The following is a 70282-nucleotide window of genomic DNA, read 5'->3' as shown; positions in this document are numbered from 1 at the left end:
TGAGGGGAGCCGCAGGCGAGACAGGAGAGGTCTGCTGTGCCATATATGTGTCAGCTCCCTGGCAGGGCATTGAACTCAGGCTATAGAGGTGATAGTGCTGAGACTTAACCCCTAGGCCTCAAGGGAGGCCCCAAGTTTTCTGATGAGACTTCCAGACCAGGAGTTCTGAGTGAAGTTGGGGAGCAGGGTGGCTGCCACTTGCTCTCTCCTAACCCCAGGACCAAGATCCATGACTCAGAGAGATGGGGTCTTTTCAACATGGGTCTGAGTGTGGGTGTGTGTCCACACGTGGTAGGAGAGGGGTTCAAGTTCCACCTGGCCCCTGGGTTGTCATGACAACCTCTCTTGGCATCCTCTCTTGTGTTCTGGGTATTTCTGAAGACAAGCTGGTAACTTCCTGACTGACAGTGTAGACTTAACTGAGAGATCCCAGATGAAGGGACCATCACATTTCTCGCTTTGACACCATTGGTTTTCTGGACTCACCCTCAAGAATCAAATTTTTAATTCTGGCTCAGAGTGGAAGTCTCTGCTGATCTGCAGGAATGAGCCTGCAGCTCAGCATTCTGAGTCAGGGCCCAAAGGATATTTTCTGGATGCTCCTTCATCGTCTCTTCCACCCTCCTCACCTTGGTATTGTATCTACGTTGACTGTGCTCTTTCCTGCCTATTTACTAGGGAATTTATGAAGATTATCCTTACAAAGCTTAAGCATAATCCTCAACATGCCAAGCGCTGTGGTAAGTACTTCACACACCTTATTTACCCTCACTGCAGTCACATAAGGCCCTATAAGAACTCTCCTGACACACAAAGCTGAGGCAGTGGTGTTTGGGGAGGGTTAGTGACTTGCCCAGGGTCACTGATCCTGGCTGGGGGGAAGGCCAGGCTTTCTGAATGTGGAGCCTGTGCTGGATCCTCCAGGGCACTGTTTCTTGGTGTGAGCCTGGCCGGCCCGGCCACTAGAAAGCTTGGTAGATGGTGAGATGGGCAAACACACAGAGTAAGAATAATAGGAAATTATAATTATAAAGGCCCCCAGGACAGATGGGCCTTCTCCTCCCTGCCACTCCACATTGAGTGCCCTACGGAGAAACCAACAAGTCTAAATGTAAGAGGGGCTCTCCTAGGATTTATTATCTGGAGTAAAGATAAACCTGACTGCTAAAAAGTTCACATTCTGTTTAAGATAGTAACACAGTAGTTTCTAGTCTTTTTAGATGTGCAATGTCTGTTGCTTTTGCTGTTTGGTGGTTGTTTCCTTCTGTTTTGGTAAATATCCCTTTTGTTAACGAAAATTTATCTGTGATATAAATTCAAGTTTTAAAAAAGTTTGTTTTGCTAACAGTAAACTTTGTGTGTGTATGTGGGAGGAACAAGAAGAGGGGGTATGTTCCATAAAGAAGAGATCGTTTGGGTCTCCCTGAAAGGGGTTAAGTTTTAGCACTATGAAGTTTTGGGCAGCCACTGCAGCATGAGTTCAATCCTGCTTGTTCTGCTCCCTACTTTGTCTCTGGTGAATCCGCTTACCTCCACACCTCTGGCCTACACCCCAGCTCTTGTATGCATAAATAAATAAAATAAATCTTTGAAAAAAGAGAGAGAGAGATGATTTGTCTCTAGCTACTGCATAGTAACTGAGAGGAATGTTGGGAGAAGTTTAATTGTAAAAAGCTACTTTTCTGGATTTGTCATAAGTAAAAATGCTATAAAATTAAGGCAGCCCTTCAAGAGCTCCCCAATCAAGGACTTGTTCGACTGGTTTTAAAACACAGAGCTCAAGTAACTTACACTGGAAACACCAAGTGTAGAGCTGCCCCCGTGGCTGGTGAAAGTGCGAGAACATGTCCCACCAACTGTGCTTTTGGCAAAATAAAACTTCATTAAATGAGGTTGCAACATGAAAGATCTAGAAGTTAGTTCTCTGCTTTCCCCTCACAGATCAGAGCAGAGGTCAGAGGGCAGGGTGCTTAGATGGCAGAGGAAAGACACATTCCTTCCTTCGGCCTACAGCATTCACTGAACATGTGCCAACACATGTTGGGAGGGACAGACAGACGGTCAGGTGTGATTCCTGTCCTTAGGGAGCTAACTGTTCATAAGGAAACTGCCTGAGGCCATTCACTGTGGAGAAGGAGCCCAAAACTTGCTCCTGTCTGAGCATTTCTTAATTTTCTTATCTGTGAGACAGGCTGCATGATGTCTGAGGTCGTTACATCCCTAACATTCTATGTATCCATAAATGCACTCTCAAAATCTCTGCCTTGTAAAACTCAACAATAGGAAAATGAACAACCAGATTAAAAAATAGCAAATGACCTGAACACACTCCTCATCAAAGAAGAATTATAGAGGACAAATAAGCATATGAAAAGAGGCTCCAAATCACGTGCCATTAGGGAATTGCAAATTAAAACAAGAAGATACCGCAATACAGCATTTAGAATGGCCAAAATCCAAAACACAACAAATGCTGACAAGGATGTGGAACAATAGGAACTCTCATTTATTGCTTGTGGGTGCAAATGTCATAGCCACTTTGGAAGAGAGTTTTGCAGTTTCTTACAAGAGTAAACATAGTCTGATCATAGGATCTAGCAATTGCACTCCTTGGTATTTACTCAAAAGTGTTGAACATATATCTGCACGAAGCCTGTAAAAGAAAGGCTATAGCAGCTGTCTTCCAAAACTCAAGAGAAACCAAAAAATGTTCTTTGGCTGGTGAATAAGTAGAAATGGTGTATAGGCACACCTCGAAGATATTGTGGGTCCAGCTCCAGTCTACCACAATAAAGAAAATATTGCAATACAGTGAATCGCAAAATTTTGGGTTTCCCAGTGCCTATGAAAGGTATGTTTACACTTGACTATATTCTATTGAGAGTGAAATAGTATTCTGTCTATACTTTATAGAAAAATATTTTATTACTAAAACACACTAGCCATTATCTGAAACTTTAGCAAATGTTCATCCTTTTATTGATGGAGAGTCTTACCTCGATGATGATGGCTGTTGATTCATCAGGAGGGTGGGGGTTGAAGGGTCGGGAGGCAGTGGCAATTTTCTAAAATAAGACAACAGTGAAATTTGTCACATCAGTTGGTTCTTCCTTTCACAAGTGATTACACTAGCATGCGATGTTTGACAACATTTTATCCACAGCAGAACTTTCAAAATCGGAGACTGTCCTCTCAAACCCTGTTGCTGCTTTATCATCCATGTTTATGGAATGTTCTAAACCCTTTGTTGTCACTTCAACAGTGTTCATAGCATCTGCAACAGGAGTAGTTTCCATCTTAAGAAACTACTATATTGTTCATCCATGAAAATCAACCCCTCATTCATTGAAGTTTTCTCATGAGATTGCAGCAATTCAGTCACAGCTTTAGGCTCTCCTTCTAATTCTAGTTTCTAATTTCCACCCTATCTGCAGTTCCTTCTTCCTCTAGAGTCTGAAATCCCTCAAAGTCATCAATGAGAGCTGGGATTAGCTTCTTCTAACCTCCTATTAATGTTGACCTCCTCTTATGAGTCATGAATGTTCTAGTGGCTCATCTAGTATGATGAATCCTTTCTTGAAGGTTTTCAATTTACTTTGCTTAGATAAATCAGAGGAATCACTATCTATGGCAGCTATAGCCTTATGAAATATGCTAAATAATAAGACTTGAAAATTGAAATAACTTTTTGATCCATGGGCTGCAGGTAGGTGCTGTATTACCATGGAAACAACATCAATCTCCATGTACATCTCCATTGGAGATCTTGGATGATCAGATGCATTGTCAGTGAACAATAACATTTTGGAAGAAATCTCTTTCTAAGTAGCGGTTGTCAGAAGTGGTCCTAAAACATTCAGTAAACCATGTTGTAAACAGATGTGCTGTCATCCAGACTTTGTTGTTCCATTTATAGAATACAGGCAGAGTAGATTTAGCATAATTCTTAAAGGGTCCTAGGACTCAGAATGCTACAGTCACCTGCTGCAGTAGCCCCTAACAAGTGCGTCAGTCTGTCCCTTGAAGCTTTGAAACCAGGTTGTGACTTCTAAGCATGAAAGTATTAGATGGCCTCTTCTTATCAGTGATCTTAGATCTTGTGCATAACTTGCTGCATCTTTACATCAACACTTGCTGCTTCATCTTGCATTTTAATATTATGGAGATGGTTTCTTTACTTAAGACTCATATATCAACTTCAGCTAGTTTCAAACTCTTCTCTTGCAAATTTCTCACCTCACTCAGCCTTCGTAGAATTCAAGAGAACTAGGATCTTTCTCTGGATTAGTTATTGGCTTAAGAGAAGGTTGTGGCTGGTTTGATCTTTGATCCCGACCACTAAAACTCTCTCCATATCAGCAATAAAGCTGTTTCACTTTCTCATCATTCATGTGTTCACTAGAGTAGCACTTTTAATTTCCCTCAAGAACTTTTCCTTTGTATTCACAACTTGGCTGTCTAGCAGACACCTATTTTTAAGCCTCTTGACTTTCTTTTTTTTTTTTTTTTTTTTTTTTTTTTAATAGAGGCATGCTTTATTTATTTGTTTGCTGGTTTGTTTGTTTTGTTTGTTTTGTTTATACATGCACTGGGTACAGTCAGAAGTGCGGGAGGGTGAGAGAATTCACCAGAGCCAGAGCGGGGAGCAGAGCAGGCAGAAGGACCGAAGTACACTGCTGAGGGGAGCAGCGGGCGGCAGGAGAGGTCTGCGCACCATGTGGGACCCTCCTCCGGTGGCCGGGGAGCAGCCGGGGATCGAACCGGCGCCGCAGAGGCTGCGGGCAGCCTCGCAACCCAGCGCTCAACCGCTGCGCCACCGGGGAGGCCCTAAGCCTCTTGACTTTCAACATGCCTTCCTCACTGAGCTTAATCATTTCTGACTTTTGTTTTAAAGTGAGAGCTGCCCAACTCTTCCTTTCACTTAAATGCTTAGAGGCCACTGCAGGGTTGCTAGCTGACCTAATTTCAGTATTGTTGTGTCTCAGGGGAGAGGGACAGACAGGGGAATCACTGGTTGGCATCACAGTCAGAACACACACATGACATTTTTCAACGAAGTTCACAATTTTATGTGTACAATTGGTGGTACTCCAAAACAATTACAATAGTAATATTAAACATCACTGACCAACGCTCACGATTACAGATAAAATAATAATGAAAAAGCTTGAAATACTGTAAGAATTACTACATATGGCACAGAGACATGAATTGAACACATACTGTTGGGAAAATGGTGGCCATTCATGGACTTGTTCAAGGCAGGGTTGCTACACACCTTCAGTCTATAGAAAACAGCCATCTGCAAAGTTCAGGTATGTGTGAACATCTAAACCTAAAAACAAATGAGCTATCAAACAATGAAATGACACAGAGAGGATCTAAAATGCATATTACTAAGTGAAAAAATTCAATCTGAAAAGGCTATGTACTCTATGATTCTATCTACATGACATCCTGGAAATGGCAGAATTATAGAGGCAGGAAAAGGATCAGTGGTTGCAAGTGGTTAGTAGGAAGGAAGGGTGAATAGGCAGAGCACAGTGGATTTTTAGAGAAGTGAGTCTACTCTGTATGATGCTATAATAGTGGCTACATATCATTACACATTTGTCTACACCCAGATACTATACAATACCAAGAGTAAACCCTAATGTAAACTATGGACTTTGGGTGACAATGAGGTGTCAAAGCAAGTTCATCAACTGTAATAAATGGACCACTCTGATGTAGAATGTTGATGGTGGAGTCAGCGGTGGGTGTGTGCTTTGAGGGAGTATGTATATACGTGACATCTCTGTGCCTTCTGCTCAATTTTGCTGTGAACCTAAAACTGCTCTAAAAAAAATAGTCTGTTGAAAACCAAAAGCAAAATAAATGAAGTGCTGTATCATGTCTGGTTAAGACCACGTGCTTGGGAGTCAAGTTATATGAGTTAGAGTCCCAGCTGTGTCCACCACCAGTGGTGATGAACAACAAATTAAATAAACATTCTGTGCCTTTGTTTCTTCATTAGCAAAATGGGGATAATGATCATGCCTACTTCATGGTTTTCTGTGATGATTAAATGAGTTAATAAATCTAAAGCATTTAGCTCAATATTTGGCAGATAGTAGATGATCAATCATATTAGGTACTATTTAAAAAGTGAACCTTTTAAAGAGCTGATTCCAATTGATTGTCTGTCTTGGCTTTTTGGCAATTGCCATGGCCATGGCAATCCCCAGCTCTCAGGATAAACAATCAGATGCCTGACAGGATGAGTGCTGAGGGAGAAGATCTTTTTTTCAGAGCCAGCGCTTTCAGGCCCACACATGCTATAAGGCCCTGGGAAAATGCCTCCCGTTGGGACCATGCCACTGGCTCGGGCAGGAGAAATGGTGGTATACTTCTGTCTTTTTTTGCCTGAGTGATCTGGCAGAATCCATTCTTTCCTTCACTGACCAGGCATTGTTCTGTTTAATGTCACTCTGGGGAAGAAAGCTCTGTGCTAGATTAAACTAAGATTGGGGTTCAAATTTAAGACGATCCTATCAACTTTCAGTTAGAGCAACCACCTTTGAGCATCAAAACCTTTGAAAGGTTAGCTGAGAACTACTGATGAACTCTGGCATTCTGTTGCATGCTTGAAATGCATTTTATATTGGTTGGATTTTTTCTCACATAACTCCAGTGGCATATTGTGTTTGATATTTATACATTTATAAATACAAACACTGCAATTTAAGATTTAAAAAAAAACCAGGATACAAACTTTTTAAGCTCAAGGAACCTACATGCTTTCAGAAGAGATGCCTTTTCTGGCATTAATTTAAGAAGAGGTGCTATTCAGAGTGGGGAGAGAATGGGGGGTAGGTAAGAATAAAGAGGGAAGGAAGCACAATGGACTATGGGTGATTTGGTTGTGGGAGCATTATGGTGGCAATATGTGATGGAGGTATCCAAATATTACCTCAATCAAAAATGCAAACCAATAGAAAGCAAGCATAAAATATTAAAAAAAAAAAAAAAAAAAAAGGTGATTTGGCCACAGCCAGTAAAAGATCAAGTGAGTGCCCCAGCAGGCAACTGCAAACATTTTCCCCTCCATAGAAAACGTATTCTGGTCCCCCACCTTCATGGACCATGAGAACTGTGCCAGAGGACATCCTGTAGTATGGGATGCTAAGGTCTGCCACAAGTTTGCAGAAACATTAAATCACCTCATTTCAACCTCACAAAAGCCTTGTTAGAATTGGAGGTGCCCAGAGGCCAAGCATCCCACTCAGGGATTTTGGATGAGAGGAGGCGTGATTTGGACCCAGTCTTTTGACTTGAAAGCCTTGTGTGTTCCATGAACACTTACCCCCATTGCTGGAGGTGAACTGGCCATTGGAGTAAATATCATTGGTGGACTTCAAACAGCCCTCCACCCCTCCTCCTCACTGGCAGAGCATCCATTTAATTGGTTCAGATGCCCACACCTCCTCCAAGAGACTCAATCAATCACTATAACCCCACCCTTCTTTCCCCTTGCAAGTGGACACACGACTCAGTCTGGCCAATGAGATATGAAGGGACCTCAAAGGAAACGTTTTCTCTAACTTTAAAATTTGAATACGGCTGTTCTTCTGTTCCTCTGATGGACAGAGCTTTGTATTTCCACTGGAATTATTTTATTTTAATTCCTACATTACTGCTCATGGTTCTTTTAAAGAGCACCGGACTAACTTCCTGGGACTCTGGGCTTATGAAATTTGGTTCAGACACCAAGGCTGGGTCTGTGGTTCCATGGCACTTGGTTGTAGTTCCACTGTGGCCAGAGGCAGGGACACTCTCTCCAAGGAAGGGGTGCAGCTGTCCTGACTGGATGTACTGAGTGGCTGGTCCATTTGTAGCATTTATGGCCTCAGGCCCCCCAGATGCACTCAGAGAAGGCTGACAGCCAAGACCCCAGACCACACATGTTTCTTACCCTGGTGCATCAGTAACTCTTGGGGAGAAGGCTGGACCAGTAATGATCCCTTCCTTGAACAAACATCCTCATGAGACCATGCTTACTAGGCACCGTGACTTGGAACAGTCCTGCTGCAGAGGGTCACCATGACACCCTTTCTTCTTTGAGAGATCCTGTCCCAAATGTGAAACTTCCAAGAAACCAAAACTAAGTTTTTTTTACACATGGGCAATAACCCCTTAGTTCCCAGTTCCCTGGCCAGTTTTCCAAATAGGTTTAGCAAATCTCAATTGGTTGGGTCGCAGGAACAGTACAGAATGATTACACAGCATTTCTATTTTCAGAGTCGATCTTCATCGCTTTGCTTTATTCTTTTGACAACCCAGCGAAGAAGGTAAGGAAGGGCTTACCAGCCACTCAAATGACACATCCCATCATAGCCAGACCCTGGGTTAAGTGCTTCAGATGTGTCCTTTTTGGATCGTCATGGTGACCCTCTGCAGCAGGACTGCCTGTCTTCACTGCACCTAAATGTATAACGAATCTCAAGGAAGAGAATAAGTTGAGGGCTGGGATCTGAATCTGATTCCTGTTGCCCATGCCCCATGACATTTTTGGGTCTCAGTTTCCTTAGAAGGGAAATAAAGGAATCTTTAATGTTGATTTTCGTTCAATTTCCATGATTCCATGAATATTATCCCTGGACACTAAACAATGTAATTGAGGCAGAGAAATCATCTCTGTCTAGGGTCACATAACCAGGTCTCTGGGCTTCTTATTGTTTGTGCAAGGGTTATTTGGAGTGGCTCCTGGTGTTAGAGAATTGAGCTCAACATGTTGCACATTCAGTTGGCTTCAGTGCCCTTGTATATTTAGCTTCTGGGCAGTCTTCATTGCTGCCAAGAGCATGTTCCTTTTAAAAAGTTCCAGCCTCTCCTCCTAGGCAAGTAGCAGCCTGAGACTTAATCCAGCCTGGGTTCCAGGAATCAAGGTTGTACATCTTCTTGGGGGAGATTCAGACTATAGCATCCCAAAGCTCCCTCTCTGCATCCCTACGATGTGCTAAACAGTGCTCCAAGTACTTACAGGCAACAGCTCCTTGTATTTAAATAGAGTTGAATCTTTCATATCCACACAGGGTGGGTATTATCACACACACTCCATTTTAATAATGATGACATTGAGCACTGAATGGTTAAGTAATTTGCCTAAGGCCACACAGCTTCTATGCAGGGATAGCAGGCAATCTGGTTCCAGAGTTCACACTCTTTACACTCTGCTCCCCTGCCTTTCCTAATCCCTTCACCTTAGAAGACCAGGTATCTAGGTAAAAATCACATATATGGCTATGAATGACAACTGAGCCCCCAAGATGGTGAGCAAGTCTGAGCGAGTCTGGACTGGGCAGCGAATCTGAGAAGATCCTTGTAGTATGGAAACTCTGAGCTAGGAGAGGAAGAAGCAAAGATAGATCTTTGTAACTTAATTTCTGTTTTCAGATTAAACTGCCTCTTTTGAAAATGACCCAAAATCTTTGACTATATCCCTAAGGTTAGAACGTAACTTCTGGACCTGAACAAATACAATAGACTCATCTCTGGTCTTATTTATCTGTATAAATATAAAAGTCCCCAGGAAGGCTTTTTAGAAGCTACTGTGCCAGGATACTCCTGTGTGCCAGGGAAGGGGGTAGAGCTGGAGCACCAAACTAGAGGCAGGTTGGTTCCAGTGGTTTCTGTACCTGTCTTGTAACAACCCTTAGTGCTCCTTTGCACGCGTGTAATTATTTTGTTGATTAGCTATGTTTTCATTCACCAAAAAACTGGGCGGGCCTTGTTCATGAGTGTATTGCCAGAACCCTGCATGTAGAAATAATCAAATATTTGTTGAATGAATAAATGAATGAAGGAGTAAAAGTCAGATCCTGTGGTCCGAAGGACACTTTCAGTCAGCGCAAGGGGAGGGCACCAAAATAGTATTTGAGGAAGTATTTGAAAAGAAAGTAGGCTTTCTAAAGGAGGGAGGAGGGGATTAGGGAGGTGTACTTAAGAGATAGAGAAACACTGGCTGGCGGAGGTGGAGGGTTGGGAAATGTGGGCATAAAACCTGAAAGGGAGCCTGTGAGCCTGGCCAGGGCTACCAAAGAAGCTCTTGTCCTGAGGCCTCCGCCAGCAGGGGAATGGCCTTCCTCAGCCCCTTCCTGAGGCCAGCCCAGAGCTATCTTCTTTACAGCAGTGAGTTCTAATTGTAAACATTTTATCCACATTGCCCAAGGACAGCAGATTTCCCCAGGTCCTGAGTGTGGGGAACTCTTCCGTCCCTGGGGTGAGAGTCAAAGAGCCAGGCCTGGGAACCACCTCCAGGGAGTGAGGTCTCCAGAAGGCACTGGAGGGCAGTGTGTTTAGTCAAGCAGGTGTCAAAACCTGGCCTGGATTTCCTGGAGCTGGAAGCCTTTCCTAGAAGTGAAAATCCCACCCCGCCCCCATGGAGGCCACACAACAGCCCAGTCATAGACCCCTTTGGCTCCTGCCCACACCTCTCGCTACACCACCAAAATTGTTGAGTGTAAGAGGAAACGTCACCTCCTGCAGAAAACCTAGGGGACTTTTTTCCCCCTTTGGTAAACATTTGCTGAAATAACTTTTTATTGGTGGTTGTTTTAAAATACATAGCATAAAAGGAGTTCTGAGAATTATTCCCATCATAACTTTTGTTCAGCTAGATCTGTGTCACCAGTGTGGGCCTCCATTTCCTCGTCTATAAAGAACGGCCCCTTCCTCACTTTCACATTCTCCAAGTGTGCTGTTCAGGAGAGGCTGCACATTACTCTCTGCCCAGCCTTTGTTCAATGGATATTCTTTAAGTGCCATGAGCCCAGACTGCTTTGGACATTATTGGGGATACGAAAGAGGTTATTTCCTGGCCTTGGCCCATCACTGATTTAAGGTCAGTACGAGTTTTAAAAATGTAACTTGTAGTCTTTTCTCTGAAGTAACTTCAAGCCCATCAGAATGACAATACATGTATGAGATAAGGAGAACAATCTAACATAGCATATGGTTAGATGTTAGGTGCACAGGGAAGAGCTTTAAGGTTAGAAGAATAAATCATTGTGGGTTTGAAGAATCTAAGACCACAGAGCAGCAGGGCTTGAGTTGGCTAAAATGTGTTGGTGAGGATGACCAGCGCAACCAGATTTCTTGAGCTCTTAGCATGTGGTGGGTATTGATAAGGTGCGAACAAAGGGTTGCCTTTAATCTTCTAACTAGCTGCCATTATTGTCTCCATTTAACAGATAATTAAATTGAGGTCCAAAAATTGCATTGAGGAGTTTGACCAATCCAGCAGGTAATACCTACTAAGAGTGAGGGAAGGGGGTGAGGGGTAGGGATTGAGAAGAAAGAAAAGCATAGAGAAAGGTCTTCAGTCCTTCTAGAAGCAGCATTATGAGGGCAGTTGGTAGATAGATCTTTGTAACTTAATTTCTGTTTTCAGATTAAACTGCCTCTTTTGAAAATGACCCAAAATCTTTGACTATATCCCTAAGGTTAGAACGTAACTTCTGGACCTGAACAAATACAATAGACTCATCTCTGGTCTTATTTATCTGTATAATATTTGACTTTCCTGACAACCCATCTTGGCTGCCCTGGCTGCTAAGAACTGGGGAAACTAGTTCTATGTTAAGAAAGGGGGGATTTGATTCTTCTGGGATACCCCAGTCTGCTAAGTTCTTTGCCTTCACTATTACCCCAGTTTGTTGACTAGCATCCCCTAAGACTTAGTCCTACACCAGCTTCTGTTCACTCATTCATTAACTGAAAATATGTTTGTTGATCACCTATTATTTGAAATCTAGCATTTCTAAAACATCACCTCCCATCTAAAGGAGTTTGGTGAGTCGATCTACAACCCTGGTGTCAACTTAGGGGCCACTCGTAGATGGATGACTTACATGATGACACCCCCAACTGTGGTCTTTCATCCTCTCCTAAGTGTTTTCAGGACCTAATTTGAACCATATTCTGGGAGCAGCATGCTTCAGTTTTTCTTTATATCACCCAAGTCCTCTGTCCCCATTTTTATGAATATCATCTATCTTCCTGGCCTCTAGTGTGTCATGCTGTAAGGACAGGGATAACATCTTTTTGCTTTTGCCTCCTCAAATAGGGTGGCACATGGCACATGGCTCATAGCAAACATTCAAACAGGGTTGTCCGATTGCATTATTTAAATGAACTAAAACCTGAGCTGTGAGGAAGGAGGCAGGTAGGTGCAGATCTGTATTTAGTCTCAGGGGCTGAGTGGCATTTGATGGGTGAGGTGAGACTAGTAAGTTGATAACATTCCACAATGTCAGTCCAGCAGTCCTCGGGAAGCTTGACTTTGGACCATTTTATTCATGAGTCCCTTAGCCTTCTTTTGATGGCAAGTGTTAAAAAACCAACTCAGGGTCTTCTTGGTGGTGCGGGGGTTAAAGTCTCAGCACTATCAAGCTATTACCAGCCACTGTCGCATGAGTTTGATCCATGGCCAGGGAGCTAACCCACATGGCGCAGCAGACCTTTTCTGTTTCTCTTGTTGCTCCCCTTAGCAGTGTATTTCAGTCGATCCTCCTCTTCTGCTCCCCACTATCTCTGGTGAATCCTCTCACCCCCTGCACCTCTGGCCTACACTCCAGTTTTTGTATGCATAAATCAATCTTTTAAAAAAAAAACACAACAACTCAACCTATCTTGCTTAGCTAGCAAGCAAGAGGATGTTCTGACTTCATTATTGTGAAGTCGAGACTGAGTTAGCCTGTTCTCATGGCATGTCAGGTCAGGGGCTCACAATGATCTCGAGGCTCTAACTCTTTATTCTTTCATGGCTCTTTTCTCCTTCATTCTCAGTCAGACTTTTTCGCATGACAGGAAAATAGTTGATAGTCTCAAACTACACCCTTACTTTGGTGCTTTGTTTTAATTTTTGTGTATTTTGCTTATTTACTTTTTAATTGATGTACTATTGGGATACCCCCATCATGTATTATCACCATAGTGCACCCACCACCAACTCACCCATATTCTATCACTATAGACCACGGTGCTTATGTCCCTCTTTGTTCTTACCCCTTCTCCAGTTCTCTCCCCCTTGGTGCTTCAGTTCTGTAGGCAGCCCAAGGGCTAGTTTCTAAGCCAGTCTTTATCTATTAGTTTAGTTACTTTATATTTTCACATATTAGTGACACCATCCAGTATTTATCTTTCTCCTTCTGACTTATTGCACTTAGCATTATCCCTTTAAGCTCCATCCATGTTGCTGCAAATGGCATGAGTTTATCTTTTTTTTGATTGCTGAGCAGTATTCCATTGTGTATATGTACCACATCTTCTGATCCACTCATCTTTTCTGGGGCCCTTCAGTTGTTCCCAAAATTTAGCTGTAGTAAATAATGCAGCAATGACCATGGGAGTGAAAGGTTGTTTTTTCTTTGAATAATTTTTTGGATAGATACCTACGAATGGAATTACTGGGTCAGATGGCAGATCCATTTTTAATGTTTTGAGACAACTCCATACTGCTTTCCATAAGGGCTAGACAAGTTTGCAGTGTAGGAAGATTCCCTTTTGTCAACATCCTCACCAGCACTTAGTGTTTCTGGTCTTTTCTACATGGGCCATTCGCATGGGTATGAGACGGTATCTCACTGAGGTCTTGATTTGCATTGTTCTGATAATAAGTGATTGTGAATGTTTTTTCATGTGCCTCTTGGTCATTTGAATGTCTTCCTTGGAGAAGTGTCTGTCTAGTTTGTTTGCACATTTTTTAATTGGGTTGTTTGTTTTTGTAGAGTTTTATGAGTTCTTTGATGTATTATGTGTAAGTATTTTTTTTTCACTCCATAGTATGTCTTTTCCTTTTAGTTACGATTTCTTTCACTGTGCAGAAGTGTTTTAGTTTCCTATAGTCCCAGCTGTTTATGTTTTCTTTGTTGTTGGGGATGAATCACCAAAGCTTATTTCGAGACATTTTGCCTATGTTTTCTTTTACATATTATATGATTTCAGGTTTTACATTCAAGTTTTTGATCCATTTTGAGTTGTTTTTGGTGTGTGGTGTGAGAGTGTGGTCTAGTTTCATTCTTTTGCATGCAGTTGTTTTCCCAACACCATTTATTAAAGAGACTGTCCTTGTTCCAGTGCTTGTTTTTGGCTCCTTTGGTCATAGATGAACTGTCCGTATGTATGTGGGTTTTTTGGGGGAGCTCTCAATTCTATTCCATTGGTCTGTGTGTCTGTTTTGTTCCAGTACCAGGGTGTTTTAATTATTATGGCTTTATAATATAACTTAAGGTCTGGAAGTGTGATACCTCCATTCTCTTTCTTTGTCAATGTTGCTTTTGCTATTTAGGGTCTTTTGTGATTCCACATGAATTTCAAAGTACTGTGTTACTTTGAAAAACACCATTAATATTTTTATTGGGATTGCATTGACTCTGTATATTGGTTTGGATAGAATGGCCATTTTGACGATATTGTTTCTTCCAATCTACAAGCAGAGAATATTTTTCCTTTTCTTTGTCTTTTATTCTTTCAACAATGACTTCTAGTTTTCTTTGTATAGATCTTTTATCTCCTTTGTTAGATTTACTCCTAAGTATTTAATTTTTTTCTGGCATAATAGTAAATGGGATCACTTTCTTAATTTCTTCCTCTTCTATTTCATTGTATAGAGGAAGGCAGCTGATTTATGTTTGTTGATTTTATACCATGCCACTTTGATAAAATGATTGTTTCAATTAGTTTTTCTATAGAATTTTGAGGTTTCTCTACATATATCATCACGTTATCTGCAAACAGTGATAGCTTTACTTTTTCTTTTCCAATTTTGATTATTTATATCTTTTTCTTGTCTAATTGCTCTAGCTAGAACTTCCAATACTATGTTGAATAGTAGTGGTGGACATCCTTGTCTTGTACCAGATCTTACTGGAAAATCATTCCATTTTTCACCATTGAGAATAACATTTAGTTATGGGTTTGTTGTAAATGGCTTTTATTATGTTAAGGTACGTTCTGTTTATCCCCAGTTTTTTGAGGGCTTTCATCATCAATGGGTGCTGGATCTTATCCAACACTTTCTCAGCATCTATTGATATGATCATATGGTTATTATCTTTCTTTTTGTTAATATCATGAATTACGTTGATTGATTTTCAGATGTTGATCCATCCTTGTGTTCCTGGTATGAATCCCACTTGGTCATGATGAGTGATCCTTTTAATGCATTTTTGGATTCAGTTCTATGATTCTGGTAAGGATTGTTGCATCTGTGTTCATTAGGGAGATTGGTCTGTAATTTTTGTTTTTGGTGTTGTCTTTGTTTTGGTAATGTTTGGTAATGTTGGTTAGAGTAATGTTGGCTTCATAAAGAGTATTTGGAAGTATTCCTTCTTCTTTTTCAAATTTTTGAAAGAGAGAGCAAACTAGGTACTAGTTCATCTTTGAAGGTTGGTAGACTTCACTTGTGAAGCCGTCTGGTCTTGGACTCATATTTGGGGAGAGTTTTGATTAGTGTTTCAGTTTCCTAGCTTGTCATTTGTTTGTTCAGGGTTTCTATTTCTTCCCTATTAGATGATTGTATCATTCTAAGAATTTACCCCTCTCTTCTAGGTTATTGAATTTGTTTGCATATAGATGTTCATAGCAGTCCATAATTTTCCTCTGAATTTCTGCAGCATTTGTTGTGATTTAAACTCTTTTGTTTTTCATTCTTTTTATTTGAGATTTCTTCCTTACTTTCTTGGTGAACCTTGCTAGAGGTTTGTCTATTTTGTTTGTCTTTTCAAAGAACCAGCTTTTGGTTTTGTTGACCTTTTAGACAATCTTTTTAGTTTCTTTTTCATTTACTTCTGCTTTGATTTTTATTATATCTGCTCTTCTACTGGCTTTTGCATTTGTCCTTTTTCTAATTCCTCAAGTTGAAAGAGAAGGTTATTTATTTATTTTTAAAGATTTATTTATTTATTTATTTATACAAGCCGGGGTACAGTCGGAAGCACGGGAGGGTGAGAGGATTCACCAGAGCCAGAGTAGGGAATGGAACAGGCAGACTGATGAAATACACTGCTGAGGGGAGCAGCGGGCTCAGCAGGAGAGGTCTGTCATGCCATATGGGACCCTCGCCTCTGGCCAGGGATCAAACCAGAGCTGCAGAGGCTGCAGGCAGCTTTGCAGCCCAGTGCTCAACCGCTGCACCACCAGGGGAGGCTGAGAAGGTTATTTATTTGAGCTCTTTCTTACTTCTTGTGTGCGCCTGTATTGCCATACACCTCCCTCTTGGTATTGCTTTTGCTGTGTCCCATAAGTATTGGATGGTTGTGTGCTTGTTTTTACTTGTCTCAAGGTATTTTATATTTCTTCTTTGATATCCTCTGTAATCCAGTGGTCTTTCAGTAGTGTGTTATGTTGTTTGGTCTCCATGTATTAAAAGATTTCCCTGCTTTCTTTTGATAGTTTATCTCTAGTTTGATACCTTTATGATCTGAGAAGATGTTGGGCATGGTTTCAATCTTTGTGAATTTGTTGATATATGTTTTGTGTGCCAGGATGTGATCTATTCTGGAGAATGTCCCGTGTGCACTTGAGAAAAATGTGTGTCTGCTTCTGGGGGATGCAGTGCTCTATATATGTCTATGAAATCCATTTCTCTATTTAAGGCTATTGTATTCCTTTTTTGTTTTCTGTCTAGTCAATCTTTCCATTGGTGAGAGTGGGGTGTTGAAATCTCCTACCACAAATGTATTTTTCTCCAGTGTTTGTTTCCAGAGTTAACAGTAGTTGTCTAATGTATTGTGGTGCTTCATTTGCTGCATATACATTGATGATTGTTATGCTTCTTGATGTGATCATCATATAGTGTCCCTCCCTGTCACTTATTACCTTTTTTAATTGGAAATCTAATTTGTCTGACATAAGTATGGCTGCTCCTGCCTTCTTTAGAGTCCCATTTTCTTGTAGGGTTGTTTTCCCCTGAGCCTATGTTTGTCTTTGGACTAGGTGTGTCTCCTGGAGACAGCAGAAGGTTGGATTTTGTTTCCTGATCCAAGTAGACACTCTGTCTTTTAATTGCTGAGTTCAGTCCATTTAAGTTTTATTGATATGTGATAGTCTGTGGCTACCATTTTATTTTTAATTTTTGTGAGTCACTCTATTTCCTTATTTAGCTCTTTGTATGTTCCTCTTTTTGGTTTCAATGCATGAGTTCCTTTCAATATTTCTTGGATGGGTGGTTTAGTGTTTGCAAATTCCTTGAGCTTCTCTTTGCCCGAAAGGCCTTTATTTCCCTCTCACATCTGAAGGAGAGTTTTGCAGGATAGATTATTCTTGGCTGGCAGATTTTCTTTTTAAGTTTTTAGAACATACCACTCCCTTCTCTCCTCACTGGTAGAGTTTCTTCAGAGAAGTCTGATGTTAGCTGGATTGTGGTACCTTTATAGGTTATCTGTTTTTTTCCCCTTGCCAGCTTCAATATTCTTTGTCCTGAACTCTGGGAAAATTCACTACTATATATCATGGTGTTGATCTTGTTTTATCTAAGACAGGGTTATTTTTGCTTCCTGGATTTGTACATTTATTCCTTCTCTAGGTTTGGGAAGTTTTCTTCCATTGTACATTTCCTCCAAGTACATTTTCTGTACCTTTCTCTCTCTCTTCCTCTCCTGGTATTATCATTACTTTTATATTGCCCTTTCTTATGGAGTCTGATAGTTCTTGGAGTGGGTCTTCATTTTTTTTTTTTACTTCATTTTTCTCCCTTCTCCACCCAAGTTCTTTTCACATTTGCATTTTCAATTACACTGACTCATTGTTCCCACTTCATCTATTCTATTTCCATGACTTTTTCCTAAATTTTCATCTCCTGAATTTCTCTTTTGAAGTACCAAACCCCATTTTTATCTCATTTAGAGCTATATTTTTTGTCTCTAGTTCCTTGATAATATTTCTAAGGACATTTTTTTCTGGTTTCCCTCCATTTCTTTGAATTTCTTTATCATTGGTAGTCTAAACCCTATATCTGATAAGGAGAACATATGTTCCATGTCTATGAATTAGAGTTCTGGAGATTTGTTCTCTCCACATTTGCTCTCTTCCCTTGAGGACTCATGTTGCCATTTGTTGGGTTTTTCTTTCTGCCTATTATTAACTTTGGAATAACTTTGGGTTTCTCTTGGGTATGGCTTTCTCTTCCTCACTGGTTTGAGTGCTCACCTATCTGGAAAAACAGCCAGTGGGGTCTCACAGGAGGTTTTGAGGCCTCTGGCTATGCTGACTTTCTCTCTGACATGGGTCCAGAATCTCACCATTCCCTGTGGGTGCTGGCAGGGATCTTGTGGGAGGTACAAAGCCTCTGTAGGTCAGGGCTGGCACTGGTGGGGTTCCACAGAAGGTTACAAGGCCTTGCCAGTCTGGGCAGACAATGGCTGGGTCTTGTGGGAGGTAATGAGGCCTCTGTTGGTCTGGGCAGGGGCTGGTAGTATCTCGTGAGAGTGCTGGTAACTCTGGGACCCTCCACAAAACAGGTATGGTGTCTCACTGTCCTAGATGGCAGTGGCAGGGTCTCACAGAAAGTTTTAAGGCTTTTGCTAGTCCATGGGTGCTGGCAGGGTTTTGTGGATGGTTGCAAGGCCTCTGCTGATCTGGGCAGAGACTGCCTGGGTCTCACAGGTGGTTGTGAGGTCTCTGGGCACTCTGGCACCCTCCCCAACATGGATTCAGGGTCCTACTGGTCTTTGGGGGGGGGGCAGGTTATGGTGGTATGTCATGGAAGGTGGTGAGGCCTCTGTTGGTCTGGGTAGAGGACAGCAGAGTCCCATGGAAGGTTGTGAGGCCTGTCCTTATAAAGGAAAAGTGCTCCCTTTCTCCTTAACCTTCACATAACAAATCTCAGGGAAATCTCTGATTGGCCCTATTTGGGTCATATGTCCATCCCTGAACCAACACTATAGTTTAGGAAATGGACTACTGTAACCAGCCAATTGAGGTTACGCCCATTGCTAGGGTGGGGTGTTGGGGCACCAGGATTGGCACCCATCCAGGGTGAGAATCATAGTGGTTCTCCAAAGAAAGGAACAACTGAGGAGAACAACATACATCCACTCCTCTCCTAATCCCACCTGTCCCAGAATTTTAACCAGAGCATTTACTATCTTATCATCCTGCAAAGACTTATTGTCTTAAGTAATTAAAGATACTGGGCTTTCCCTACAGATGTCTGCATTTCTATGGGGCAGATAATGTTATTAAACTGCTAGACATGTGGCATGTTGTTTTATAAATTTCTCATTGACGGTTACTGGAAGAGAAGTCTTCAAAGTCCCAACTCACAAATTTTCTTCTCAAATACTCAAACTTGAATATTTATACAAATGTATGTGACTTTTTTAAACTTTAAGCTGGATCACTCCCTAATTAGCTTCCATATAATTTCTCTTCCTACACTAGGGAAGAGAGTAGAGGCTCACTTATCCTGATAACTCGTGGTAGGTGTTTGATCAATCAAGGATGAGGAAAAGGAAAAAAAAAACCAGAATAGGTAACACTAGTCTCAACATCTTGTTTCTATGATAGCATCTTGACCTTTACCTATGACTTCTCTATGATGTATTTAATTAGCAAATCAAAAGTTGTTTTTGAAAAATGTGTGATAACGCCATGGGACACCTGAATGACTTGATATTGAGATGGGTTTATTTCTACCAGGAGTTGTAAAATCAAATGCCCCAGGTGGCCAGGCAGCCTATATAAAATGACTGGGCAGACTGGAGATTGTATCAAACTGGGTTTCCACCTTAAAGGAGCAGCTTCTAGTGGGCAGCTCCTGTTGCCTTTAGGGAATGCACGCTATTAGCAGATACTGAGAGTTTGCTAGTAACAATGGTTTCCTTCTCCTTTGTGATTCAAGGAAGGATTGAGTTTGTCTCTTTGAAATTAAGAATGGGGCCTCCCTGGTGGCACAAGGGGTTAAGCACAGTACTATGAAGCAATCCGCAGCCTCTGCAGCACGAGGTCGATCCCTGGCCACCCAGGGAGCAACCCACATGGCGCAGCAGACCTCTCCTGCCTCACCCACTGCTCCCCTCAGCAGTGTGTTTCATCTGCCTATTCTGTTCCCCACTCTGTCTCTGGTGAATCCTCTCACCACCCCCGCACCTCTGGCCTGCACCCCAGCTCTTGTATGCATAAATAAATAAATCTTTTGAAAAAAAAGAAATTAAGAATGGCCATATAACTTTCTTTGGTGAATGAAATGCAAGCTAAAGTGTCATATGTCACTCCAGAGGAAATATTTAACTACTAGTGTAACAGGGTGGTCCCCAGGAAAGGGGGAGGTTCCCTGCCCCACCCAAGGGAGGGTGGAGCTGAGCAGGAAGAGGAGAAGCTGCAGAAGAGACTGAGGAAGGAAGCAGGATGGAGCAAGGAGACCTGGAGGAGGCGCATGGAGCCTAGAGACACGTGAAGAAACTGCGCTTGTCTTTTGGTCGTGGACTGGGTGACACAGATGTGGGTGAGACCCGTGGGGAGGTGACAATGGCAGCTTTTATCTTGATGTTGATTTTGCTCTTTTCCTTCCCGGCTTGTTCAGTTGTTTGTGACCCTTTTCTGTGGGTCCCCACTGGAAGATGCTTTAGACTTGTGGCAGGCTTTGGGGCCTTGTTCTGGGCCAATCCCATTTGGATGGACTTTTACCCACGAGGGGACTGGTAACTTTGGGTGCTTCATTTAGAAACTAGACTCTTTGCCTTTCCTGTATTGTTTCCTAGTTTTATTAAAGTTCCTTCCCATTAAAGTCTCCTATGTTTTGTGTTAATGCGGCGGATGGCAGAACCCATGTAGAATAGGCAGGTTTGCGGGGTTTGGGCTGCCCCTCTCCCTGTCCTATAACACTAGTACCTGGCTTTCATTACCTTTCCCTCCTTCCCCACATTCTAACCACAGAGACACTTTCTGGTATGGAGGTGCAATCTTGAGCTATTACCTGTAGGAAGACATCATGGATTATCACCTCCACCCACAGTTTTCTTGTGTGATCAAGAAAACTTTTCTAGTGTTAAGTCACCGAGTTTTGGAGACCGTTGGCTACTGCAGCATAATTCAGCCTATCTTGACTATTACATGTTGGCTTACCATTTTTTTCCAAAGAGAAGTTAAAATTGAGTTTTTTTGTGCAAAATCTTTGATATGTTAAAGAAAAAAAGAAAGAATTTAAGCTTGAGTCAGCAAATCCAATCTCAGCCTGCCAGCTAAGAGTTTTGTTCTATAGAGGTTGAGAACTGAGCAATGAATGAATGATTTTTCCATTGTGCAGCAATTCTGAACTCCTACAGGGCTTATAGTCTGTGTCATATATTAACTCTTAGTTACTCTTAATATTGCTGTTCTTTAGTGTTCATTCTTCCTAACTACCCTGGAAGTCTGAAACAGAGTACCTCACAGGCACCTAACAGAATTTCAGTAAGTGCTAGCACAAAGATGAGTCTGTCACTCAGAACTATCACTTCCTCCTTTGAGATGGAGGAACAAGTCTAGAGAAATAATGATTTTACCTTGTGTCACTTTTTCCTGTTTGCAAAAAACTTGGGATTCATCAATGCCTGGTAAGTCTGAAAATGTAACAGTAAAAATCAGTAAAAGAGCAAAATCTTTAGGTAAGACACAATTTACTGATTTCTATAATTGAAGACTCCAGAGGTAGGGGTAATGTCAGGCATGCCTGGATTCAGGCACTGGACAGTGCTGTCTGAACTTGACCTGTCGATCCTTCTACTCTACCTTCTCAATTCTTCTTTGTACTTGCTTGACTCTCAGGAGACGCCTCCATATGGTAGCTGGTGACAGTTTCAGGTAGAGCTGCTGGCAGCTTCTCTTCCCAACAGACCCACAAAATTCCTTGTCCATCAGATTCAGTCGGGATACACGGCAATCTCTGAACTAGTCAATTGTTCAGGGCTGGGTATATGAATCAGGACTTCCTAGTTGCCAGTGTAGGAAGACTGAATTCTAACTGCTTCAGGAGGGTCACTTGTCCTAAGAGCCAGTCGTAGATCAGCTCCATCCAGCAAGGTGGGAAGAAGCAGGTCAATGTCTACATAGATGAGCCACTTTATGGCCTTTTCCTCCAGTTGCTTCCAGAAGAGCTGGTAGGGGCCACTGTGGCTGGAAAGGAGGTCTTTTCTTCTTTTTTAAAACAGATTTTAATTAAGTAAATATCAATCTCTAGTAACCCATATAAATACAAACAGAAATCCTTTTTTCTTTAAGAGTGAAAAAACCACAGTGGTTTATCCCTTACTGTGATGGGTCTGTTTTCTTACTCATAAGGAGCCCTTGGGATGGAATTTCCAAAAAACGATGTAATTCCCGGGCTGGGCCTAGGATTTTGTCCTCTACAGCCCAGGAAGTTGTTTGTGGTGACATATCGGACTTGGGCCTCATAAGTTTGTGCCCCTTTTCTCATTTTATTTTTTCTTATTTCTCTGCTTTTTCTCATTTTTCTTTATAGCTTTTCTTATGTTTTTTCTTTATTCTTTTCTTTTTTTGTTTTTATCTTTTTGCTTTTCGTTTTCTCTGTTTTCTTTGTTCTTCTCACCTTTTATTTTCCCCCTTATTTTGTGGCTTTTCTCATTTTTTTTTTCCTTTTCGGTTTCTCCTCATCTTTTAACTTTTTTCATTATTTTCTTTGTGATTTTCCTCAATTTTTCCTTACTTTGTTCATCCTTTTCTTTTCTCATTAAATTTTTTCTCTGTATTTAGTATTAGCATTGTCAGTACCGTTAGTATCATTACTATTGTTCATTTACTAATTGGCATTGTTAGCATTTACTTAGCACAGTTAGTGATATTAGCATAAAAGCATAGTTAATGTTGTTAGTCAATGTTGTTAGGGTAGTTGGAAGGTCACCAAGCTCCAGGAACTGTGGCCACTTCTGCTGTGGAGGAGACACAGGTATGAAGTTGTAAGATCCTCAGCACCCTTGGTGAGGGAGACTTTACTGAGGTGCAGCTGGCCTTGGCACAGCCTAACCGGGACAGAGGTGGCCATGAAGATTATCAAGAAGATGCAGAGCTCTGGCAGGCTCGCCTATGTCTGAGAAGTCTGCAGCATCAAGACGTTGAGCCACACACACGTGGTGGTTCTTCTTGTGACTGACACAGAGGAAGCTTTTCTACTCATCATGGAGGATGTGAGAGGGGGAGACTCACACATCTAGGACCACAGTTGTCTCACAGAGAGAGGCCTGCAGCCAGTTTGAACAAATGATATCAGCACTGAGCTATTGCCATCAGAAAGGGATAGATAGTACATCGAGACCTGAAACCAGAGAACTTCCTTATTGATACTCAACAGAATAGAAAACTCTCAGACTTTGGTCTAAGCATAAAATTTAACAACCAAAAACTGAGCACCTATTCTGGCAGCCCCTTGATGCCGACGGAGAACTCTTCTTACATCAAAGTTATGATGGCCTCACAGCTGACCCTGGAGTCTGGGAGTTGTCCTGAAGACCGTGGTCACTGGGACCCTGCCTTTTGAGGGAGAGGACTCTAGAAGCTGAGAAAGCGCGTCCTGAGCGGTTAGCCCCATACCCTCTTCTAATCACTGGAATGTGAAAATCTGTTGAAAAATGGATGACCCTTAACCCGTGAAATAGAGGGAAGTTAGAAGAAATCATAAGACATCCATGGGTAAACATGGAAAAAGGACTCATGCCTTTCAGCGAGTCACCCCATGACAAGGACCCCCAAGTGACAGAGATCATGATGATCATGGGTTTCCAAAGACACCAAATCCACAATTCAGTGACACAGAGGAACTTTGTGTCAACTTATCTTATTCTAAGCTCCAAGAAATACAAGGTGGAGGGCTGCGCCCTCTTGGGAACGTCCTCCCCTTCTGCTGATCCCAACAGGCCCAACCTGCCAGTTTCCGCTGAAGCGCTCTGAGCAGAAAGGAATCTATGTCAAGTGAACCTTTTTTTCCCTCTTGGTTCATTGAGGCCGAGGAGTGAGGGCCAAAGACCAGCAACAGAATTTCAGAATCTGCCAGCCTCCTAGGCAATCTGGAATGTGGTTTACCACCTCCAGGCAGCCCCGCACAACCCTGGGACCTCCCTCTTCACCGACAACACCAGCAGCAGAGGACTAGCCCCCCCCCCCCCCCACCGAGGAAACCAGCTGCCCCGAAGACCCCCGCCATACACAGGACCTATGACTCCAGGCTAGCCCTGGGAACAAGGTCACACGGGGACAGCTGGGAGGTGCCTGGGTTTTATCTCAAGTATGGTTGCTGCGTCCTACTTTGTAAACAGAGTTCAGCCAGTCTAGCGACTGGTTATTAATACCCGCAAATATTAATATCCAATTAATATCTGCTGTTGCAGCTTCCAGAAGTTCCTCTCCCATAAAAAACAGCAGGCCAGTGACCACGGTATAGAAAATAAGTCCCAGTTTCCCTGCATTTAAAATGAATAAGGAGGTCCTGGGCTCCTTGGGAGCTTGGCAACAAACATGGTTTGGGAGATCAGTCAGGGGCTGGGTGTGAACAGGACTGGGAGTAGCTCGAGAAATCTGCAGGCTGTGTGCACGGATGCCTGGGTGGGAGCACATGGTCCAGGGCAAGAAGGATGGACAAGGTGCCGCCGAGCTCCCTGTGCCGGGCTCCAGGCAAGCGGTGCCTGATACCTCTAAGGTCCTTAGAAGCATCATGTCCAAAATCCCTGGTGAGCTCTGAGGGTGGCCTGGTGCCACCTGGGGGGCAAGGAAGTGTGCGGCTGAACTTGCTGAGTAGAATGTGGGAGTTGAGCCTTGCCATGGAATGCTTTTGTTTTTTCCTAACAGCGCACGCAGCAGTCCTTCTAAGAGGTCTGATGGAGCTGGAGATTCCTGGGGAACGCTTCGCGGAGTCAGAGGTGTGAGTCCAGAAGGACGAGGATTTATGGTAAGAGACAGCAGCCCAGAGGGATGGAAGAAAGATGGCTTTGTAGCGCTAAATGTCCAGGTAACTGACATTTCCATTTTAGTTTTGTTCTTAAAATAGATGGAATTCAACAAAAACGCATTTAACGATGTGTAGCGGCAGGTCCTGTGGACAATAAAAATGACAACAATGAACATCTTTTAAAATTTTACCCAGTCCTATGTTAATTTGACATTATTTAGTCCTCACAAAAACCCTGTGTTTTAGGTGCATCAGCTGGTTGGGCAAAAGGGCGGCAGCCATTCACCGAGGTCACGGGCCCGAGCCCAGGGATTCTGCTCTTTCCTGTGGTGTGTGACACTGACCCTTGCTGTCAAGACAGAGATACAGGAAATGACACAAGAGTGTACAATTACCGTTTAAATCTGAGTGGCATTTTCATCGACATTCATCAATTATAGCAAGTCTCGCTTGACTTGGCCCATTTTAAAAATTGAAGTTCAAAGTTGGAAAATAATCCACCCACATTAGTTTTAGTGGCAGCGCCAAGGAAAAGCCTCCTGGAATGAAGCCTCACGTTTCATGAGGCATAAACATCAACAAAGCTCAAGCCCAAACAGCAGTGTTTTGAGGGACCCCGGCAAAGGCCGTTCTCCCTCTGGCCCTCTGTTCAGAAATAACAATGATTCAGAGGGGGGAAAGCTTTGGGTTGTTGACTTTTTAAGTCTTTATGAAATCAGAGATTCCCTCCAAGTTCCCTAAAATCATTGACTTCTTCTACATAGTATGCAAGAACTGGATAGCCTTTTAATTATCAACATCTTCTGGAAGGGAGGTTTTGCAGCTGTGTTTGCACAATATTCTGCATAAAATTGAAAAATATCCTTATCAAAGTTGGGGCCCTCAAGTTAGTTCTAGTTTGGGGAGCCTCCACTATCGCATATTTAGTTCGAAGGGGGAAGCAAAAGACCCTGTAAAACTGCCAGTGGCCCAGGTACGCCCAAAGTAGACCTGGAGAGACACGTGCTAAGCTTGCACACTAATTATTAGTCCCTACAGAGAGATAAGTTTAGTGTTTCCAAAGTCCTAGATGAAATCACAGAAAGTGAGCTTGCCCCCGTTCAGTGTTTTTGTCCACATAAACTTGCAGACCTCAGTCTCATGGGGGACCCTCAAGAAGCAGTTTCTCAGATACGAACTTTGATCTTTACACTGCAGTAAAGGTGTAGTTAGCCCTTCTGGGACCAAGTCATGCCCTTCCACAGCACTATCAAATCACAACTCATTCTCCATTGTCTGTTCTTTCAGGACCTTACTTTTTTGCTTCTTAACTTTGAGGGGCAGGTAACTGGCAATGAAGGTGAATATGGTCAGGCAATGTCACTGGGATTTGATCTGTCTTCTCCTCCCTAAGTTCTAGATAAATCCTCTTATCGAGGGAGATGCCACTGCACTGGGGAAACACGGAGGATAAAACCTCACTGGTTTCACATGAAGAGCAGATACTTCTTGGGCTCTGCTCCCATCTGTCTCAAGCCTCACAGTTCCTTTCACTCTGATGCGCTCCAAGAAGGCATCAACTTTTTCTTTCACTTCCTTTCTTCTGTGTGTGATGACCTGACATCACTCTGAGAAGGAGGCTGAAGGTCACTAAATATAAACACTGTCACTTCTAGCTGGCTCAGGCAGAAAGGTAGGGGACTGGCTGAGCACTGGGGGGCTGGGGTAGGAGATGCCAACCCTGGTGCCAGGGTGTCAGGTGCCACACCTCTTTCTGAGGCTTCTGTGTCTTCACCTACAGGAGGGCATGGTGGAGGGCACATTTCCTCTCAGCCTCTAAGGCTCCAGGCCGAGGAAAGGTGGGCGCAGGGTTGGCAATGGAAGTTGTCACGGGGAGGAAGCTTGCGGGGTCAGCTGCGGAGCTGGGTCTGCTCACAGGAGTGTCCAAGAGTGACACGGAGGAGGCTGCTGGCCGGGGTAAAGAGCCGGCGGTGGAAACTGTGCGCGCCACAGAGCCAGTGCTCAGCCCGGGCTGCAGCCCCAGGCGGGGCGAGCTCAGGCCTCTATCTCTCGGGGGGCCGGGCTCCCGGGCGCGCGGCGGCAGGGTGGGCCAACGGGTGGGCGTGGGGGCCCCCGATGTCTCAACCCTCTGCCCCAACCTTCTCCGCGGGAAAAGCCACCAGCCGTGCGAGACCATTTCCTCACTCCGTCGTGCGGAGTCCGCGGCCGCGGCGGCGCTGGGAACCCGGCTCTCCTGCGGGCGCGGCGCCGCGGGCCGAGGGGGCCGGTCCGGCGCGGCCGCGCGGGCTCCGAGGGGCCGGGGACCGTCCCGCCGCCGCCTTCCCGCTCCCGCGGGCGGCGGTTGCCGTCCGGGGCGCGGGGCCGAGCGGCCGCGCGCGGGGGATGCGCTTACATAACCGCCCGGCGCGTCCTGCGGCTCGCGCGCCCAGGCGCGGGGCGGGAGAGCGGGGCGCGCGGGGGGCGCGCGGGGGGCGCGCGGGGGGCGCGCGGGGGGGCGCGCGGGGGGGCGCGCGCGGCGGGCGGAGGGCGCGCGCGGCGGGGGCGGCGAAGGTCAGCGGCGTGAGGCGCCGGCCGCGCGCCCTCCCCGCCCCCCTCCCGGCCGCTGACGTCTGGCGCTGGCAGCCCGGGCGGTTCCGCATTCCCGACCCCTCCCCGCCGCCCAGGGCCGCTATATAGCCGGGGCTGATGCAACCCGTCCCGCCGCCCGCCTCAGCCTGCGGGAGGGACGCTCGGCGGCCGCGACGGGGGGCGCTGGCGGCGGGGCCGGCGCCGCGGCGGCTCCCGGGCCGGGACGGGCCTGGGCACCGGGCGGAGCTGCGCGGCCGGGCGGCAGCGGCGCGGCGTGGGCGCGGCGCCTGCAGCCGGGCCCCGGCCCCCGGGGCGCCGCCTCCGCCCGCGGCTTCTGCACGGTGGGTGCGAGGGCGCGCGCGGGGGGGCGGGGCGCCGGGGTGGGGCGCGCCGGCCGCGGGCACCTGGAACGGCCGCCGCGCGCGGGCGGAGCGCGCCGAGCCCGGAACCCGCGCCCCGGGGAGGCTCCTGCAGCCGCGGCGGCCCGGGCGGCCGGGGCGGGGGGCGCTGCAGCCGGGGCCCTGCCCGGGGCGCCTGGGAGCGGGGGGCTTCCCTGGGGCTCCCCCGGGGGCGGGAGGCTCTGCCCGCCGCGGGCCGCCGGGGAGCGCCCTCTCTCCCGCTCCGCGCTCGCCTCCCCCGGGCGCCTGCAGGGAAGTGCTGTCCTCGGGCGCCGGGGCCGGCGGTGAGTGGGGAGCGAACTGGCCGGGGAGGCGGCCTGGGAGGTGGGCATGGAGGGGAAAGGCCACGGAGGTGAGGGTGTTGCTGGTGGAGATGGACAGGGACCTGCTGGCGGGTCGTGCCGGCGCCCACCGCCTGCGCCGGGAGGAAGCCTGGATCCCGGAGGCTCTCAGGAGGGTCCCGAGGCGGCTGCGGCGCTCCTGCCAGGTCGAGGTCTTATCTCAGGACTGGGGTCCGGGCTGGGCGGGAACTAGGGGCATCCCCATTTAGGCGCCCAAGTCTCCCGGGCCAGGTTACATAAGGAGGCCAGCCGGCTCCTCTAGGTAACCAGCCCCTCCTCTCCTGCCCAGCCCAGTTCACAAGTCTCTCTTCTGCCCCTTCCCTATAAGGAGACCAGGGGATTGGGCTCTACGCCTGCACCCCTGGATCCTAGGGTGGCAGAACCAGGCTTTGCCTGGGTCAATGGGAAGAGTGGGCTGGGAGGAGCAGAGAAGTTGGGGAGACCTTGACTCTTCTGCATGGGCCGTCCATACGGCTGGACATTGAGAGGCTGGTGGGAGGGAGAGCAGCAGACCCCTCGAGTCAGCCTCACTTGCAAGCCTGCCTGACCCTTGTCCATGAACGGCCCCTCCCTACTGGCATCCGAGACATTGGGCTGTGGCCTGACCACCTGTACTCAGGTGTGTCTCTCAAAAAAGGGCTTGCGGACCGTAGGTGTGTATATATGCCCAGGTTTAAAGAGCCATGGAGTCTCGTCAGGGTGGTAGCTTGAGAAACAGCAGAAACTTAGGCTTCGAACTGTGATTGGGCGCCTGCTTGTCCTTTAAGATTCGCTGTGAACTGTGTTCCTATATCATCTCCCTTCCCCCAACCTCTTTTTCCTGAGGGTTTTTTAAAACACCTCCCATTGCTTTCATCTCTCCAGCAAATCTGGCTGCAGCTTGAACGGATGCCTTATCTTCCTTTGCAGGTTTCTAGAGGAGAGTTTAACCAGGTATCAGGTGTGAGCGTGGCTCTGATTTTATATAAACCTGAGGACCAGAGAAGAGAAGCAAGATCTATTCTCCTGCCCCTGGCTGGTTAGGGTTTTGCCTTGTTTAAAACAGAGAGGACGGGTTTCTCAAAGACTCTTCTGTTCCCCTTCTACTTTGGCTTTGGTTCAGAATTGCAGGCAGCTCCAGAATCTTCCTGAAGAGCAGGGTGCTGGGAGATTTGAAGGACTTGTTGAAGGCATGGGTGTGGAGGCCCCTGGCTTTTCTCCGGGGTTGGTTATAGGCACCTCTGAGATGTGTGGTGACAGTGTCCCCTAGGGAAGGGCTGGGACGAGGGCTTCGTCCGTCACTCACTGCCTAACTTTTACAGCCACCGGCTCTGTTGTCTCCCCCACCTGTTTGCAGGATGTGTGGGCATCTTTTCCAACCTGCAGAACCCTTGGCAGGACGGGAAGGGCTAGGCTCTCCAGGCCTTGTTTGTCGTGGGGCAGCTGGTGTTGCTATGGGCTGTCTCTCGGACCGGTGTCTCTGTTTCCAGTGCCACCCGAGCCACTGGAACTGGCAGAGAGGGGCCAGCGTGGGCTCTCTGCTGGCGGGCTCTGTCTCCATTCAGCCCCAGCTCAACTTGAGCAGTCAGAGCCAGGGCTGAGGGCAAGCTACATTCTTTTCTGCTTTCTGCTGCAGGATGCAGTTTGCTTTTTTCCATGCGAATGAATTATGCTTGAAACCGAAATGGGAGGAAGAGAAAAATAGAGTGAGTGTGTATGGGTATGTGTGTGCATACCTATATAGGCAGGGGGAGAGCAGCAGGCACATTATTTTTCCATTTTCCTTTAATTAAGGCTCTGTGGAGGTGTGTTTGAAAACAGAGGGTCTCCTATGCCTTTGAGGAGGGTGAGAACACTGTTTTGGCTGCGTCCCGGGCCATATGCAGCGTATGATGGCCAATGAAAGTGGGCCTGGCTCATTCTGTTGCTTGTCTTGGCAGTCGGTTCCGTGGCTTGTGTTACCAGCTCTGGAACTTAGGGGCTGCCAAGCTCCGTGTGCCTGTGTGTGTGCCTGTGTGTGTGCGCACGCGTATGTGCGTGTGCACTCCTCTGTGCGTGTGTGGTTTGGCCTCTTGAATCTCAGCAGAGACAAATGCCTTCGACCCAGGGTTGCACTTTTCAGCCAGTGTGTCTTTGCACTCGTTACTAACTGCAAATCGCTCGGCCAGAGCCGAGGGGGGTTCTCTAAGTCTGTGTTCTTGCTGCAGCCCGGGGATTCTAGCTATGGAGCTCCATTTCCAAAGCTTTATCTGGTTAGTGGCATTTTTTATAAGGAGGGCCTAGGCATTTATCATACATGGTGTGTAAGTCTGTTATGTATCGTGGACTCCTGACACCCAGGAAAGAGATGGGATGTGGAGGGAAGAGGGGGTAGAAAACCTGCCTGCTGGCTGTAGCTTCCAAGCTGCTGCTCCCTGCTAGAGATAATAATCCTGGCAGAAATGACTTGATGTGGATCTGATGAGCACCTACATTAGGCAGGGGAGAAAGCTGTGTTTACAGGCAGGGTCTTGTCAAAAGCCTTTCCATGGTCTCCAGGGAAGAGCATTAGGCCCTGGACAGAGCATCCTGTTTCTTCTTTGGCTGGGATGACCATGCAGAAGTCTGGTGTGCCAGTGTGCTGTGCCAGTGATTTCTTCTTAGAAGATCTGAGGAGTGACTCCTTCTCAGCAGCACAGAAATATTGAAGGACACAGAATGTGCCGGGCCTCAGCTTCTGGGGCAGAAGCCCAGACAGCAGGTGCTACCTTGTTGCCAGTGGTATGTGCTGTGTTATGGGCTGCAGGAGTCTATGTGGAAACTGAGTCAAAGGGTGCGTTCCAGACCTCATTTCTGTGCCTTTGTGTCTACTCTGCATTAACTGTGTGGATGCAGGTTGGTCGTGCCCCTGGGGGTTCAAAGCAGGAAGGTGGGAGGTCAGAGAAGCCTCTGGGGAGAATCCTCATTATAGCTGAAGAGGAATCGCAGATCAGTGTTGGGTGGGGCTATACAGAAGGGTCATCCTGCACTAGTGCACGCCCCCCACCAGCCGCCCCCCAGGAAGGAAAGTCCTTGGTGCTGCACTGGCTCCTGCTCAGTGCAGGTGCTGTTCCAGGTTCTTTCCAAGCATTAACTAATTTAATCCTCTTGGCAGCCTGACAGAGCTAACAACATTATCATTCCCATTTTATAGCTGAGGGAAGTGAGGCACGGAGAGGTTAGGGAATTTGCCCAAGGTCACACAGCTAGGATGGGGCAGGATTAGGATTCACACTCAAACCATCTGGCTCCAAAGCTCTCACTATTACCCCTCCTCAGTCTCCTGCCTGCAGAGCTGGGAGAGCCCACTGGAGAGGGGTTTTGCTTCTTGTTTTCAGTCTTGGTGCTTTCTCCATCCTCTTGCTCCTGGCCTTCCAGATCTTGTCTTTTGCAAGCTGATGGAAGATCTACATCATTTGAGATTCTGGGAGAGAGATCGTCTCAGATGACTCTTTTGCCCCAGAACAGGTTTGGTGTTTAGTTCTCCAAGATTCATGATAGTTGGTATTCTACAGGACTTCTGCCCTCCACATTTTCCTCCCGGGCATCTTCCTGGGGCTAACACCTCCTAACACCTCCCACTCCTTTAGGTCATTCTTAGTTGGCGGCTCCCTGCTCTTGTCTACACCACTGGTGTGCCTGGGATCTGGCCCTGTGAACCCCCTTAATCCTTGCCCTGCTCTCACTCACCTAAACTTCCTCTTAGCCCTGAGCCTGCAGCCTCAGGCTGTTTGTACCCACATGCACATGCACATGCAGGGCTCCTGGCACCAGCCCAGGCCTGCTGGTTGCCTGAGGGGAGCTAGCCTTCTCGGCAGGCCCAGGGATCCTATCAGCTCCGTTTGACTTGGGTTTCTATGCACAGAAAGTTCATGATGCATTCCTAACTGTCACTGAACATGTTCCTTTTTTCTTTTTTAACATGTCTTTGCCATTCTAGATGAAGATGCCACTTGTTGGGTACTTTCTAAGTTTGACCCAACAAAGCAGAACTGTTATTTATAGACATGTCTATTTCATGAAAGAGTCAAGGTATCTTATAGATTTACATATAGTGAACCAGAGAAGAAAATAAGGGGGAAAAGGTTAATGCCTTCCACCTTTTCTTCTTTTGGCTGAAATGATTCTCTTTTTTTTAAGATTTATTTATTTTTATGCAAGAACTGGGGTACAGGCTAGAGGCACAGGAGGGTGAGAGGATTCACCAAAGACAGAGCGGGTAGCAGAACAGGCAGGCGGACTGAAGTACACTGCTGAGGGGAGTAGTGGGTGAGGCAAGAGAGGTCTGCCGCACCATGTGGGTATCTTCCTGGCCGGCTGAGAATCAAACAGGTGCTGCAGAGGCTGCAGACAGCTTCACAGCGCTGTGTTCAACCTGCTGCACCACCGGGGAGGCCCCTGAAATGATTCTTTATCTAAATATCTCTCAGTAGGGCCTATTTTCCACACCCAAAGTATCTTGCGGCTTTTCTTCTGCTTATACAAGGCAGCACCCCCAACTCTGCTGAGAAGTCCCTGAGGACATCAGAAGAGAGAGCTGCAGATAGCAGGTCTTTTCTTCAGATTCTCTCTGCCGGGATTCATGGGGCCCCTTCTTCCTTCAATTCCGCTTTTAGAGAATTGCATCAAATCACCCATAACCTTAGGCTCAAGAAGTTGGAGGCTCATAGGTGAGGGTCCACTGTGACCGCCTGAACCATTTCTGTCTTATTCACATCTTGCTTGTCCCATGTTGGATCTGTGCATCACCCAGTTTTTCTCCACTGGCTAGCCTCCAAGTTATTCCTGGTCAGTGGATCAAATTGCCAGTCATTTTGGATTCTGGGCCTATCTTTTGAGGCATAAGCCCCACTTGCCAACTTTCGTCTTTGGCCAGTGTATAGCGCTTGCTCTTTATTTATGTGTCCCAGTTACTAATGGAGACGTGGAGGGTGTTTATCTTCCTTCTGGATCTCCTGATCCCTGAGGGGGAAAAAACTCTGGGTTCTTCCCTTAAAGCTTCTACTGTGCAGTTCTCCTTTTCCTACTAAATTGTTTCCGTATGGAACAACCAATTGAGGAGATGATTTCACCTCTTGTCATCTTTCCTATGTCTTCCTTGAAGTGGGTAAATTCCTCCTGACTGTTATTGGTTCCTGGCCACTGCCCCGCACCCTCCCTTTTTTTCATAGATCCCTAAATCACATCAAATTCTTTTATTTTTCAAGTCCCCAGTGCTGCCTTTCCAGTTAATGAGGATCCAATTATGAAAGGCAGCCGCTCCAGCTCCTCCATCTTCTACCCCGCCCCCCAGCCGTTTAGGATGACTTCTCGCTGGTGAATGTCAGCTGTTGTGGTTGTCTCCTAGGAATGGCATGTGTTAAGGACTTTGTGGTTTGCATCTGAGCAGTCAGGGGTGCCCCTCTGGGGGAAGGAAAGACAAGAGGATTTTTGCTTCTACAAAGGAAAACCTAGTGCCTGATCCCCTGAGTGAGTCTCATCACTGGGGTGGGTTCATGGTGTACTAGGAATGGCAAGAATTTATGGGGCTGCTGCTTCCAGGGGGTGGTTACCCCGGGGAGGGGTTCCACAGTAGCGGAGAATTCATTATATTTGGGGATCATTTGTTAGTGTCTCATTTATACCATCTGTATGAAAATAAACAGAAGCTGCAAGCAGAGCCTATCATTCCTGGAACTGAGTGGGGTCTGGCTTCCATCTCCCAAAGATGGCGTAGGCAGGGAAACATACCGAAGCTGCTGGAGTATTTGTCTTGGGGTCCACAGTGGGAGTGAGTCATCTGGAGGTGGAAAATATGGTCCTGTAAAAAAAAAATCTATACTTCTATCCCAGACACACCTCGCTCACTGAAGTTGACCCCTCCATGAATTTATCATTCATTCATTCAACAAATGTGTGTTGATTATCCGTTCTGTGCCAGAAATGATGCCAGGCACTGAGGTCACATGGAGGCAACAGCCATCCATGGTTGCTGCCTGCCCCAGAAATCACTCCTCCACTTGCTCTATGGCTACGCACCACCATTCTGTAGACAAGGAGGGCCCTTGCAGCACAGGGAGGTTCTGGAGCATCTGGACAAGGAGGGGATTTCACTCTGTATTTTTGCTTTGTTCCATCCTCGAGGGCTGGCACCTCCTCCCCTATTCAGAGGTTGTGTCCAGTTGCTGCATCAGGCACAGAGCGTTTTCCAGCACCCCACCTCAAATGACATTGGACTAACTCAGTTAAGCATCTTCTTTGGGGTTACTGGCTCCCCAGAGCATCAGTTCAGGTCTAGGAGACGGGATCTTGCAGGGTTTTCTCCTTCTCTATGAAGGAGATGTGAGTTTCCTTTGTCACTTTGGTTTAGGTGGCCTGAAATCACCCCTGGGTGCCTGCCAAGTGTCCACACGGTGAGCCAGGCATCCTCTTGTCCCAGAGGAGTGAGTGCTCACACCAGCCTTGGTCTTCCTGGAAGAGGCCCGAGAGACATGCAGCGCTGCACCAGCCCAGCATCCTCGGCATGGCAGACCCAGCTCTGCAGGGGGGACGGGTGACTCTTGCTGACCCTCAACTTGGGCCGGCTCAGGTTTAAGGAGGGTCACAGCACATTAACCTGCCATTTCTGTGTCTGGACCTCCATCCTAACCACTGTGGGGTTTTGTAGGGAACTTCCGAACCTAGTCTCCGTGGGAGGAGAGTAGAGGTCCTCTGTGAAGAGACTGATTCTGCCCAATGGGCTAGTGCCAAAAAGTCCAGCACAGGGAAGTCATTCCTTCTGCATTAACATCTCTTGGACCTCAGGACAGGAAACCAAAAGGGCAGGGTAAAAAAACTTGGGCTCTAAAATCCAAGCACCAGGAGTCTGCCCTGGCTTTGTCGTCTAGATGCATGACTTTGGGCAAGTCATTTAACCTCTGAGCTTCAATTTCCTCATGTGCAAAATGAGGATGTGGTTTACATGAGCACGGGGCCTCTTCCAACTCTAAGACTAGCTCGATGTGAATGAGTCTCAGATCCTTTTCTGAGATGGCCGGGGGGACACTAGGTGCTCGGGAGGGTGAGAAAGGATGTGGGGTGGGAAGGAGGGGCCGAGGGGCCAAAAGGGTGGGAGGAAGAACAGATGGGGCACAGATGAAAGCGCCTGGGAAACCCAGTGTAAACTTGGGTGCAAGGCGGGGAGCTCCGCGCAAGTGGATTCAAGGGCAGATGTGGCCCCTGTGCTGAGGACAAAATGGCAGGGCCGCTGTCCACTCAGAACACCTTTCTTTAAAGAAAGTGACATCCTGTGGAAGCCTTTGTGGTTTGAGGGAACAAATCACTCACACACTCTCTCCACCACCACCACCCCCAGAGTGCAGAATCTATTGAGAAAGAGACCCAGGATTGGATAGGGAGTTGCATTTCACCGTTGAGAGTGAAATGGAGATGAAGAAAGTGACTTGGGTTTATGACCAAAATGGGTTCCCTCATATGCCTCACCCTTGATATCTAAACCTGAGATTGGGGTGCGGGGTTGTGGGCTATCCTCCAGGGCCTCTCTGTGGGAGGCAGAGAGCCCAGGACAGCATGGCTACATCAGGATGTTGCCTCTGCCTGCCAGAGATGCCTGGGGCCATGGATGTCAGGTTGCCCCTGTCTCCCAGATACTTCCTTCCCCATGGGAGAGACAGCTAAAGTAGGAACATAGGTCAAAACTTCTCCCCAGGATTTACAAGACTGTTGGTTTTGGTTTTGTACTTTTATGCAGAGAGGTGGAAAAGGGGAGAGATTCCTTTTCAGGACTGGAACCCTCAGGATCAGCTTTGTGCTAGAATGCTACTTAAAAGGTTGCTTAGAAGCTAAGCCTGGGCACATCTGATCTTCTGTATTCTCAGTGCCTGCTGGCTTAGAGTAGGTGGTCAGTGATCAGATGGATGGGTGGGGGGGTGGATGGGAAGAAGCCCTGTAGAGGACCAGATAAGTCTGACTTTATTGACAAACAAGCTTTCTTTACTGCCATCTGTGCTTTGAAAAGACCTTTTCTAGGGCCTCCCCTGGTGGCGCAGCAGTTGAGCGCTGGGTTGCGAGGCTGCCCACAGCCTCTGCAGCGCCGGTTCGGTCCCCAGCCACTGGTGAGGGTCCCACAAAAAAAAAAAAGAAAAGAACTTTTCTAACCCAGGAGCTTCCCCAGTAAAGAGAAGGAAGAAATAAGAATCCTCTTGGTATTGACCTGTCTAATTTATGTCTTTCCTTCATGCCTGAATCTGTTTTCCCTTGCAAGCCTTCTGGGTCTGTCAGAGCCAGAACATGTGTTTGCTTTGAGAATGGAGAGACTGTGGAGGACTTTTCTGGTACTGGGCTTAACTGGGGAAGCACATGCTAATTAATTCCATCTACACACACACACACACACACACACACACACACACCCCTTTAACTTAGATTTGCTTCATGTATTCTGGGTGTCTTGACAAGTGTGCAGAATGGGATGTGTGATTTGAGGGGAGGCACCATGCCAGACCAAAAATAACTCCCTCTTAAACAGGTGCAAAGGTGCTTGAGATTCCACCATTAGGATTCATTCCCTCCAGCGGCACTATGTTAAATCCTGCTCCACCAGTTCTAACTATGCACTATCTTGAGTGAGTTATTTTTCTAAGCCCCGGTTTCTCCCTCTGTGCAAGGGGATCTGACCCAGTCTTAGGGGGCTAGTGGCTGGGTCACTGCAGTGCCAGCACATGCAAATGCTGAGTCAGTGTGGCCATGATTGGGTTAAGCACTAAATGCCCAGGATAACCTTGGTGTGATTAGTTGATCAAGTTTCCTCTATAACAGCATCGACTCAAGGGCAGGAAGAGCACCTGGCTGGGAACGGACTTAGAGGGGCATTGATGAAAAAAGGGATGAGGTTGTGGCAAGACGCAGGGCTAAGCCCTCACGGAACCCCATTTGATTCGTCTTATGCTTCTCCCTCTCTAGGCTGGGCTGCAGCTTCTCCTGCTATGATGCCTGGGCAGATACCGGACCCTTCCGTGACTGCCGGCTCTCTGCCAGGTCTTGGCCCCCTGACTGGACTCCCCAGCTCGGCCCTGACTGCAGAGGAGCTGAAATACGCCGACATCCGCAACATTGGGGCCATGATCGCCCCCTTGCACTTCCTGGAGGTGAAACTGGGCAAGCGGCCCCAACCTGTGAAAAGTGAGGTGAGTGAGCCTTGCTCCCCTAGGCAGAATCCAAGGGCAGCGGTCCCAGGTATGGCCCTGTGTGACCTGTTCAGTGTGCGCCAGTAGCATCCGTGTCACCCTGGGGCTTGTTAAAAATGCAGTCTTTGGCCCCACCACCGGCCTTCTGAATCTGTATGCATTTTAAAAAAGCTTCCTCTGGGAATGGCTGAGAAATTTGACAAGCTCCAGGTTAGAGCAGGATGCCGAACCTGTCTCTGGTTCATTGAGGGGTAAGGTAAGAGTGGTTAATAATAACAATTAGGAATAATGATATTTTGTCTAGTTCTCTGGGAGGTGCTGGGAGGATCAGGGGAAATCATGGAAATGTGCATGTGTTTTGAAATGTACAAGAGAATGCCAGTCGTGGATTTTCTTTAAAACTATTGCCACATCATTGTCTCTACCTCTCTTGGCCCCAGGCTGGAGCAGAATAGGGGGGTCTTAGAATAAGGATGGTGTGACCTTCCTTCCTAAGCAGCTGCCAGAGGTGGGCATGTTCTCAGTCACCCATCTTCTGCCTGGGTGATGTTTGCAGAGGACCTCCACATGGAGCACCCCCCCTCTTTAGGTCTCCTTGCAGCTGTAGCGCTAATCTTGCAGCTTACAGAAGAACAGCTTTCCCCTGGGGACTTGTGAGAAGCAGAAGTCCCCAGCACGGGTGAGCATCGGGGCGGTTCACACCAGCCACTTTCCCAGGGCTGGTGATTTGTCCAAAGGCCTGTCCCAGCAAGGTCCTCCTCAGGCCATTGCTAAACATCTGCCCACCTGGAAGAGAGAAGAAGGCTGCTATTGGTGGGAGGCAGGGAGGTGTCCGCACTGGGGAGGACATGGGAAGCGCTGAGCAGCATATGCTCAGGCCATTTACAGGCAAAGTTTCACCTGGGTGGGGCTCATCCTTTTGAATGGACCAGATAGTCCAGCAAAGGGACTCTTGGCTGGAGAAAAGTATATGGGTATTGACAGGAGAGAGCTGGGTGTATTTTGCAGCGAATGCTCTGCCCTCCCTCTTCCCATAAGTACCATAAAAACTGCAAAGGAAGGTTGCTGGGGGCTTGGCCAGGGGTAGCAAAAGGTTGTCTGAGGACCAGTTCTGGCTCTCAGATATGCTTTGTTTACCCTGCAGAGTGTTTTAAAAAGAAACTTGAGCCAACATTTCTCTTGAAAATTTGGATTTTAATCTTTGATTTAAAAATAGGGAGAAATGAGCACACCATGCTCTGATCTGGCATGGTCACAGCTAAATGGGGTGGAGTCATTTCACCTCTTTCCTCTCTCCAGTTTGCCACAGGCCCCCACACCTCCCTAGTATCAGTTTGGCTTGTACTGTTGGTTTTGCTTCTGTGGCTACCAGCTGCCTTCATTTGCCTTAACTGCATGGCCCTGCTAGAGACACCTGTGCTAGAGATGCCTGGACTAGGTGCGTTGCAGATGTCTGCTCAAGACTGTTGATTACAGGAAGGGAGCTGACTTTAATTCTTCTGACTTGACTTTGTAAGTCAAGGTGAAGGACTCTTGTCTTGGGTCTTTTGCTCTTCACCCTACCAGGCCCATAACGTAAATGCAGCCATTTCTGGGTTGTTGTCCCATATCATTGCCATTTGAAGCCAGTAGCTGAGAAGTTATCCTGGGGCACTGGTGCTGTGGGATTGCTGAAGCAAGGTGCCTTGGTTAGGGCCTGGCCCAATAGGCATTATTTGCCTGTGGAAAGGTGGGGCAAAGGGTTGCTACCTCTTATCCCCCACAAAAGGTGATGGAGGAGCTTTCTTTTCCTTTCTTTTTTTGTTGTCAAGAGCTTTATATTTGGGTTGGGTATTTTTACATCTCACAGCCTCCCCCAAATTGGTGGCAGATGCCCTGTACCTGACAGTGACGCGCCGTCCTCACAGGCACCCACAGGCACGCACCATCCAGGCCGTGAAAATAACAAGCCGTTTTTAGGGCGGATTTGCATGTCCTCTCCCTGGCTGTCAGACTGCAGCGTTGTGGGGGCGAAGAGGCAGATGGAGCACTGAAGACTGTGCTGGCGGGGAGTCAGGTCAGCCTTGCACGGGGACCTGACCTCCAAATGCTTCTTAGATCAGGTCCTGGGGTGTGTGTGAGCAGGAGTCAGCCAACTCTCGGAGTGACTACAAAATAAAGGGGATAGGGAGAGAAACTTGCTACTAGAGATCCTTAAGTCCCAATGATTTATTTGCATGTGGCAAATGGCTTTTAGAGGATTTTCATATCGGCTTTTTAGACTAGTAAAAGATTCTTGAACACTAAGGTACTAGCTTACATTTAGTAAGCGTCTGATAGGCACCAGGCACTGTGCTAAGTGCTTAATGTGCATAATCGCATTTATTCCTTACTCCGTTCTGGTGGTGGGCTCTCCCCATTTTAGAGAAGAGGAATTTCAGGTTCAGGGAGGAGGAGGTCAAGTGACATCGCTGCAAAGTGCCAGAGCTGGGGACTGCATTCATAAGGTGTGTCTGAACTATGAAGCGACTCTTGCTATTGCTACTCTTGCTGTTACTCTGCCCACAGTACAGATGTGGTCAGCAACTCACAGGGTCTCCTAAGTGGGAAATGAGTCCCGCGGTCTTTATCCTGATGCTTTAGCCTGATGCTGTGCTGCTTCATGTGCTCTGTCCCTTCCAGGCATCTAATCAGAGTTCCCAGGACTGGGGAGACCAAATGAACCTGGTCCCAGAACACTCATTCATTTTGATGACGGGGCCGTTTACGCTGAGCCCTGTAGTTCTGCAGCCTCATGGTCTCCTAGGTCCCCTGAGAGAGCCGGCCTGGCTGCTGTGCAGACTGCTCTGTCTGAGCTGGCTCTTGAGCTGCTCCCCTTGCCAAGGCCAGCAGACTCCTGAGACATGTCCAAATGAATGGAGCAGTTTGGTAAAAGAAAATTAGAGGAATTAAGTGGAACAACAGGTTTTGTAAATGCTAAGGTGCTTTGTGCTGATGATACTATATGGTTGACACAACATGAAACTGTTTTGGTGCCAACCGCTGGCCTGCAGTCCATTTGTCCAAAAACATATTTGCTAAGCACCTACTAAGTGCCAAGTCCCGTGCCAGACACTGGAAACTGAGCCATAAACAAGTTGACAAAGCACAGGAGCATCCAGAAAAAAGCAAATCCATAGACAGTGTAATAGGCCAGGTTGTGGTCAGCGTTGTGAAGAAAGATTAAGCAGACCAAGTGGTTGGTGAGTGGCCAGGCTGCTCATTTTGATGGTTAGCTAGGGAATCTGGGCAAGTTATATTCTGGGTTGTGGGATTTTTAGAGTCATTGCTTCTTTCTTGACTCTTTGTTCTTCATTCCTTTCCAATATTCTTTTTCAAAACAGCTTTGCTCACTGGCTTTCTCCAGAGCTTTCTACTTTGCTTTTCGTTCTACAGTCTCTTATGACTGGATTCCTTAACCAACCTGTCCCTATTGGCCTGAAGAGCTTGGCCCTTCCAGGTTGACCAAGTGGGCTGCTTATGACCGCAGGGGTCACACCCTGCCTCTGGGCCTGGAATGCATTTCCAGTAGGGAGGCCAGAAGCCCCACCCTTGTGCGCGCGTGCGCGCGCGCACACACACGCACACACACACACACACACACACACACACACACACACACACACACACACACAAGCACTTAACCTGTTAGGTGGGATCCTTCACCCTCTGGGCTACTCTGCACCACTCTAGATGGGATTTGGGGGAGTATGGATTAAATGACCCTTTAGGAAAGGAGTTGCAAATTTCCTGGGTTGGAGTCAGCTTACAGATGAGTCTTGTTTAGCCCTCAGGGTGGTTTTCTTTCTCTTTAATTGAATGAATTGCTATATTTAAAAGCCAGAAAATGTGGGCTTCTTAAAAAAAACCCAAAACCAGTATCTGACCATTCTAGACCCATGCCCTTATATACAAGGAGCTGGAGCTGAGTACTAGATGCTCACTGGATTAACATGCAATCTTTAGTTCACCACAAACCTCACTACTCCCTGTTGCCTTCCACCACCCACATTCACACGTCTGTGTCATGAGCCCGCTTTTGAGCTTGTGTCCTAAGTTTAGGTCTCAAGGACCTTTCTTTTCACTTCTACCAGACTGTGCTCAGGGCCTCACACAGGTTGTGTGTTGAATGCCCACTTGTTGGTTTGGACATTAATTAGCTGTATCAGCTTGGCCAGTCGCTTAAATTTTCTGTCCCTTCAGTTCTGTGTCTCTCAATTCTTAACCTTTTAGCCTTGTCCATGTGTCCTATGTTTTTCTGAACTTAACAATTTCAGGCAGAAAAAAAGAGAGCACAAAGAAAATCAGATCAACCATTCCCAAACTTGACTGATATCAGAGCTGCCTGGAAAACTTCTTATAAGCATAGATTTCCAGGCTGCACCCCAGGTCCATGAAATCAGAATCTGAGAAGAGAGGACCTCCCCTTGTGGCACAGCAGTTGAGCACTGGGCTGCGAAGCTGCCTGCAGCCTCTGCAATGCCAGTTCGATCCCCGGCCACCTGCGAGGGTCCCACATGGCACGCAGACCTCTCCTGTGGCTCCCACTGCTCCCCTCAGCAGTGTCTTCGGTCTGTCTACCTGTTCTGTTCCCTGGTCTGGCTCTGGTGAATTCTCTTACCCTCCCATGCTTCTGACTGTACCCAGTGCTTGTATAAATAAATAAATAAATAAATCTTAAAAAAAAAAAAAAAAAGAATCTGAGAAGAGAGTTCCAGGAATCTGTATTTTTAGTAAGCTCAGCGATGACTTGGCTGCGTTTGTGAACCTGATCCTAAACTGTTCATACCCCTCCTCAGGCTCTTCTGATCCTTGTCAGGGAGCATTCCAAGGGTCTCACCTTGAGAAATCAGTGCGTGCATTCCAGTGTGGACTGCCTTTCCAGTGTGGTGCTGTTTCCTGCACAAATTCCACAAGGCGGCTGGATCATGTCCTTGTCGTCTTGAGAGCAGGAGAGACAGCTTAGCTGTTTGTACATTTCACCTGGATCCTGTCCCGCCTCCTCTCGGGACCCTGGAGAACATTTAGAAGAACTGAAGTGTGAATTCAAATCCGTGGACTCTAAGGGGACATTGGAATGTGTGCTCTCTCAGCCACAGGTGGTCTTTCTAGAGTTTGCTCACAAAAAAATAAAAACCCAACAAAAAACCCACCCAAATGCTCTTCCATGTTTAGCCTGAGCATAAAAAGTTGCCCCAAGCCAGCTGATGTGCTGGGTAAATGTTGGCGTAAACTTGCTTGTGTTTTTAGTGATTTAAAATATAAAGGCAGCCCACTGACATTTTTTAACAAGCCTTGCATAATTGGCTTTTAATTTGTGGCTCTTTGGAAGAGCGTTGGCCTCCTTCCCCCTGACTCAGAGGCTTTTTCTGTCTCATCCCAGTTTGGCAGACAGATCCAATCTGATCCACGGAGGCTTGGAGCCGACTCTCCCGACTCATCTTTGAAACTCTGAATTTCCTCTTTAGTTCCGTCACTTTGTTAGCACATATTGAGAAGAAGCTGCTAACTTTTTTTCTTTAATAGTTTAATTCGAGGGAGAGTGAGTGAGAGCTGAAGGCAGCTGAGTGTGTTTAGCACTGGCCCCCTTGGTTTTGCATTGCGTCTTACTTGATACCACGCCCTGAGCATTCACAAGGGTTTTGAAACTCGTATTTAATATCATAGGTTGGTCACACCCACTGTCCTAGCACAGAGTCCCTTAGAGAGGCAGAGGGGCCGTGGCTGCCTCTGGGTGTTCTTAGGGGAAATCTGAGCCCTCTGCAAGTTCAGGGAGCCCTGTGCTCCCTATGTGAGCTCTCTGGCCTCGCCTGGCTGTAGTAATGAGACGAGCTAATGCAGGTAAGGGGTTTCACATGATGCCAGCCACTTAATAAGAGACTTGAGAAACGTGAGCTAGATTGAGATTTGCTGTTCTCAAATGTGTGGACTGTGCTCATTTATTTTTATGATTGACTCAAACACTGGACCCTGTTCCTCAAAATTCCTCTGAGGGTATTTTGCCCCTGCAGGTGTTGAGTGGTCTGAGGTCTGGAGGTGCCCGGTGTCGTGGGAGGAGGGCATCATCCTCGCTTTCCGACCAGAGGGGCTGCTTCGGACTCCTGGGAGAGTTCTGGGCTTGGGTTCAAGCTTCTGGGTGGAAAGTCTAGCTCTGTCGCTCACCTGCTGGACGAGTCAGCGGGCCTTCTGAGCATCACTTTCTTCATCTGTAAAAGAAGGAAACTGAAACTCAGTCTTGAGGTGAAGACGAGGCTGTGGAAAGATGGTCTCAGCTGCATGCACGGGCTGTCAGCTGCCTTCACCAGGGGCTGAGTCCATTTGTAGCGAGACCCCCCCCAAATTCTCACAGCACTGGCCTTTCCAATGTTATGCCTAAAACCTGGGTTTCAGGGAAGCAGGCAGACCTTCCTGTTTCTGGTTGTTTATGCATTTTAGTTACCATCACAGACTGTCAATGAGAAGGCCCTTCAGCCCAGTTTCCCCTAAGCTGCCTTGTGTGACCCCCTTATCTTGTTTCCTGTCGTGTTAAGGTCGTGGCTGGATTCCCATGGACCATCAGTTTTTAGCAACCCTTCAACGTGACCTCTTCTGTCAATGCCACTCATCTTACTTTGTCCTCCCCAGACCCACTGGGCTCAGCATCAGGAAAGGCAAGGCGCCTCTGGCTGAACTCTGGGGCCAGCCAAGTCACTCTCCCCTCTACTGTGTCCAAAAGGCACAACATAAGTGGACTTTAGGGCTGGAGCATGGAGACCAAGAAGGACAGACAGGTGGATTTGGGCAGGCAGGCATAGAACTGACGGGAGTGAGTGCATGGCACTCCTCTGGGTTCAGTGGGCCCTGAGACTACACACTTTCTGCAGCGTGCTGGGGCTCCTCCTAGACTCTCCTTTGCTCTCTGGCTGCAGGGGCCCTGTCAGGCTACCAGGCAAGGGCAGGCAGGTCATGCAGGTTCATGGTGGATTCAGGCAAACGAATAAAGGCATCTTGGGGCCTTAGGTAGATGTGAGACACCTTTGATGCTGAAGCAGGGAACCGGATGCACCCGTGGGCAGGCAGAGAGCCCGGCTGGCAACAGTCGAGCCTCCTAGCGCCCCCTTGTCTATATTTACAGGTATGCGTGCCCGGCTCTCTGGCTTCTTGGCCTGGGTGTCCGAAATTACAGGTGAACATACCCCGCGCTCAAGCTCCCAAGCACCCTCCTGCTACAACACATCACCCTGTGTGGGTAATGCAGCCTGGGAGCGAGCAAGGCCACAGGTGGTGGCTGTAGAGGCTGGCGGTGGGAGGTGAAAAAGAGCCTGACTGCCTCCATTTTCCCTACAGCCCCCCACTTTACTAAGCATAGTGCTTGTGCATGCTCTGGGTGATGGGTTCCCCCATGGTTTGCCTCTATAACCCTTCTCCTGGCCCCCCTCACAAGCACCACCAGTAAAAACCCTTGGCTCTCTAGAAGCATTGTAGCAAAGTGGAACGGTGGTGCTGCAGCCTTCTGGCTCTGGAGTGATTCCTGGACCTTTTCCTACCTTGTAAAAATAGGGGAGATGTACCCATTGAGAGCAGGTAGCCTGCTACACACCGTATGCAAAGGTTAATTCAAAATGGATCAAAGACCTAGTGGAACAGCTAAAGTTATAAAACTCTTAAAAGAAGAAATAACTCTGCATCCTTGTGATCTTAGAGCAGACAATGTTTTCCTAGATATGACACCAAAACCACAAGCAACAAAAAAATAGATAAATTAGGGCCTCCCTGGTGGCACAGGGGTTAAAGATAGTGCTATCAAGCCATTGCCAGCTGCTGCAGCATGAGTTCAATCCCCAGCTGGCCAGGGAGCACCCACATGGCACAGCAGACCTCTCCTGTCTCACCTGCTCCTCTCCTCAGCAGTGTATTTCAGTAGATCTGCCTGTTCTGCTCCCCACTCTGTCTCTGGTGAATCCTCTCACCCCCGCCCCCTGCACCTGGCCTACGTAAATAAATAAAATAAAATCTTTTAAGAAAATGGATAAATTAGACATCGAAATTCAAACCTTATTTGCTTCAAAGGACAGATAGTAACAAACCAACCACAAATGAGAAAAAAAAATTACAAGCTAGAGATCTGATAAGGTAGTTGTATCTATAATATAAATAATTATTATAACTCAGAGTTAAAAAGACAAATAGCCCTATTTAGAAATGGGCAAAATATCTCAATGCACATTATCCAAAGGAGATATACAAATGGCTAATAAGCACACAAAAGGTTGTTCAACACATTCGCTATTAAGGAAATGCAAATCAAAACCATAATGAGAGCTTACTTTATACCCTCTAGGAGAACTATAATATAAAAGACAATAACAAGTGTAAGTGAGGATGTGGAGAAATTGTAGTCCTTATAAGCTGCTGGTGGGAATGTGAAATGGCATAGCGCTTTGGGGAGCAGACCTCACAAGGCTACACACACTTATGCTGTCACCCAGCCATCTCCTCCTAGGTCTGTGTCCAATAGAAAGGAAAACCTGTTGCATGAAAAAAGATATTCCCAATATCTTAACAGTGGACAGAACCCAATGTCTGGTGCATGGGTAAATAAAATGTGTTGTATTCTCACAATAGGATAGCCTTTGCTCATAAAAAGGAACCAAGCACTGGGTGACCCGTGAAAACATGCTGTTCAGTGAAAGAGGCAAAGAACCACATATACATGATCCCATTGACAGGAAATGTCTGGAACAGGCAGATCCATAGAGACAGGACGGAAAATCATTTCCCTGGTGTCGAGGGCTGGCGAGATGGGAGCATGGGAGGGTGACATTTGAGGGTTGTGGGGTTTCTTTTGGAAGTGATGAAAAGGCTGTAAATTGATTATGGTAACAGCTACCACAACTCTAAATATACTAAAAGCTATTGATTGTATACTTGCGGTGGGAGAATTCTCTGCTATATGTGACTTAGATCTCAATAAAGCCTTTTTAAAAATGGGGGAAGAATAATAGTATCTACCTCACAGAAATGTGGGGAGGATTAAAAGGGATAATGACTTCTCAGGGATCATTCATTCATCCAGCATTTATCAGCGTTCCAGAATTGGTATCTATGGTTGTTAAAACCTTCTGGGCCAACAGCAGTTAGAAAAAGCCAGGATCTCGTTCAGGGCATTTTCTCTACTTTCCTGTTATATCCCAAAGCAAAGAGAACAATCTGGCAGGGTTTTGTATGGAACTTGGGAGGCTATGTGATGTAATCCTGACTACTCATTAGGAGGAGAGCATTTACAAAAAATACAGAGTTGGAGCCCGGAGATTCTGATTCATTTGGTCTGTGTAAGGCCCCAGGTTGTAGCCTGGAGCCATTGTCGAAGTCCCTGGTGCAGTATAAACCGGTTGGGGTCTTTGAAGGTGTGGGGACACCTGGGTCCAGGACAGAGGTCATGTGAGTAGTGCACTTTATGGTTTGCAAACTGCTTTTGTGGACATTCTTTCCCTTTGATCTGCTCAACAACCCTAAGACTAGGTGTAATTAGTACCATTAAGTGTTAGTGACCTGAGGCTCAGACATTAATTGACCAGGGTCTCACTTTTTATTTTTTATTATTTTTAAAATACTTGTTTATTGTAGAAGAGCTGAAGTGTAGGCCAGAGGTGTGGGGGATGAGAGGACTCACTAGAGACAGAGTGGGGAGCAGAACAGGTGGATTTGCTAAAATACACTGCTGAGGGCAGCAGCAGGCAAGACGAGAGAAGTCTGCTGCACCGTATGTGGGTTAGCTCCCTGGCCAGCGATTAAACTCAGGCCATTCCTGTGATAGTGCTAAGACTTAACCCCTAGGCCACCAGGGAGGCTCCAGCATCTCATTTTTTTTTTTTAAGATTTATTTATTTATGCATACAGGAACTGGGGTACAGGCCAGAAGTGTGGGGGGTGAGAGGATTCACCAGAGACAGAGTGGGGAACAGAACAGGCAGACTGACTGAAATACACTGCTGAGGGGAGGAGTGGTCTGCCGTGCCATGTGGGTAGCTCCCTGGCCAAGGATTGAACTCGTGCTGCAGAGGCTGCGGATAGCTTCATAGGTTGCATCTTAACCCCTTGCGCCACCATGGAGGCCCTCCAGCGTCTCATTTTTAAAGCATAATTTAAACACTAGCACTAAAAGAGCTCTGCCAAGGTGAAATCTAGTGCCTGGTTAATTTATTTTGCATAGATTTCAGAGCAGAGCCCTTCCTGCTTCTTTAACCAATAAACTCTTGAAAGTGCAAGACAAACAGATAAAACATCTATCTGTGTGTGTCTAATATATATACACTCACCTTTGTAACTACTGATCTGTGTGTGCGAGGAAAACATGAAAGAAATAATTTGGACCCTGATGTAGTCGGAAACTTTCCATTGTCTCCATAACCTGAGTTAAAGGTTTAGCATCAACCACAAGACCTCTCATTGTTCTTGCTGAGTGACTATTCTAAGTATATGAAATTGCGAGGCCCTAAGTTCTGCCTTCATCTCTTTAGTATATTACTTACCCCTTGAACAAGAGACTTCTGCTGCCGAAACAAGTCTGAAACCCACTGGTTTATGTGGGTGCTACTCAAAGTGGGGTCTGCAGGCGCACACTCCTGCCCTCCTGTGACTGTGCAGATGTTTCTCTTCACCAACCTCCTCCCTTAGCAAAGCAGCAGAGGCAGCTCTCCCCGCAAACTGCCTGCCTGTGACTATACAGACTGCCCCTTTGACAAACCTGCCATTTCAGGGGCAGCTCTTTCTGCCTGCTTGTGTCTGTGTAGGCGTCCTATACAACTCTCCTTATTAATATACCTGTTCTTTAAAAAACAAAAAACCACAAAGTGGATTCTGCAGCCTGTGGCACCTCTCCCTGGAGCAGGTTAGAAGTACAGGTTCTTGGGACTGACCCTAAACCTTCTGAAGCCCATTCGGTAGAGGGTGGAGCCCAGCTGTCTGTAGTGGGTCCTTCCGCGGATTCTCTTGCTCTCTGCGTGTTTAGATGACCTGAGGGTCCTTTCCAGTTCCTACTGGCAGTGATTCTCTCTGAGAATGGCTACAAAGGTCTAAAATTTTCCTTCGAATCTATCTCAGGCTTTCTAGAAGGACCGACATACCATCAAGTATTCATTAGCATGTGTGATATCCGAGTCTGTGCAAGCCAGGCAAGGTTGTACTCTGAGTCAGCAAACACCTGAGTCTCTCCAAGCCAGTTATTTCCAGGTCTTGAGATACTCCTGCTGCCAACATTTACACCCTGTGGGACTTCCCAATTAATTAAGCTGCCAAGCTTGTCAATAAGCAGGCTCCTTTATTGTTTTTAAAGGGAGAATCAGATAAACTGTTTTGATGCCAAAAAAACCCACATTTGCTGTTTCTGGCCCTGAGTTCTCTGCAGCTCTGCCTGAAAACTGGGGCAAGGGGGGATGAAGGGAGATGAGTGGGGGTGGGGGAGCTCTTTTCATCCCCCCATCTGCCTGGGTGCCACAAAAACCTTCCCTCCCCTCCCAGCATTGTTATTACGTCTATTTCAGGGCATATGTCACTCCTGGTCGAATCACCTTTCCACCCTCCACCAGCCATCCCTGATTGTGAATCTCTCTGACCATGTGACTGGGGTGGACTTTTATTAATTGGCATTCGGTACCAAAGAAGTAGAGGTGTCTGCTCTGCTGGGAGATTTGTCTGTTATCTGCGCCTTGTGCCTGAAAGAAATTGGCTGAAATCTGTGTTTTAGCGGCACATCCTGCATACAGATTAAACGAAACCGCGTTGGTGGAGAATAATTAAGCCAAGGACCTTGTTTTTCACCTTCATGATGAAAGACAAATGACTTCCAAGGCTTTAATAGGCTGATGCTATTTGAAATGTTCTACTTTGGCCAACTCGGGACTTTCAGAACAGCTCTGGTCATAAATATTCTTTGCAACAACTGCGTTTTCATTTCATTGTAGATAGTGGTTTTTCAGGGGGGGGGCTTGTCTCTGAATTTTTGTCTCCCCCCAACCCCCCAGGTCATCAAGGCGTAGTAGCTGCTTCTTGCTGTTAAAGAATCAATTTCGGCTGTGTCCTTAACTCCTTTTAAGAAGAAACCTGATTTTTTTCCTGCCAGATTTGTTCCTCACCATTTTGGGGGAGCGGGGAATGATTTTGTGGAGGCTACTGTTTCTCTACTTTTCTCATCTCTGTGTTGTTTTTTTTTTTTTTAAAGATTTATGTATGCATACAAGAACTGGGGTGTAGGCCAGAGGTGCGGGGGTTGAGAGGATTCACCAAAGACAGAGTGGGGGGCAGAACAGGCAGATTACTGAAATACATTTCTGAGGGAAGCAGCAGGCGAGGCAGGAGAGGTCTGCTGGGCCATGTAGGTTGCTCCCTGGACGGCTGGGGACCGTGGCTGGCTATAGCTTGATAGCGCTGTCAGGGAGGCCCTTGGCATCTTTGGAAGTGATTGTCAACTGGGCAAGAAAGTAATTGATAGTCGAATAGGAAAGCAGGCTTCACTAAACCATAAATAAGCAGACCTGAAGTAATCATTTGTAGGGTAAATGAATAAATCAGGCTTTTTATGCCACGAGCCTCTGCCTATCACCTGTGGCCTGGATGGTGTTAATGCAGTAGTTGCTTGGGCCTGGGTGTGGGGCACGCAAGCCTGATGGACACCTGGAGTCTAGGTGTGGCCATACATAAGTGTGCACACCTGAGCCTACAGGTCAGGCGTGTAAGGGCGACGTCACTCAACCAGGTGACAGCTACGAGGAGGACAAGTGGCATACCAGAAGAGGTGAGGCCATGCCACAAGAGAACAACAGAGACAGCCCTACCTGGCCTACCTGCTTGCCTCCTGCCCCCCGGCGCCCCTTCTCGTCCTGCGCCTGGTTGCCCCACAGCAGCATATTTCAATGAAAGACCTCTTTTTCCAGTACCTCTTCTAGCAAAGGGATTTCCCGGCAATGATTGTCCCCTGTGCCCTCCCATGTGAGGGTTTCTGCCTGTGCCAAGGTGATTTTTCCTGTCTCCTGAACTCAGTCGCACTTTTGTAGTAATAGTGTTTTTAGGACTGTCCACGAATGGGGGTCACCCCGCCCAGCCAGCCTTTTCAGGCTTTGTTCCAAACACAATGCTGTCTTTTCTTAGCAGTGGAAATGGCTTTTCTCCACTGCCTTCTGAGAGAATGGCTCTTCCCTGTTCTGTTCACATCAACCAGCCCCTTACCACAGCAGCCTATTGTTTCATGGGTTCGCTTAGCACAGGAAAAGGTTTTCACTGAGGACAGGTATATTGGGAGGGCCAAGGTCAGGGAAATGCTGAGATGTGAGGAGACAGAAGTGGGTTCAGAGGGATCCCCCTGTGGGCGCTGACCCCAGCACGGGGCTCTTAGTTCACCCCAGAAAGCAGCGGTGTCCTGATTAGTCCTGCCCCATCTGACCTCAGCACTCACTGTGCTTCTGTGAACTTGAGCTACCTGGCCTGTGGATGCCTGGCATCCTGGATCTCTAGTTCTGGAAGCTCAGGATGGATCCTAGTTTACAGCCCCGCTGCTCCCCACCATTTCCTGCAGATGTCGTGTGCAGGCAGCAATTGCTTATCTACCTGCACCCCCAGCCAGGAGAACTGAGTGAATATTCTTGGCAGGGGGAGCTGTGGTCTCTGCCAGTTCTTATTCAGAGCTTTCACCTGGTTGTTTACTGGGCTGGTTTGATGCTCTGAGTGAGCACAGTAGCCAGTATGTGGGCTGGTTCATGGGTGAATGTGTGAATGTGTTTGATTGTAACCTGCTGTGGGGTGTGTGTGTATGTGTTTGTGTGTGTGTAAAGGGCACCGAACTGGGAGTCAGGAGTCCTGAGTTCTGTCCAGGTTGCCAGCTCTGTGGTTCAGGTCTTCCTCTAGCAAATGTTTATTGTGTGCTACTAATGGCCATAAACTTCAAGGGGCTGAGTCCACAAAAAGTCAACAGCACATGGACTTTGCTCTCATGCAACTCCCAGTTTAGTGGAGGAGATAGAAACTGAGGAGAGAATACAGTACAATGAGGGTCAGGATAAATGCAGGGTTCTGTGGGAGCCCCAAGGGTAACTGGAGGGCATGAGAATCAGGGAGGACTTCCTGTTGGAGGTGATCTCAAGTAGAATGTATAGAAGGAGAGTAACCCAAGGGAACAGCAGTGCCAAAAGCATGACGCCAGAAAAGTGGGAGGTATGTGGAATCTCAGTTGTAGGAACAGAGTTCCTGCATGGAGTAGGGATAGATGGGCGGTAAGACCAGAGGGAGGTGGGCCCAAGTCATAGGAACTTTGCTTGACACATTAAAGAACTTAGGCTTTGTTCTGAGTGTAATGAGAAGCTCCTCACAGATCAGCAACTGCTGTTATATATGCATTGTAGAAAGATCCTTCTGATGACTGAGATGGGGGATGTTTGTGTAGGATTAGGAGGCCTCGAAGGAGGTGGTCCGTCCAGGAGAGAGGGAGAGAGAAAGATTGGGAAAGTGCCTGAACCGTGGGAAGGAACCATTTGGGAGGGTGGAGGTGGACAGGAGAGATGAAATAACCTACTGAATGAGGATAAAGACTTTGAAGGTTGAGAGCCATCTGGCTTGTGCATGCGGTGGGCAGTTGGATGTCTGGGCCTGGAAGGCAAGATTTGGTGGCATTTGAGTACAGGTGGCAGTGGAGGCCATGACCACGATGATCCATAGGTGTTTCCTAAATGGAGTGAGGAAAGCTGCAGAGCAAGGACATGACCCTGAAAGATGGCAGCTTGAAAAGGAGGGACAGAGGTCTGGGAGGAGACAGAGAGGTCAGAGAAGCAGGAGGAGAATAAACAAGGTCAGTGCCTGCATCCTGGGTGTAGAACATTGTAGAAAGAGGGAGTGATGTACAGGTGACACCAGGAGGCCCAGGGTTCCGACCAAGTGGTAGCCTTTGCATTGTTCACTAGGACTCAATTCTGAGCCTTGGTCAGAGCAATTCACTTCCTTGGGCCTTGCCTTCCTCCTCTGGAATCTAGTGATCGGCCTAGATGCCTGCCAGGAACCCCTTCTGACTCTTGGAGTCTGTGAATTGACATTTCTGAAACTCTTAAATGGAGGGAGATGTCCTTCCTGCAGCTTTCCCCTCTTCCTGTCATCAAGCCAGTCAGCACTGCCCCTGAAGTTCAGGTAAATAAAAGCCCAGGGAAGTTAGAACAAGATGGGGCTTTGGGGAGACTGTAGTCAGTCCACCCACCCGGTGGCAGGCAGACTGATAGGATGGAGTCAAATCCCCATTTTTTTCCTAGTTTGACAACCTCTGAAAGACACTGTACCTTACTGAACCTCAGTTTCCTCATTGAGACCCCCAATGCCCACCCTGCGGAAGTGTTTGAAGATTAGTGAGAAGCAGGAGCTATTTTGTTTATGGATGGTGAGGCACAAATAGATGACATGATTGCCCCAAGGTCACAGAGTAGGACATGGAGGTCACTATGACCAAGAGTAGTGACCAGCCCTGCCAGGTCTGTCGCCTTCCAGGGGTCATCACTTAGCAGCCCACGGGCCCCTACAGCCCATAGTTGTGTTTTGTTTGGCTCACACAAGTTTTCTTTCCAAAATAGGATTTGTGGCCGGCATTAAAAATTAGGATATTTTACTTAAAAATTCATATTTTCAGTTAACTCTTGAAAACTTGGAAAATTTGGCAACGCTGTGCCTGCCCTGTGGCTGCCTGGGCTGATTGGGGTGTCCCCTGTGCGAGCCACAGCCCCATCCCTCCCTCCCTCCTGATTCATTGCTGGGTGCCCGTAGGTGACCTGTGTTTGCAAGTCCAGCCTTAGACTGACCATTTGTCTTGAATTTTCTTTTACAGCCCTGCCGACTATTCCCCCCAAATAGTCCAGTGTTTCACAGCTGAGGTCCAGACCTTGGCTTTCTGGAGTGCGAGGGCCTGGCTCGAGAAGATGGGGGAGAGAGGAGGGCACGCCATTTCCATCAGCTCAGCCCCTGGGGGAGATGTTGGTGGGAAGGGCCTGGCCCAGAGGGCTGCAGGGGGCAGCAGGCTCTAGGACCAGGGCCCCTGGGATTTCCTCATTCCTCCTTGTGTGGGTGGGAGGAGGCAGCGGGGAGGGATTGTGTGCCCAGCTCCCCAGCTCAACTGGCCATGGAGGTCTTGCCCCTGGACTACTTTGTTGCTGGGGGAGGGGGAGGGAGAGCGGGCAGGACAGCAGCCCCTGGCTCAGTGCTGCCGTGTTTATGTGGGGGAATGTCTGGTATGTTTGGTATTTGGGTGTTTACTTCCCAGGGTGCTCATGGGTCCCTGGTGTTGAAATGTGGCTCCTCCGTGTGGCACTGGGGTGGGGATGGAGGGGTGGGGAGGCACCCCAGGGGGCTGGGCTTGCTGCTCTCAACCCCTGGGTGAATGATACTCTGCTCATGAGGGCCCTCGTGGCCCGAGGCACCCCACCCTGCTTCCTCCTCTCCCTTTCTAGGGCAGGTTCTGCCTCACAGGAGGCTGGGTGGGCCCTGGGCACCACCCCCCCACCCCCACCCCGCGACTTCCCTGCCTCACCTGGGAAGGCAGGTGGGATGCTGGTGCTTGGGGAGCCCTCCCTGTGTTCCAGGCTCCGTGCTGTGACCGAGCCCTCATCACCCCCTGCAAGGCAAGGACCAGGGCCTTCCTCATGCAAGTAAGGGGCAGAGGTTGAGGGACTTGCCTGAGAACTCACAGCTAATTTGGAGCTGAGCTGCTGGGGCCCCGGGGCCTTCAGACCCAAGCCCACGCGCACAGCCCTGCCCCAGCAGAGCCGGCGGCTCCCTGCCCACATGCCAGCTTGCAGAAGCCATGACGCTTCTCAGTTCTTTGCCTTGCGTTTGTGCCTGGCATTGGTTTTGTCGTTCCCCCCCCCCCCCCCCCCCCGTCTACTTCTCGTCTCCCTTACTGATCTCTTCTGTATTACTTCACCCTTGGGAGAGTGTCTGTATTTCCACCGCCCTGGGTTAAAAAGTGTCATTGCTCTTCCTCTTCTCGCTCCTCGTGGGTCCTGCAAGATAGAGTTTTGAAAATGCTTGTGAAAAGTCAGAATTCAAAATCACACCCGGGCTTCCCTCGCCGCACGCAGCCACGCTCGGCCTGCAGACGGGGGCGCCGTGCTGGGGGGCGAGGCCAGAAAGCAGCTGCCCGGGCCCCAGCTCTACCCGTAGCTTTGCCGCCGCACATTGTTGTGCTAGAAATCGTTTTTTAGAAATCAGAAAGCACAGAACGGCCATTGACCTCAGCGTCGGAAATTTCTGCTGCTGCTTTACAGACTGGTCACTAGGAAGTAGCTGAGAAGGGGGTCTGTTACCATGTGGGGGGGTACACAGAGCACCCCACTTCCGACAGCAGGAAGTGCTTGGCCGCGGGCCTGAGAGGCCTGGGTTGGAAGCTGTCACTGAGCTTCCAGGCAGCCTTGATATTTTCAGTTTCCTCATCTGGAAAGTGGGGGTAGCGGGACTGTCCTGGGAGGTCTACTGACACCGCTCAGCCTGGGGGGCTCCTAAGCCAGGGCATTTGATGCCACCGAGGCTCTGCCACGTGCCCAGTTGTTCTGGATGTGTCGCCCCTGGGTAGCGCTTCTCTGCTGGGTCACTGGGGGGCCAGTCTCTGCTCCTCCATTATCGCCTGGCATCAGTCAAAAAGGCCAGCACCCAGGGGTCCTGGGCATCTCTCACTGAAGGGAGCAAAAACCTCTCGGACTCCCTCCAGGGTGTTCAGGTCAGACTCAGGGTCTCCACCACGGACCCAAGGACAGGGCGCACAGGCCTCTCCAGGGGCCAATCAGGAGGACCAAGGCTGTTTCTGTCTCGGTGCATCCACTGTCCACTGCCTGCCCCGTCAGCCTCTGTCCCTTTGTGCCGCTTTCTCTGCCTCTTTCTCCTTGTCTCTCCCACCTGCCTTTGTCTCTCTGTGTTTCTGTCTCCATCTGTGTTTGCTTCTCTCGGTCTCAAGTCCTCTCTCTAACTCTCTTCCTCCCCCTCCCTCCCTCCCTCCCTCCCTCCCCCATCTCTGGACCAAGGTGCGGCAGGCATGATGCAGGATTCATGGGGTGCCAGCCCTGCCTTTGCATGAGCTGAGAGAGTGAATGTTTCCTCAGGTGTCTGCCCTGGACCACTGGCTTCAGTCACCCTGGGCCGGGCCCTGATTTTTGCTCTATTACCTTTTCCTCTGCTCTGTCTCTCTGACTCCCTCTTGGAGCTGAGGGCCTGTTTCTCTCTTGCTGCCTCGTCTCTGATGTCTGTTCAGCTTCACGCTGATCCTTCTTCTCTGGGCGCATGGCTGCCAGGTCCTGCCTGCACCTCTCCCTCCACTCCACTCCCCCCTCCACATCCCCTCCACCCCCCCACCCCCCTTCAGCAGTACAATTTCAGATTTCCAGGAGGTCACTACAGCCCGGCGCAGGTCAGCCATTCACACCTTGTGCAGTCAGTGCTGGCCCAGGGCAGGGGTTCCCCAGATGCACGCAGGGGCTTGAGAACAGGCTTTCTGAGGAGGGACCTCTCAACATGAGGTCCGTTTGGTGGTGGGTCCCCAGGGCTGTTCCTCTGATGGGAAGGATGGCACAGGGCAGACTCACTGCCAGAACACAGCCAGCATTGCCCTCGGCCTTCCTGGGGGACTGGGGAAAACAGAGCCAGAACTAAGTTTGAGAACAGGAGAAGGCTGGCTTCCTGGCAGCCCCAGCCCGCCTCTCTGAGTCTTTAGATGTATTAAGTGTCAAGCTGCTGCCTCCTCCAATATGTGATTCTTCCAGCTAAATCTGCAGAAAAAATGATCAGCTCCCATTTTGGGGTTCTGGTTTTCGCTGTCTGAGGCGTGTGTGGTGAAAACCCGCTTTGCTGCCTCTTACCCACTGTGGTCAGAGGCTTTAAAGAGTCTGGGAGCACGGGGTGGGGGGCAGCAGCCTTGACTAGGGAGATAAAAGCAAGTCTCTGGGAGACATGGGAGGAGTCTCCTGTCCATCCTGGAGTCGGGGGAGGAGCAGAGTGTAGACCACACAGGCCTTGGCAGAAGGAGTCACAGCTGGCCTGTGAGATCACGTGAAGAAGGCTGAGGGATACTGCTCAGCTCCTGTCTTCTTACTTTTCTTTTCTTTTTTTTTTTTAAGATTTATTTATGTAATCATACAAGAACTGGGGCACAGGCCAGATGTGTGGGGGGTGAGAGGATCCACCAGAGACAGAGTGGGGAACAGAACAGGCAGAATGATGAAATACACTGCTGAGGGGAGCAGCGGGCAAGACAGGAGAGGTCTGCTGCGCCATGTGAGTAGCTCCCTGGCCGGGGATCGAACTCGTGCTGCAGAGGCTGACAGCTTCATAGATTAACCCCTTGCGCCACCAGGGAGGCCCCTCCTGTCTTTCCAACAAAACCTCAGCAGCTGTTTTCTGCATCTCCTCCAGGAGGCTCTTAAAAGCAGGAAGATTTGGGGGTGATGTGGCAGTTGCAGTGGGGAAGGTGTGGTGATGGGATGGTGGGGTCATTTCTTGCTTACTGGGAGATGGGAGCTGAGGCAGGCACCTGTGCAGGAAAGGGCTGGGGTGGACTGGAAATTGGTGGGGGCTGGGGTGCAGGGCTTTAAGTTTAAGTGCCCACAGCTGGATTCTTTCAGGGCCTGCTTAGAATGCATGTGGCCCTGCCATAGCCACCGGGGGCCTGTGCCCCAAATCCAAACTGTGCCTTCAGCTTGTGCACTTCTGGGGAAGGTAGGACCCCGTTCCCAAGCTTTGCTGACTTTCTGCAGACAGACAGGAGGCCGTTCTTGGCAGAAAAGACTCCTGATGCAGGCTGGGGGAAAGGCTATGCAGGTGGAAATAGAGGCAGTACTTGACTTTTAGAATTATAGAGTCCAAGTCTGTGGCATCTTTTTTTCCAGAATCCTTTGTTCTGTTCATTCTTTTGACTAACATTTGCTGAGCCTCTACAAAGTGCCATGCTCTATGCCCTACAGCCTAAGAGGCACTTACATAAACACAATTGCAGTGGGAATTGATAGTTCGCACTGTGCTGTAGTAGCACAGAAAAAAACCAGTTAATTTTAGCTGAGACATTAAAGGAGCCTTCCTGGAGGAGGTGACTTTTTACACTTGAAGGTTGAATAAGAATTTAGCAGGTGGTACAGGAAGTCATCTCAGGAGGGCCTGACTGGAAGACAGGTGAGATGCTGAATTTGAAGAGGGGACTGATGTAGCTGGCAAGGGTGGGTAGAGCAGCTGCTGTCCAGTTCAGCCTGGCTCAGTTGTTATTGGGTCTCTGTGCATCTGCAGCTACAGCAGCTCCCATGTGCTTCCCACTCCCCCTTTGTGTTGGATGAGGCCCTGTGCAGAGGTGGAGGTCAGGAGCTGGGTCTTAGAGGACAGAGGTTTGTCTCCTGGGAAACAGCAGTTCTGCAGAGCCCCAGAGTTGCTCTGGGGGAGGCGCCAGAGGCCCTGTGAGCTGGCAGTGCCCAGGTTGCACACATCACCTTGGCAGTTTGTGGGCAAACCCTCTTGGCTGAGGGGAGATTGCACTGCCAGCCACTTCCTCCAGTTCCTTCCCTCTGCCTGTCGTCACAGATACTCCGTCCTTGTTGGGGGTGAAGTTGAGGTTGGGCGGAATCAATTTTGCCCAGGTTTCTATTTTCCCAGTTGCAGGTCAGCCAGAGGAGCTGTCACTTCTGGTTCTGTTTCAAAGGAGGCCAAGGGGCTGGGAGGTGCTTGGGTGCGGCAGTGTTGACAAGGCACCTCTCCAACCAGTCAGCCAGCCTCCCAGACGGGGTGGGAGTGGGTCAGGGAGAAGCTCAGTGCAGACCTACAGGGCCTGTGCTGGTGGCCATGGCTGCAGGTCTGTGGCCCAGGCCCTCCACCCTCAGCCCCTAGAGCATGCTGGGAGTGCATGGAGAAAGGCTGTTTATTTTCCTGGCCCGAAGCCTTTGAGCTGAGACCTTGTTCCAGGTCTCGGGCAGCCAGAATCACCCTTACTGGCTCGAGAAGTGAGAGAGTTGGCAAGTCCAGGGCAATCCAACAACTTTTCTAGTGGCCTCTGACTCTAGGCTGTCCCCAGCCCAGCTGGTCCTGTGTGTCCTTCCGATTCTCCTGGCAGGTAATGGGCAGCAGGAGGCACCAGATCAAAGTGATCCCAGTGGACTGGGGCTGTGTGGGCCAGAGGTCAAGAGCAGGAAGTTTGAAGCAGAGAAATCTGAGTTGGAATCCTGGCTGGGTCATTTCCTAATAGTGTGGCCTTGGGCAGGTTGACTGATGAGCCTCAGTCTCACCATCTGGAACACGGGACAGTGTTGGCGCAATAACTGCAATTTTGATCAATCGTCAGTGTCAGGGTGCAGCGAGTTTCTGCCTTTCCATTTCATGGGCCCTATTTATGTGTGGTAAATTTACTAATGTGTCCTAGGGGAGAAGCCAGGAGGCTCCTCTGCTTGTGTCCCAGGCAGAGCACTTGAGGGGGCCCCTGGGATCCTGAGCTACAGGTGGGTCTCTTGAGGGCAAAACACATAGAGGCAGGGAAAGGACTAAAGGCAGGTCAGGAGGCTGGGGAGTCAGGTTAGTAGCCCTGGGAGATGGAGCCTGGGAAGGAGCCAGAGGGAGGGTGTGGGCACCTCAGGGAGGTGAAAGTGGGTGGGGGCAGAATGTGAACTCTGTGTCTGTGCCCAAGGCACTTTTAAAGGAAGTGCCTGGGATCTGCTGGCCTGGAAAATACTGGTCAGAGGGCTTGGGCTGGGCAGGAGAACAGAACGTCATCACTCCTGGAGCGTGCCACCTCCGTGTCAATAGACACTCCAGGCTCCTGCCTCCCGGGACACTCTCTCCACCCAGGGATGCCCAGCTGCTAGGGAGGGCCCCAGGGCTGGCTGGGGATGTGCCATCACCAAGCCCGGAGGCTGGCGGACATGGACAGGGAACGGACCAGCTGGTTCCTTGCTGAGAGGAGGGTGTGTCAGGAGGGAAGCTGTGCCCCAAGCCTGCCTCAGTGTCTAATCAGCGGCTCTTTGCTCTCGCAGCTAGACGAGGAAGAAGAGCGAAGGAAAAGACGCCGGGAGAAGAACAAAGTGGCGGCGGCCCGATGTCGGAACAAGAAGAAAGAGCGGACGGAGTTTCTGCAGCGGGTGAGCGGTCGGGGCCGCTGGCCAGGGCAGGGCCTGCTTTGGTCTCTGGGGTGGGCTCTGGCTCTTGCGGAGCAGATGTCACCAAAGGCCACAGAGTTGATGCCCCCGCCGCCCAAGCGGCCCAGACCCCTCTGCTCTTCCCTGCCTCCATAATGCCCCCTCCTGAAGCAAGACAGCCCAGGGCAGCCTGCAGCCAGTGCTGCTCGCCCGGATCAGAGAAGGTACAGCCAAATTCCCTTGAGGGTTAGACCCCTGGTGCTGATTGTCCCAGATGACCCAGGACTGGGGCTACCTATTTGGTACCAAAGCTGTCCAAGGTGGGTGCTAATGAAGCTGATGGTGACGCCAAGCACGTGGGGAGTGGACGCAGCACACCTCGACAGAGAAAAGCTCCCTCTTAGCTGCAGCAGGCTCTGCCAGGCCTGCATCCCAGCCAGCCAGCCCCTCAGCCCCCTGCCGATGACCCCAGGGCTCTGGTGCTGCCGCTGGAAGCAGAGATCAGTTCTGCGTGCAAAAGCCAGCAGAAGGTGCCTTTTCTCCTGGCCTTCAGAACAGGTCCCTGCCTTTTCACAGGGGGATGTACCAGGCAGGCCTGAGTCCAGTCTCGTAGGCCTTCCCTGCTTCTCGAAAAATAATAGATGGCAGTGAAGGAACATGAGCACAAAGCCAATTAGTCATGTCAGAAAGCTCCTTCCTACCCGCCCCCAATCTTGTTCATTACTAAATAATAACAGTAACCATACGTAATAATACATAATAATAATAATGTAACAGGTCAGGCCCTGTTCTAGCAGGTGGTAACCAATAGTTGCTAACATTTGTAAAGTTGGGCACTGTGCTAAGGGTTGTGTGTATTGTGCATTATCTCATTTTATTGGCATAGTAACTGAAGCGGGGAGATGCCTTTCATTATTCTTTCTGCAGATAGGGGGACACTAGGCATGTTGAGGTTAAGTAATTTGCCCAGATCCCTCAGCAACTAAGTGGTAAAACTGAGATGTGAGCCTGAGGTTAACTTCAAAGTGCTTGTTCTCAATACTCTGCTATACTAGTTCTCATTCATTTACTCCTTCTTCCTCTGTTTGTTCATTCATTCTCTTGCTCATCTGTTGAGTTGTTGACAAGTATCTTTAAGCCTGTACTGAACACCCAGATCTGAGCTAGGTAGACGGAGAGACGCACAGGAAGGAGGGCCGTGGTGCCTCCCATGGGAGCTGCAGCGATGAGGCTGGGATGGCTTGAATGTCTCTGACACTGGGGGGTCTGGGGGCCTCTCCTCATGCTTGGAACAAGCTGAATGCCACCGTGAGGTCACAGATGGGGGCAGCCTGGGGCTTTGAGTATACCACCGACTATGAACCTCAAGGGCAAGGGAATGGCCGCTATGGGGGTAGCTAGACTTCTAGAGCTGGGGGCCTCCTAGAAGAAATGGTGGCCCAACATTGGGCTGGAAGTTTTCAAGAAGTTTCTAAGACACAGGTGTCACGTAGGCCTTTCAGATGGATGGAGTGTCACATACCTCATTTCCAGCCTGAATGCCTGTCGTGGGCAGAGCTGGGCGAGGCATAGCCAGGAACAGAGAAGTCTCACATCAGATCCCTGCCGTCCAGTTAGCAGGCAGGAGGTGCCAGTGCCGCATGAGCACAGGAAAGGCTAGAGCCAGATGAATGAATGGCGCTAGCTGCTCCTCGCCGTCCAGTAATACCTACTGAGTGCTGCACCTGTCAGTGTCTCCTTTGATCTTACAATGTTCCTGTGAGATCAACATAGGTTATCCCCATTTCGGACATTGACCTGGAGCTGGGGGAGGTGGAGCAGATGCATTCATCCCTTTGCTGGTCCCTCTGTCCTCCAGCAGGTGCTCAGGGAGTGCCAGCGGGATGGGCCAGCGCGGAAGGCGGGAAGCGAGGAGTGGTAACGTGTGCTCGGTGCTCTGTTGGGCAAGCCCTGCGAGCTGTGAGAACATACAGAGGGGCCCCGTCCTGGGCTGCGCTGAGGCAACACTGCCTGTTGAGACATCACAGAGGAGTGGGAGCCAAGAAGATGAAGGCCCGGGGTGGAGGGGCTTACCAGGAACAGGCGAACAGAGGCCAGAGCAGTTTAAGGATGGGATTAATGTGGACGTGAATGCGTTAGTGACCCTCCGTGCTGGGTTGTCTGGGCGAGCCCAGTCGGTGCCTGGCGTCCTGGCCTAGCACCTTCCTTTACTCTCACAAGAGTCCTGTTACAGTGACGTGGTCCTGGAGCGCCATGAAGGGTTTCAGGAGAGAAGCACAGCTTTAAAAGATGCCTCAGACGCCAGGCTGGGGCATGGATTGGGGTAGGGGACATGAATTGGGGGGCCCAGAACAGAGCAGGACGAGTGGTTGTATGGCTGTTATGTGTCCTGGTGGGAGAAGAAGGCATCTGTGAGGACGAGGAGGCGTGGGTGGCCTTGGGCCTAGAGGGAGGTGTGGGCAGGTCTGTCCAGGCCCAGCCGGGTCCCTCATGCTCTTCCTCCCCTCTGGCCTTGGAGGCAGAAGTCAGTGTGAGTTTTCTGGCACAAGTGCAGGTGGCTGTGTTGTCTGCAGACCTGGAGGATTCTTTCATAATTTAGGTTTTTTTTTTTTTTTTTTTTTTTTTTAATGAAGTCATTCTGAGTAGTGTTGAGGCTTTTAAAAAAAAAAATGTTTATTTTTTATTTATGCAATAGCTGGGGTACAGGCCAGAGGCACGGGAGGGTGAGAGGACTCACCAGAGACAGAGCGGGGAGCAGAACAGACAGACCAAAAGCACTGCTGAGGGGAGCAGCGGGCGCAACAGGAGAGGTCTGCCGTGCCATGTGGGATTCTCGCGGGTGGGCCGGAATCAAACCTGCGCTGCAGAGGCTGCGGACAGCTTCCCAGTGCGGCGCTCAACCTGCTGCACCACTGGGGAGGCCCCCATAATTTAGTTTTTAATAAGTAAAATATTTACAAGGCTCAGCGGTGCAAAGGCACAAGGGTGGGGGCACTCAACATGAATTCGTTTCAAGGTCAAGTGCTGCCTGTCCTGCCCCCAATGTCCGGTTTTGACTTCCACGCACTGTGTCTGCACCCCACCTCCTTCCTTCCCCTCCCTCCCTCTTCCCAGCCTTCAGCTGCTCCCTCAAGCAGGGGGCAGCGCCTCCCTCTCTCCATTCTCCAGATCCAGGCAGCCACCACGTCCTCTCTAGAAAGGCCACGTCCCCTTCTCCTTACTCTCTTGCTCGGAGATTAAAGTAAGGAGTCTTTAAGCCTCCCTAATGCTTCGGTTTACAAAATGCTTTTCCCACAGGAGTTCACTTAACCCCACAATCATCATCTTTCTGCAGATGAGATAAGTGAGCGGGAGAAGTTAAACTTGCTCTGGCCTCCAGTTGCAAGCCCTAGAGCACTTCCCGGTCTGGCTCTAAACGCTCCTTCCCAGCTTCGGACCTGAGACATCCACATCCGGAATGGAGGTTTTTCACCTCCTGGGCATGTCCCCCGCTTTCCTGCCTCTGTGTCCTTACTCACGCGGGCTCCCTGCTTTGACATCGCCCCCACTCCACCCCTGACCTCCTTTACCTGGCCAGGATCAACCCATCTTTCCAATCCAAGGTCAAGCCTGGCCTTCTGGTTTCTTGGAGGCCTTTAAGACCGTGGGTGACTGCGGGCACAGAGCAAACGTGCCCTGCTGTGCAGGTCCCTCTTCCTGTCCTCCCCTCATCGTGCTGGCTGCCTAGAGCTGAGTGGGGAACTTGTGGGGCTCAGTCTCCTGAGCAGCCATTGTCCATGGCAGGCCCACAGCAAATATTCACAGATGTGTGGATTGAACTGAGACTCCTAGAGGCAGAGGCTTTAAGAGGATTTAAAGATGGAGTTGAAAGCTTTGGGGTGGGGTGGGGTGAGGGGCATTGGGGGGTCAGGGGTTGTTCAGATGCTCAAAAAGTTCCCAGGCTGCCAGCTCTCAGCAAGCAGCTAGGACTGGCACCTACCTGCTCCAGGCAGGGGTCACAGCTCACAGTTTCACACGGGGTCTCCTCTGCCCTCAGAGGTGGACTTCTGTCAGGTTTCCACAACAGTGGGCCAGGCCTGCCTTCCTGTCAGGCCTCGTCCTGTTGAACTAAAAGCCACCATAACTAGTTTCTTAATGTTTTCTTCCCTCGAGCTCTTTTTTTCCTTTTATGAGACTGTCCTCCCTCGATGTCTGGACAGGACTGCAGGTCTCAGCAGCTCTGGTCCCCGGTGCTCCTGCTGCTACCTCGGGGTCCAGCCTGGAATGTGTGTGGGCCCCGCTGCCAGCAACCACAGCCAGAAATGTCTCCAGCCCTCGTCAGTGTCTGTTGGGAAGCAAAACTGCTCCTAGTTCAGAACCACTGGTCTAAATGCCGGACATCGAACTAACTCCAGATCCCAACGTGGTTATAAGTTTTTAAAAACAGTCCGAGAAAAGTCATTCAGACGCTTTTCTATTTTGCTGTTTTGACCCCTGGGTGTTGAATGAGTGTGCCCATCCCTGCCGTCTGCGGGGACATGTAACCCCCTGGGGATCCCGTCAGCAACTCTCCTTCCTTCTTCCCTGGAGCCTCTCCAGCCAGGCTGCAGGTTCCTTGGGAATCTCACCTGAGGGCTGTTTGGAATCTTGTTTTGGATCCAGAAGGATAACTGTTGTTTCCCTCCTAATGGGCGAGCTTCTGGGTGACAAGGGGGTATGGAAGAGGCTGTTTAAATAATTATAGACTGATGATAATCAGGAAGCATGTGTTTTAGGAGGAATTACATGCCCACACTGAAAATGTTGTTCTCACAGGCCAGAATGTCCAGTCCAGGCATTTATCACACATCACAGCACTTTGCCCTTGTACTGCCATCCCTGGGCCTCCCCTCTCCCCACTGTGGACCCTCCAAGAACCTGGACTCCATCTTCTCCCACCCTTTGTTTCTTGTGCAAAGGCCCTGAGGCAGAGGAATGTGGCATATTTGAGCAATGGCAAGAGAAGCCACTGTGGATGGAGTGGATTGATGGAGAAGAGAGGGAGGCGGGACAGGAGCCAGGTTGGCCTCAGGATGTAACCTGGGTTCAGCCCTCCGGAAGACATAGGCTCGTGTGACCTCCTCTAGAAAGTCGGGTCTCTGGGGGACTCAGCAGATTCCTCAGTGGGAACCTCACCGATGCCAGCCTGGAGAGCCCTGCCCCCCCCCCCCCACCAGAGGCAGACCCCCTCCTAGAGCTGTCCCCAGTGAGAGCTTACAATCCCGCCTCTGTGTTTGTGACAGGAATCTGAGCGGCTGGAACTCATGAACGCGGAGCTGAAGACCCAGATCGAGGAGCTGAAGCAGGAGCGGCAGCAGCTCATCCTGATGCTGAACCGCCACCGCCCCACCTGCATCGTCCGGACCGACAGCGTCAAGACCCCGGAGTCAGAAGGCAACCCGCTGCTGGAGCAGCTGGAGAAGAAGTGACCAGGGACTGGGAGGAGGCGCAGGAGGAGGAGGAGGAGGGGTCCCCGAGGGCCTTTCCTTGGTGCATGGAAAAACTTTCCCACGAGGCTCAGCATGGCCAGCTCCTGCTGGGCATTTTGTGAAACTCTTATCAGCCACACGAGGAGAGCGGGCTGAGGAAACCCAGAAGGACCCAGCGCTGAGACCAAAGTAGACCCATGGGAGGGGCCGTCCTGCCTGGGGCCCAGCTTGAAGGAGGCGGGACAGAGGCACCAGGCCAGCGGGATCCCCATCCCCGGCCAGGCAGCCTCCCCTCCAGGGCGTCCACCCAAGGGACCTCCGAGCAGCCAGGAAAAGCCATGAGCTGCAACCAAAATGTGGCTGAGGATGGACCTCAAAGTGAAACTGCCATCTGCCTGTGCCGGCCCTGACCCTGACCCTGTCGGAGGCCGGAGGGGGCACGGTGTGGGGTCCCCCTGCACCCCTCCGCCCAGCCACCTCGGTCCAGCGCGGCCCTGCCGGGAGCGGCAGCCGGGGCGCACCCTCGCCGGCCCTGCTGGAGTTTGCTGCGGGCACGAGGCGCGGGCGCCCTTCCAAAGCACACACTCACTGAATGTTTACAGACTGGCTGTCCTGGCAGGGCTTTCAACTGCACATGTTTTTTATACTTTCTTTTTTTTTTTTTTTTTAATATTTTTTACAAAAAAAAAGATTTTATACAAGCAATATATATATGGATTTCTATAATCACTCGATGTGATACAGTATAAATATGCTATGGTTTGTTTGTTACGAACAGATATTCAGCAGATATCGCCGTTGTGTGTAACTCCTAAGTACTGTAGTCTCCGGGTGTGGGGTGGCCGGGGCGGGGGTGGGGTGCATTTCCATCCTGGTAAACCCTTCATAGTACTCAGTCCTGTATCGCTCAGTAAATGTTACTCTTACTTACTCAGCTGCCTCTTGTGGTGTCTGCCAGGGAGTGGGGTGCTGGGCATGCGCACTGGGCCTCTGGGGGGCCGTGTTGGAGAATGTTTGGAACAGCTGCTGTAGGCCCTCGGCCCATGCTCATGGAGCTTCCACTCACGAGCTGTATTCTGTGCTTGCTCCTCCTACACGGTCCTTTCCAGGGAGCAGCAATTGTCCCCAATTCACAGATGAGGAATTACAGGCCCAGGAAGATTAAACTTGCAATGATTGGCTGAAGGTTTTTTTGGGTGATGAACATGTATAGTCTCATTTACTTCTCCGAACAGCGTACAATAGGCATCATTCTCCCCATTTTACAACTTCACTGAGGCTCAGAGAGGGTAACCCACTTATCCAAGGCCACCCAGCGAGTGAGGCCAAAGCTGGTATTTGAACTCTGCCTCTGAAGCCCGGTGACTCTCCACCTGTTGCCTGCTGACTTGATTGTTCCTGTGATTGAGTGTCTCACCTCCTGGACATAGGAAGCCTGTGAGGCCACATGTATAGTTTCTGGAAGGACTGGAGAGCGTTCGAGGCAGATCACGGAGAGAACAAGCAGTGCAGGTAAATGTGTCCCTGCCCAGGAGAGTCAGCCACACCCTCGCTTCCACCACCCTGCCCCTGCCCTGGAGACAGCCTCAGCTCCTGATGGCCTTCACTTGGCCGGCCATTCGTTATCGTGCATGTTGTCTCGTTTGATTAAAGCCTTACGCAGCAGGTAGGACAAGGGGTTTAGCTCCGTCGTGTAGTTGTGAAAACAGAAGCTTACAAAGGTTGAAGTTCACCCAACTAAAAAGAGGCCAAACTGATTGCTGAACCGCCTCTTCTACCTTCTGGCCGCGGCTAGATAACTAGGTGTTGATGATGAGTCTTCATGCCAAGGACGGTGGTCACCTTGGGCTGCCTCCCAAAGCACGCACAACGGCTTCTGAGATGGACATGAATCCAAAACAGGTCCCTCATATACGTTTGGCCCCTTTCCTACCCCCCACCCAACACGCCCGGTGTGGCAGCCTCAGCCTGGCCTTGCAAGCAGGGCCTGGTCTGCTCACTGTCAGCTGTGGCAGCACATAGCAAACCCTCGGGCTGTCCTTTTCCATTTGTGAGAAAAAGGAAGACGCAGACTTGCCAGGACCTCCCAAGTGACCCTTTTGGACACTCCTGCAGGAGCCCCACTGGATTCTGGTCCCGTGGCTCATGCCACAAGCTGGTACCTCAGAGTGGAGCCCTCCTCAGCCTCCGTGGTGGGTGGGCTATCTCCCACATCGGTATCCTGTGCGTCTCCTCCTCACCAGGACCCGCTCCCTCCTGAGCAGCCGGAAGTCACCCTCCAAGCCTAAGGCTTGTGTGTTTCTCTGTGCCTGGCACTTGAGGTGCGTCTCTGTGGTCAGTCCCCACACCCTTGCTTGGGAAGTGGGTGATACCACCCCTGTTCAGATGAGGCTCGGAGAGGATAGAGTCTCACCTCCCCCTCTTGCCCTCACCTACCAGGGCATAGTCCTGTGGCCAACTCCAGGGGCACAGCTCTGGTGCTGAGAGTAAGTGCTCGCTGGTGGGGGTATGGCATCAGTAGTCAGGAGAATTCTGCAGGGGACCTGGAGAGATGGAGAATTCTCCATCTCCATCTGAGAATTCTCAACTCTCAGATGCTCATCCAAGCATGCGTGCGGATGTCACACTCGAAAGGCAACAGTTTCCAGATGCAGTCTAGTGAGGAGCCAGGGGCCGCACCTGTCTTATCTGGAAAGCGGGAGCAGCAATAGCCGCATCTTCCTTATGGGGTTATTGTCAGAGTCAGGTGAGGAATTCGTGTCAAGTGTGTTGTGAAATACAGAGCACCGTGAAGAGTAATTATCTTGCCCTTTGTGAGCAGGCACAGTTGCTATTTACCGCATAGTACAAATTATTTGAATGGCTTTTAGTCTAAAGGCTTTGTGTTCTGGCCCTGCATCCAGGCTCCTTGGTGGTGAATGAATATCTGGGTTCATTTGGCTCCTGACTGCCCACCACTGCCCGGGTTGGGGTCAGCATTCCCTTCCTGGGCTTCACTACACACTCCTGTGCCACCTCTGCCCATTGCTATGAGAATCCACTGTGGAACCCAAGAGGATGAGACCCATTAGCTGTCAGATGGGCAGGAAGTAGTATGTGTTGGTCAGGATACGGATTAGAGGGAAAGTGGGAAATTGGTGTGACTACTGTGTAAAGCAATTTGGCAATAACCGGTCACGCGAAAGCTAAACACATCCTTTGACCTAGCAATTTCCCTCCTAAGTATATACCTTGGAGGAACTCTAGCATCGACGCACAAGGGAAAGTGCAAGAATGCTCACTGAGGCTTTGTAATAAGAGAAATTGCAAACAACCTCAATGCTTCTGAACAGAAGAGCAGATAAGCGAATTGTGTTTTCATAAAATTGAATATTATTCAGCAGTTAAAAAGAAAGAAGCAGAGCTACAGGTAGCAATGTGGATCTATCTCAGCAACATGTTGAACTGGAGGGTGGGGGAGCAGAAGGGCACTTGGAGTATGCCATTTATGTAATCTTTCTAAACATGTAAATTGATATTTTATGGTACACACAGATCTGGATAACAGAGTTATAAAAGCATGCACAAAAAGATTATACTTTCAGGGATCATTTCTATCATTTAAAAGCATGTATAGGAATGCTATAAATACCAAAATCAGGAATAGGAACTGTTCCTGTGGGTATAGAGGAAGGGGGTGGGAGTTGGTATCTGTATAGATAAGAAAAACAATGGTTTTGATGGCAAATGTAACATTTAATTTATTTTTTTAAATCCTGATCAAATGTAGAATAATGTTAGAATTTGTCAGAGGTGGGTGATGTGCACACAGATGTGGGATATTCTTTCCACACTTCTCTGTACGCTTGGTGTATTTCATAATAAAAGAGAACAAGCCACAAAACAAATAGAAGGGTTTGTTTTTCCATTCCGTCCTTAGCAAACTCAGGAAATAAAAACAAAATCTGAAATTACAATGGCGTTGCAGCATTTGCTCTTTGAATTTATGCAAATTTAATTATATGCCTGGAGGGAGAGAGAGACATTCAAAGGGTGTGATTTGTCTCGCTGGCCCTTCCAGTTAGTAAGCTTGTGCCTGGGGTGAGGGTGCCTGGGGTGTGGGTGCCCCCGGGGTGAGGTGCCTGGAGGTGAGGGCACCTTGGGGAGTGTTAGCTTCTCCATCAGTGGAGCTTGATCCCTGTGCTTGAAGGCAATTGAAGACATGTTCAAGGTTAATTTAAACTCTCTACATTACGTGCTGACTTTTCTACCCAACCCTTGTGTGAAAAGCAACTTCACTGCATCTTTAAGTGGAGCTGTGAGCTGGAAGCCAAACCAAGGGGGAGCAATTCAAGACATAAATCCAGCTTTCACAGGTAGCAGCAATTTCCTTTTGCTGCTGTAACAAGTTACTATGGTTTTAATGGCTTAAATCAACACAGATTTTAATGTTTTATTGTTCTGGAGGGCCAAAGTCCAAAAGGGTCAAACTGGATTAAATCAAAGTGTCAGCAAGTCTGCTTTCCTTTCCAGGCCAGGGGAGGGTGGGGGAGGGGGAAGGGAATCTGCTTTCTAACCTTTACCTGTTCACAGAAGCTGCCCACTTTCCTCGGCTCATGGCCCCAGACCCATCCATGCTCATAGCCAGCAATGGCTGGCTGAGTCTTTCTCACTTCATATCACTCTGACTTCACACACCACACACTTTTTAATCTCCCTTTCATCTTTCAAGGACTTTGTGATTATTTGGGGCCCATCTGGGTGTTGTGGGGGAGATCAGGGTAAAGCCAGAGGCTCAGGGGTGAAAGAATTCACCAAAGACAGAAGGGAGAACAGAAGAGACACGTTTACTGCAGAGTGGGAGAAGTCTGCTTCCTGAGGAGGATTAGGGCTCTCTTATACTGTTTGCACAGGCTTTCTAACTTGGGCATCAGTTTGCACCAGTTAACTACTGGGATGTCTGGTCTTTGGTGCTAGTCTTTAACACAGAAGCATGTTCTGGCCTCTGCTTCTGCATTCCTGGAGCTGGGCTGGTTTTTCTGGTCATGGTGGTCAGTTTTATAGCCTTGTCCCTGGGCAGCTTTATCTATTCCCTTATCTTTTCAATCCTTCCAAACCTGCCTGCTGGGCCAGGCGCAGGGGGCTTAGCTTTTAACCTTACTAAAACTGGGTAATCCAGTATACTCTTATTTTAGGTCAGTTTGTTAGGGGGAAAAGGCTGTCCTAAAGCTAATTCCATGCAGGCTTTGTGGACTCCACCCCCACCCCAGGCCAAAGCCAAAGACACTGGGAACTCCAAATCCCATCCCCACCAAAGGGAAGGTGGCTAGGACCTGAGGGTGGGGTTAAGCAGCCAGGTT

At 48.6% G+C, this 70282-nt stretch overlaps 1 protein-coding gene and 1 long non-coding RNA gene across 4 annotated transcripts; one reads left to right on the top strand and one right to left on the bottom strand.

Annotated features, from left to right (window-relative positions):
- The first annotated feature begins 27796 nt into the window (after positions 1-27796).
- JDP2 (Jun dimerization protein 2) lies at positions 27797-68819 on the top strand. Of its 3 annotated transcripts, none has more exons than XM_037503839.2 (4): positions 27797-27825; positions 37161-37384; positions 59395-59499; positions 64758-68819. In XM_037503839.2, the coding sequence occupies exons 2-4, from the start codon at positions 37184-37186 to the stop codon at positions 64941-64943; spliced, it is 492 nt and encodes a 163-aa protein (XP_037359736.1). In that variant the 5' UTR covers positions 27797-27825; positions 37161-37183; the 3' UTR covers positions 64944-68819. The 3 variants fall into 3 exon arrangements, with proteins under 3 accessions (XP_037359736.1, XP_037359737.1, XP_037359735.1); XM_037503840.2 differs by lacking the exon at positions 27797-27825 and adding an exon at positions 28114-28166; XM_037503838.2 differs by lacking the exon at positions 27797-27825 and having other exon boundaries at positions 35324-37384.
- Positions 43319-61175, bottom strand: LOC129145279 (uncharacterized). Its single transcript, XR_008550585.1, has 3 exons — positions 61019-61175; positions 54304-54405; positions 43319-43608 (listed from the first exon to the last, which is right to left on the bottom strand). It is a non-coding gene; the product is annotated as an uncharacterized LOC129145279 (long non-coding RNA).
- Positions 68820-70282: the final 1463 nt, after the last annotated feature.

The sequence above is a fragment of the Talpa occidentalis genome, unplaced genomic scaffold (genome assembly GCF_014898055.3).
Source record: "Talpa occidentalis isolate TD23 unplaced genomic scaffold, MPIMG_talOcc4v2.1 talOcc4.11, whole genome shotgun sequence".
Classification (NCBI taxonomy): Eukaryota; Metazoa; Chordata; class Mammalia; order Eulipotyphla; family Talpidae; genus Talpa; species Talpa occidentalis.
Note: the sequence above shows the minus strand (reverse complement) of the source record. Positions and strands in the feature narration are given on the sequence as shown.

Coding starts and splice junctions, on each gene's coding strand:
- JDP2 (XM_037503838.2), top strand. CDS start 37,073: ATGAAAAAAGGGATGAGGTTGTGGCAAGACGCAGGGCTAAGCCCTCAC. Junction 37,385..59,394: donor CCCAACCTGTGAAAAGTGAG/GTGAGTGAGCCT, acceptor TTGCTCTCGCAG/CTAGACGAGGAAGAAGAGCG. Junction 59,500..64,757: donor GGACGGAGTTTCTGCAGCGG/GTGAGCGGTCGG, acceptor TGTTTGTGACAG/GAATCTGAGCGGCTGGAACT.